Source organism: Phragmites australis, chromosome 17, assembly GCF_958298935.1.
Source record: "Phragmites australis chromosome 17, lpPhrAust1.1, whole genome shotgun sequence".
NCBI classification, from domain to species: domain Eukaryota; kingdom Viridiplantae; phylum Streptophyta; class Magnoliopsida; order Poales; family Poaceae; genus Phragmites; species Phragmites australis.
The window spans coordinates 21038756-21110844 of NC_084937.1; the positions used below are offsets into that span (position 1 = coordinate 21038756).

The window sequence follows — 72089 nt, forward strand, 5'->3', positions numbered from 1 at the left end:
AATTAGCCACAATATGTGGAAGGAACCCAGACAGTTACTATGATATCAAGCATTACCCCTCCATTGATGCAGAGTACAGCGGTAAACGAGTATTGTAGCGTGCTTTCTTTGCATTCGCTGCAACCATCAAAGCATTTCGGTACTGTCGACCCATCATTTTCCTGGATGGAACATTCCTTACTGGGAAGTATAAAGGACAGATACTGTTTGCAATTGGGGTTGACGGTAACAACCAAGTCCTGCCACTAGGGTTTGCCTTCGTGGAGAGTGAGAAGGGGGATAGCTGGTATTGGTTCCTTGAGCGGTTGAAACATGCTATTGTTCTTGACCAGCCAGATGTTTGTCTGATTCATGATAGACATGCAGGGTTGTTGCAGGTTTTGTTGGATATGCAACCTGGGAGTGTTCGACGGGGTGTTGCAGCACAATGGCCCGACCTGAAGAGCAGGTGGTGCATGCGCCATATGGGTGCGAACTTCTACATACAGTTCAAAAACAAAGAGTTGATGAAGTTCAATACCCTATGGGCAAGACTGGACGAACTAACTCTGAAACAGACAGTGGAGGCTGCACCCACTGGTGATGAACCAATAGATCTTGGACCTCTCATAACAGATACTCCTTAGATAGTAAGGAGGTCAAAGTCAGCTATTAGGAGCTTTTCACAGTGGATACGTAATGAGCCAAATGAAAAAATAGGCTTTGCTATACGACAGTGGTGGGGTAAGGTATGGAGTAATGACAATAAATCTTACTGAGGTTTATAACTGGGTCATGCGAGGAATGAGGTCCCTCCCACTCGTTGGAATTGTAGAAGGTATTTTGCATGGGACTTGTAAATACTTTATTGATCGGTACGCGGCTTCTAAAAATGTAATGGAGGATAATCGTATGCTTTATGGACGGATGCTATGTGAGTATATGGAGAAGGCCACAAAGAAGGCCCACATGCATCGCGCTAATTAAGAGGGGACTGCGGAGCATAGGTTCAGTGTCCTGTGCTAGGATAAGGGTCGTAGGGTTGGAAGAGTGCGTGCTTAGGAGTGGAACATGCATTTGTACTTGCCAGAAGCCACAATTACTTCACAAACCTTGTACACACGTCATAGCTGCGTGTGCGGAGCACAATATGCTTCCCAGACAATATGTTTCAAAGTATTTCATGAAGGATCAGATACTGAACATCTGCAATCATGAGTTGTATGCTTACAACATTGTTGACACTTTTACAAGTAATCCAGGACCTTCACGAATCTATGTGCCTGATTTGGAAAAGATGAAGAACACACCGGGCCGTCAACAAACTCGCCGGATTTGCAACGATATGGATGAATCTAAGGTGGGTTCTAGGGTCAAACGATGCAGCTAGTGCAATGAAACAGGTCACACGTACAAATATTATACTAAAAATGCACCTGTTGTGTAGGTGAGTATTACGGCGCGTTCTAGTGTGATTGTATTTAGCGTACCTTGCTGTCTTAATTGTACTTCGCTGTCTAGCATTTGAACCTTTCATTTGTAAGTACATGTCGCAATATATTCATGTTGCATATAGTTGTAAAGTGAATTTGCATTCAATATATATTGTTCTTATCTACATGTTGCAATATATTAATGTATATGTCGTTCAAATACAGATATGACGGACCCTGCGACCCCTGAGCTTCTCAACCCTGCAGTGGACAAGAGGCACCGCAGCTTCTTGTCTGCCGTGCACCAAACGGAGTTAGAAGTGTTCCGACCATGTGGCCCTAGAGGGCTACTTACGATCGACCATCGGTGGAAGCACAGGTAAGTCGATACTTTCATACGTATGTGCCAATTCATTTATGTATTGCATCCCCCAGTTTATTTATATTCCCAATGGTGCAGATTGGCAGTAGCGGGACTCCTACCGCTTTGCCGTTTGGTTGAGGCTCGATCGACGAAGAACCCCGAGGCAGTGGCGCGTCGTTTCTATTTTGACCGCTTGCTAATAGCAGCACTAGTTGACTGATGGAGGATGAAGACAAATACGTTCCACCTCCCCTGCGGCGAGATGACCCCGACCTTGCAGGACGTAGCCTACCTCTTAGGCTAACCTTGCGCGGGAGCTGTGGTTGGGGTCATCGACATGGATGCTGACTGGATTAACGTCATGCATCAACGCTTTGGCCCGGTTGAGCGGACAGATGACGCACCACCTACGTGCCTGAGTTCTTGTCTGATCCACGAGGGCCAACGAAGAAGTGGATCCTACAGTTCCAGGTACCGTACAATGCAGCCTCTCATTTACTATTCGAGTATCTAGTTATGTTCCTTACTACCACCTGTCATACTTGCAGCCGACGTACATGCACACGCAAGCCAACGCGTACTCGATGTCTAGGTATTTGGAGGCCTATCTACTTTGGCTGTTTGGCTGGGTTATGTTCACCAGCGGCCAAAGCCACTGGTTGCGAGGACCCTTGTGCCGTACGCCAGGTTGATAGCGGATGCTGTTGGCGAGGAGGTACCGCAATTTAGTTGGGTATCTGCTGTCCTTGCTGCGACGTATCGGGCGCTATGCGACGCGTGCACGAAGAAGGAGCCACTTGGCACTTTTGTTGGGTGCTCACTTCTTCTGCAGCTATGATCCTACGAGCAGTTCGCCATAGGCCGTCCAGTGGTGGACCGCTCCCCGTACCCTGAGGAATGGTACAGCGAGTCCGAGGAGGACGCGCCTACCATGGCCTCGCTTTGGTGTCGATGCTGGGTACGTATTTTTTTAATACTTTAATTGGCACATGTTATTTCTAATGAATTCTAACGATGTTTGTCACACAGTCATACTGGGCGTATGAGCAGTCTCGCATCGCTTATGAGCATTTTCGGTCGCAGTTCGACTAGCTTCGTCCAGACAATGTGATATGGCAGCTATACAGCTTGTTGGCCGTCCAAGGCCGTGTGGGTTTGGGTCTGACGCCGTTGTGTACCCGATACGAGAAGTACTGGCTTGCTAAGACACCGCTTGTCTTCGACATCTACGTCGAAGAGTACTCACCGCACCGCGTCATGCGGTAGTTTGACCGCCACCAGGCTTTCCCTCTCGTCCACATTCGCACTGTTCTAGTGCACGTCCACAGGTAAATAGAAAGAATTCAATAATTCGTAACATTTGTCTTACTGTCAATTATATTTAACATGGTTCACTTGCAGGTATCCACGCAAGGGCCAGCCGGCTGGTAACCTCTGGGCAGATCGTTTGGCCCCGTACGTCTCAGCATGGGCCCAAGCCCTTCAAGATGTCGTGGAGGAGGCGCATCCCTTCGACGCTCGGAGCTTCGAGGACTACCTATGGTGGTACATACCACGTACACGTACACGGGTCACCTACACCCCAGAGTGTGTCCGGCCCCACGTCGCATCGACTACGGAGGCGTACCCGGTCCATTAGGATGAGGACGTTGCATTGGCGGTATGTGTAATTTACATGTCATTTCAGTACTCCATACTCGCGTAACAATGACTATAAATTGAAATCGTTATTTCTTGTTTGTTTCCACAGGCCGATATCATTTATGATATCCATAGGGACGCAACTGCCATGGACCGCCTCAGGCAAGGGGTGCACCCCAGTGCGTCGATTGTAGCGGGGTTCGTCAAGCAGGTTTTCGACAAGATCGCGCGGGTCTTGAAGCTTACCTCTTGCCGGTCCACCACAAACGTCGCAGGAGCGCCTCCTAGGTCTAGTGGGGTCCATGCCGAGTCGTCTGGGAGGTATGATGTGCACCGCCGTTCATCGGTATCGGCACCCACACGACCCCTTTACCACGCCATGCAGGCTCGGACCCAATAGGTATGGATTTTTTATTCGCACGGCGTTTAAATATATTCGTTCCTTACTGGTGCATTGATTTTAAACAAATATTAGGTGTACCTACACACGCCTCGACACAACCACGTAGACCGAGCCATGTGCCTCCACCCTTAGGTATTGGGCAACACTACATCCCCTTATTCAATATATTTAGCAGTATATCTAATATTATCCATAGGTTATTTCGATGATGAGGCCGGCCCGTCTTCAGCTGACCCGCGACCAATCCCACCACCACCATTTGAGCCCTACTACGGCACGCCTGCCTGGCCATCTTCTGCTGCATCGGCATACCACACTGGTACAATAGTGCATTTTGTACAACTACTTTCATTTCCATATTTTCCATATGTAATACATTTATTTGTTCGTAGGCCCCTCCAGCCAGTACACATGGACACCAGCGGATCCTTCACAGTCTTTGTACCCTAGTCAGGAGGATGAGACTGCGCCGGACTCCGCATATAACCTCGTTCGGGACTTCTTCGGGGGCACACCAGACTACGACGTCCTCCAGCTGTCCCAGGTACCAAGTGCTCCGCTTCGGTCACAACCCATGCAGAACGAGGCCTCGACACCGGTGCTCCCTACTAGGCCTACCAGGCATGTCGGTCCACCTGACCCCCTCACCTACTCCAGGGGCCACGTGATGGTCAACCAGCAGCAGCGGCAGCGGGACCATGATGGGGGAACGGCCGACAACAGCGGGGGAAACAGCAGTAGGATTGTATATTTGTTTCTGTAACTTACATATGCATATTCGATTCGCGATGTATTCTTACGTATTCGGACGCGTGTAATCTTTATGGTCCATTTACTATGTCGTAACTGCATTTCTTATTCCAATGTGATCGCATGCTAGTTGAATTTCTTAATCCAACATGACCACACGCTACTTTCTATCATCCTTGGCCATGTATGAACCGTTCACGACAAACCTAGAAAAGTATATTTTACAAAGCTACTTATACACGAAGTGACCGCTCGATAACTCTGTCGGGAGTCTAACTTTACTCACAAATTGACCACACTACTAAACTTTAACCATTAAACTACATCACCTCTTTCCTGACGTAATCTGCAGAAACGATATGACCGCTCAACTTTAACTATGAAATGACAACACATGTCTCCTTGCGCAGGCTTTAGACAAGAAGTGATAACACGGGATAGCTTTTACCAAAAAATTAATGACAACACATGTACCAATACACATAGAATCTCTGTCTAGCATCAATGCCACAACTTTCCCATTTTAAAGATGGAATCCAATGTTCCTGCCACCCTCTAAGCCCTTCCACGCACTCCTTTCTTCAAGAGGGAATCCAATGCTCCTGCCTTTCCCCACCATAAATAGCCCAACCTCCATACATTGATGCACCACTCATTTCTCAGATCTCTCAAGTGCAATATCTTCCTCAGCTCCACCAATCCCACCAAAAAAATATTGGGGGATTTTCATCCCTCAAGGGATCGAACCACCGATGTGCTTCTGTGGTGACCGTTGTAGGCTTCGTGAGTCACAGGACATCTCATACACCTATGGGCTGCGCTTCTTCATGTGTGCCAACTATCAATATGACAAGCCTCAACATGGAACATATGTGTATCCACCGGTATAGCAACAAATATCAGCCACATCTTTGTCGATTTCACACCCTATTTTACTAACCTCTCATCTTGTTCTATTTGTTCAGTCCCCTCCAGCGATCTGTGATTTTATCCAATGGCTCGATATTGAGCAAAATAAGGAACAGAAGCAGTGGGTCGACATGACCATGAGGTGGAGAAGGGAAGCTTACGCACGTCGGGAGTACGACCAACAGTAAGAGGAACTACGTCTGAAGCGGCAGGAAGAAGAGCGCATGAGGAAGGAAACACACGACCATACCGCGACTCAGGCTCGGGAGGCTGAGAGGGCAAGGAAGCAGGAGAGAGCCCGTCGTGCTAACGCGGTAGGTCTCGATGCCCTGCGAAAAGGAAAATATCCTAGATGCACTCAGTAGAGAGTATCTAATGTAACTCGACGTGTTTCCACTCCCTAAGACATTTTATGATTAGGAGCGACGCACTAATAAGTAGGTCTTTGTGCGAACCGTACATGTCACCTTTTTTTCTCGTCGTGTTGTCGTGGTTACAGTCTCATGTAATATTTTTCACCATATGTTTAATCTTATGTTTGTCGCTATTCGCAATCTCATACCTACGTAATATGCTGCGAGTGCTTCACATATACAATTTGTTCACAAATATTGATTTTTTATCCTCCGAATAATACATAATCTACTCCAAATTCTCGCTTCCCCAACATACTGTTTCAGTACTTTTCAACCATTTTAATTCCAAATTTTGCAAAATACATATTTCAAATTTTGAGCAAATACACTAAATTTTGCAACTTTTACAAAATAAAATGTCATAACCGCCCCTTGGGAGGACGGCAAGGCTGCTAACCGCCCTCCCATTGAGCGGCAGGCCCTACCGGCCCCCTCAGAGAGCGGTTTGCAGCCTTGCCGTCCTTTGAGGGGGCGGTCAAAGGGCGGCAAGGCTGCTAACCGCCCTCTCAGAGGGCTGCAGGCGCCTATTTTTATAATTATTGCAACGAGAAATCTATTTATTTAATTTTTTAATAAAAAATATAAAAAAAACTCCGGCGTGGACCGTGGTGCAGGGCAGCCGGCCTGGCAGAAGGCCCTTACCATTCGTGGGTTTCCATAGCGTTTGGCCCAAGATCAAAAGGCGTTGCGGCCCGTGGAGGAATGGCAGGTGGAGGGTACTGGTCAACAGACATGGATTTTACTCTCCAAACAATCGATCAAACAAACAAACAAACATGGATGGGCCCTGCTGTCCCCGAGGTTATTATAGGAAACTTGGAACATCGATGTCACTCTGTCCCCGAGGTTATTATAGGAAACTTGGAACATCGATATCACACTACACACAGCAGCAACTGGCAAGCCAACGAGCAGGACTGAGATTTTAGTGGTTCGGAGCCAAAGTAAAAATAGCTCCCCGATTGAAAAATTAATTAATATATAAATTATAAATGTAATATTCAGTTCATTAAAAAATGGTTATGGATAAACATTTAAAGGATATCCAAAAATAATATTCACCATAAGCACTTTCTAAATATCATCCTAAATAATTTCTTCTATTAATTCTAGATGCGAAGTTATTGATGATGGTATCAATAACTATCTTATCTAATAATTTTTTCTCAATATATAAAGTTTTCAAAAAATTAATCTTTCCTAAGATATTATGGACATCAAATAGTTCTAAAAAAATTTAACTTTGAAAAACTTCTTTTATTTGATGTCACAATCACAACTACAGTAAATAGGATTTAATAAGCAATATAAACATTAGGATAACAATTTGTTTATTTGATATACTCAAAAATCTTTATGGAAGATATTTGCATAAACCTTAACTTAGACATTAAATCATTTAACTCAACATCATATAAACTATTAAAAAATATAGTTACATATTTAACGTAACAATCTTTTAGTTCAATATCATCTAATGATTTAGAGGTTATTGAGCTCACTAAAAACCCAAATATACTTTTAAATACTTGAAGTGTTTGTCATATCAACCATAACCCAAAAAATAATTAACTTTAAAAAAAACTTCCTTATTTATAAAAATAATTAACTATAACGAAAATGCACTTGCACATTATGAGAGGCCTTTCTGGATTTTGTGGGGCCAGGGCAGTAGCCCTGCTTGCCCCCCTCTAGGGCCGGCCCTGCCAGCGAGACATCACAGGGAGATCGAGGCAGGTGGTAGGTCTGGCACGCCGGCGGGCAGATGTCTCGGACGTCGACACCGCCACGCTGCCCCGCGAGGTCCAGCTCCTCCGTGAGCTCGTATTCCATGTACTCCCGCAGCAGCGCCTGGACGGCGGCCGCCTGCTGGTCGTCGGGTCACGGCGGCAACGCGAGAGCCAGCCACCCGATGCACAGGAGGAGCAAGCAGGAGGCAGCCAGCTTCAGAGCAGCAGCAGAAGAAGCCATTGCAAATTTGCAGCAGCTGCTTGGTTGCAATGAGATGGTGCTGGCTAATTCGCAAGTACCAGACGTGAGATGCGACATGGATCAGTGAACCTGTGCTGTTTATAGGGAGCAATTAAAATATCGGTTTAAAATATCAGTGAGCCTGTGCTGTTTAAAATCGTCATCAACGAGAATAAAGTCTACATCACTAATATGGATCGGTAGTAATATTGTTTCCTACCCTTTTCAAACTTTAGCGATTGCCATCAATAGCGTGCCCATTTTTAAATTTTAGTTGTTGCCGTTAATAGTATACGGTATTTTTAGACATGTGTATATAAATTTAATTTACAAGATATCAAGTTTCATCACAACGTATATACATAAGCATATATAAATTTAAGTCGTAAAACATCAAGTCTCATCACAACATATATATACCATATATATATGTCAAGTTTTATTACAACAATAATAAGCAGTTTAAGATTTCTTGCTAATCGAATGATTTAAACTTTATCTTTTCTTGTCACATGAAGGTAATGAGATTGATCAGTCAATTTTATGATACTCACAGGTTGGATTAATGATATGATCATTGATGAATTCTATAAGTAATTTTTGAAGTGTGTTGATTTCAATAAACAATAGTTGTCTGTGGTTAGCTTGAGGAGTTGCAGTTTCAAGACATGAATAAATCAATCCTTATGAATACGTATCGGACCTGAAAATTAGTCATCAATATGTATACCGTCTAACTCAGCATCGGTCACTTGGAACGATGCATCTCCGGTGAATCCGTGCATAAATTCCATTACATAAAAATTACATAAATTATTGTTCAGATCCTGCTTCCTACAAGAAAAGTTGTGTCAGACTATCCATTCTTTCGTGTATGACCGGTGTCTAATACTCTTTTTGATGTATCATGTGTACACTTTGTATGTGTGTGATTATTATCGTAAGTAGACTTAGATTTAATTAAATCAAAGATTATAAGAGTAATAACAAAATGATCAAGTTTACTTTTGTAGCAAGTCAATAACGAGTTGGTAGATTTCTTTTGGATTATTTTGTGAGTCTAAGACAACGATCTTGCTAATGTCTGGCTGAATAATAAAGAGAATCTAGTGATAACTACACATATATCACCATAGGTTCGTTGATCCTAATTTCTAATACTGTATTATTAAAAAGAGTAAAACCTTCATGGAGGGAAACATATACCCAAAGTGGTAGGATAAAAATATGTATTTTTTCAATTTAGCTCAAGAATACACACCAATGCATAGTCCTTGGTTTCTTTTGGTTTGGTTCGAATCGTTGTCGGGTTTACTTTACGTGGGTCGATAAAACCCACATGGTGGATGCCGTCCGTCCTGCATTTGTGTACTTCTATTCTATAAAAACAATAAATTAAGACATTCAATCTAATAGTACAAAAATGTATACAATAAATTATACCTATATGACACTTACAGAGTTCAGCAACTCAGAATAGACACGTCGAGAACACATTGTCGGTACCCTTGATACATTTTCTCGAATAATATAAAAATAATGTTGTCCCTGTAGAGAAAATCTTGATGTTTGTACCTAGGCTCGAACATTTGTCTACCCTCCATTGACTCCTTCATGTACCACATATGGAATTCCAAAGTTGAAATGTTAGGTTGTTTCACATGTCTAGCTCGATCAATAGTTTGCTCAACTTAAATTTTCATCTCTCAGTTCACTTTGGTGCCAAGGACTCGTCTAGAAGTTGATATCTTGTCATGCTGCATTCTTCAAGAAATCTTTATAAATCCAGACTCCTTCGAGTATTTCTTGCTATTGATGTGCTCGTAGTCTGATTTACACTTAGGCTCAACAGGTCTGGCCATCTTTAAGAAAAACTTCTGTGTTTCAGCATGAATTTGTATTTTTTTTTCTTAGGCTCGGGCTTTTACAAGAATTTCTTGACATTAGCGTCCACTATCACTCTGGTTTCCTCTTCATTTTGTTCATAAGAAAAAGTTTTAGGTGATGCCACCTTCTTAGGTGTCCTTTACTTCTGAGATGATGTCCATTTCTGAGATAAACTCAAATTCTTAGATTGTGCGTGTGTTATCGACGTTCAAGGGGGAGGAGTTGGCTCTCTTGGTGGTAGTGGTGGAGACCTCTAAGGGGAGAGTTGGCTCTCTTGGTGGCAGTGGTGGCGACTTCTGTGAGAGCGGAGTTGGAGATCTTTTTGATGACTATAAGACCTCGAACCTAGAATCTCTTATACCTCTTGTATCAGTTTCTGGGACAAATAGCTGATACATATAGTATAATAATTGTAGTATCACAACCAAACTTCAAATATAAGTATTAAGGTTCAAAGCACAAAAGGTTACAAACCATATGGTAAATTACAAACCTGGCCTAACCTAGCCTAACTTCTTATCTTTCATGTTCACTAAGCTCCTCATGTTGGAGTAGTAACCAGTCGGAACTTTGACATTACGCAAGCAACCACATATGCTAATCTTCTCTTCCTTGATCATAGTGTAGCAAGCTATGGAAAGTTTCTTTTTGCCATTGTCTAATTGAATGTAATGTAGGTCCTTCCCGAGGTTAATTTCTTCAAGGTCTAACTGTGCAATTATTGTATCTTTTATTTTACCATACATATCTAGTAAGGTACCAATTAAGCTATCAAATATATTCTTCTCCACGTGTATGATGTCTATTACATGTCGGACCCTGAGATACTTTCAATAAGGTAGTAACCAAAATATTGATCTTTTTTCCACATAGGAGCATGTTGCCCAGCTGAGAATTTTGTATTGCATGGCCCCTTTTCCAAGTACAACTGTAAGTTTATTTACCATCTTAAATATATGTTCTTCAGTGCGAATATTCAGAGCTTGACGAGGCTCCATTGTCCCGTCAAAAGCTCTTTTATTCTTGCGGTATGGGTGATCCGGGTGAAAAAACCTTCGGTGACCCATGAAGATCATTTTTCGACTGTTTGTCAACTACTGCCCCCTGTTTCCTCCAAGCATTGAACACATCTATTATACCCTTTTGTAATCTGACATGATAGGTTACTAAGAGTAGGCCAATCTGAGATCATTACGAACAACATTATGCATAGGGTGTTCTTACATTTGTATTCATCCTGTACACATACGCCATCTTTCCACAGTATAAGAAGATCTTCAACAAACGATGTGAGGTACATATCAATATCATTGCCTGGTTGATTTAGCCTACTAATCAATAAAGATATTATAAGATACTTCTGCTTCATACGTATCTAAGGTGGAAGGTTATAGATATAGAAAGTCGCATGCCAAGTGCTATGAATATTTCTCGTGTTGTCAAAAGGATTCATCTCATTCGTACTTAATCTGAACCTTATATTCCTTATTTTATCTCTAAATTCCTTGTATTTTGTATCAAATCTACTCTATTGCATGCCATCAGCAAGGTGTCTAAGTATTCTATCTTTCGTGCATTTGTCATCGTATCAATTTGGCATTCGTTTTGTTAGCAATCAATCGCTTCAAATAGAGGATTATAGGGAAATATCAAACCACCTGAAGTAGAGAAAATACATGCATGTGAAAACGATTACATGTTATTTTGTGGTTGCATATTAGATACCAAAGTCTAAATCACACAGATTGTATCGGGTCCCAGTTCCAAAGGGAGCTTTTGCAACAAAGTATCACTACCAATAGCGAAGGCGAGGACCCAAAGCTATGCTTTGCTTTCCCCGGCATTGGACGCCTCATAGATCACCCAAGCTGGAAGCATGTGCTGGGTATAAGAACATAACATCATGAGCTGCATGAATTGTTGGGTCCGACCACTGGATCACGTGCGCGACCACTCCGGATTCGCGACAACGCAAGCGACCGGGTTCCTCGACCACCCGAGCGACCAAAGTATGGAGCACGCTAAATCACAACCAGCTTGAGCGACCAGTCGTACGTGCTCGACCACGACTAGTCTGGCTATCCGCCATGTACGTGCTGCTCTCGATCACACCGATCAACCAGCAAGGCTCAGCTACTCCCGAGTCGCGTACTACTCAGCGAAAACGAACTCACGTATCTCGACGATAACAATAAAACAAGGCAAAAACTCTCTGGAGGAAATTTTAGACTCTATTCAACTCGTGACTTGCACGAATCTGTGTCTTCCTTATAAATTAGAGATTACAACTCATATTTATAATTACCTGCTAACTCCAAATCCTAACACGAATCGTGCCATCCCACGATCTGACTCCGACTCGAACTCTACACACATACGAACGACGCTATAGCAGTATATGAACTCCTTGCTTCTGCACTGTCGTGAAACGAGTCCCCAATACCTATGACAAGGATTAAGTCCAACATACTCCCCCTTAATCTTGTCATGGGTCTAGATCACGAACTCCCAAAAGATGTCGCATGACCGCTAGCTTCACTGCCGACAATGCCTTCGTCAGAGCATCAGCTCGCTGCTCCTCCGTGTTGATGAAATCTACCTCAATCTAGCCTTCTTCAACGCACTCACGGATGAAATGAAACTTGGTGTAAATATGTTTACTGCAGCCATGAAATACTGGATTCTTCATCAAAGCAATCGTTGATTTGTTATCAACAAATAAGTTGACTGATTTGGGCTCTTCTCCGGTCAGCTCCCCCAACGTGTGCCGCATCGCCTCCCCCCAAAACCTTCCGGGCATGTTCATGCTCTTGAGGAGGGACCTCGCCATCACCATCACAGTCCTATTCCTCCGCTCCACCACACCGTTTTGTTGTGGCGTGTATGGCGCGATGAGGTATCGTTTGATCCTGGCCTCCTCACATAACTGATTGAACTCAGCAGAGAGGAATTCCCCACTGCGATCAATCCTCAACGTCCTGATGTGTTGCCCGCTCGTGTTCTCGGTCTGCAACTTGAACTTTCTGAATACGGAGCAAGCTTGGTCCTTCGACTTGATCACGAACACCCACATCCACCGTGAGTAATCATCAACAATTAATATGAAGTAACTGTTACCGACGAGAGTCGAGGGTGTGATCGGCCCGCAAAGGTCAGCATGTAGCAGCTCCAGTGGCTTCTCCATCCTGAAATTTGCCGCTGCCAGGAATGGTTGCCTCGCCTGCTTTGCCAGCAAACACTCATGACATAACTCATTCGGGTGTGTGATCAATGGCACTCCTGCCGCCATCCCCTTCTCGACGAGCAGCTTCATAGCAATGAAGTTGACATGATAGAGCCTCGCATGCCAGAGCCATGCCGAGTCTTGAAGACTGGATAAGAGACACATTGGCGTTGCTTGATGCAGCTCAATCTTGTAGAGGCGATTTGGAGTTCGCCTCACTTTCATCAGCAACCGTGTAGGACTATTATCACATACACGTAGATGTTCAGCATCCATGATCACCTTGTGTCCAACCTCGATAAGTTGACCTAGTGAAAGTGCCTAGAGGGGGGGGGGGTGAATAGGCTTTTCTAAAAATTAAAACTAAAAACAGCGGATTAAACTGCCGGTATTCCGGTGAAGTCCGGATACTCCGGTATGGTCCTGAGTATCTGGTCTAGTCCAGAGTCTCCGGCTTAACAGGAAATTTCAGAATAAATGTGAACTAAAGACAACAGCTAGAGTCTAAGAATTACACTAGGTCTACTAGATATCACAAGGCTAGAATAACACTTAATACTAGCAAGATTGTCACTAAAGCAATTTAAATGACAAGTTCCAAATTCACACGATAAAGTAAATTTCGCAAATAAGAACACGTGAATATATCCCGGAGTTCGGCCACCTAACAAAGAAGTGCCTACGTCTCCGTTGAGGAGCTCACAAAGAGCCAGGTCTTCTCGAACCCTATCCTCTTCTAGCGACCACCAAGATCAAGCTAGAAATTCTTACTCAATATGAAGATGCTTACAAACTTCCCGAGGCACACCACAAGTTTTGGGTGCTCTTCGGGCGACTCCTTTCCTTCTAGAAGCCCAAAGCTTCAAGAGAGATGATCGCAGTAGATGCTCGATGAAGAACTTAATGCTCAAGTGGCTTGAACCCTCTCCAAACACACACTCTCAAATTTGTGAAAACTTTACTCTAGAGATGATCGGAGGGGCTTTGAATGCTCTTAAAGTGCTCAAGAGGTCTCAAGAATACCAGCCACAGCAAACCCTTAATTCTATGGAGAGAGGGGGCATTTATAGCACTCTCTCACAGACTAGCCGTTACTGTTTTTGTCAGAGCTTACCGGAGTATCCGGTGTACACCGGAGTCTCCGGTCCTAATTCCAAAAACGGCGTCAGAACGGTCACGAACGTGTCAGAACTAGCCGTTACAGTTCTGTTTAATTACCGGAGTCTCCGGTCCTGACAGATTTTCCAAAAAGACTAAGTCCGGAGACTAGCCGGACCCTCCGGCATCTCCAGGTACCGGAGTATCCGGTGAACACCGGAGACTCCGGTCTTTATTTTCTTTTATCAAAAAGATTAAATGCTAACCGAAAGCCTCTGCCGGAGTCTACCTCGGAGACTCCGGCTGCACACTAAGCATTTTACCGAAGTATCCGGTGAACACCGAAGACTCCGGCCCTTTTTTTCTTAAAAAGAATAAACCGTAACCGAGACTCTCTGCCGGAGGCTATCTCGGAGACTTCGGCCGAACACTGAGTACCGCAGTATCCGGTGAACACCGGAGACTCCGGACTCTGAAGATTGTCAGAAAGAGTTTCGTGTCCGTGAGTGAATGTGTCTCTCAACTGGGTGGTTCTAAAGGATCTCTTGAGCATTGAGACACTAATCAAGCAATCAAATCCATCCATCTAAAAATATGTCTATCCTAGACTCAATTTCGAAAATAAAATGAATGTAAACCCTATCTAGTACCCTTCGTTGATTCTTCATTTGTTTCGGCGGGCGTTAAACGCCATTTACCTTCACAACTGATGCTTATACCTGTTCAATACTCGAAAAGCATGTTAGTTCTTTAATCGTTTTGTCATCAATAAGCTAAAACCCACTTAGGGGGCCTAGATGCACTTTCAATCTCCCCCTTTTTGGTGATTGATGACAACCCGATTAAAGCATACACAAGGATATATGAAATAAGATATTGAATTCTAGAAGATATGGTGAGCTCCCCCTAAATGTGTGCATTGGTTAAAACGGAGTTAAACATCAATGCACATATTTGAGAATTTAAATTCACATGAGCTCCCCCTATATCCTAAAATCTGTGGGATACAAAATTTATGATAAGACATGGAGCACACAAAACTTAAGAAAGTACGACAATCATCACACTAACATAAAAGGTCTTACAAATTAAACGACACAAAGTTCATCACAAAGTCCAACAGCGATAGGAATTAAAAGGAGTCCAAAGCTAAGGAAACTAAGGAAATGGATGACTATCTCCCCCCTTTGGCATCAAGCACCAAAAAGAGAGAACCTACTCGCTGCTGCCATCTTCCTCCTCATCTTCTTCCTCTTCTTCACTTCCTTCAGCGCCATCAGAGGAATCATCTTGGGCTTGTTGTTGAGAACTCTCGGCAGCAGCTTGGGCTTCATCATGCCATGCCCAAGGGTTCTCAACCTCAAATGGTGCACTCTCCGCTTCATCTGACTCAATAGGAGAGCAAGGTGGCTGGAGGTTCATGGATGAGTACATTTGTTTCTGACGATTCTCCATTTTCCTTAAGCGAGCACCTTGATCCTTGATTTGAGTGGCATTATGGGTGCAAATCTTGAAAATTGCTTTGAGAGCGCTCTTGATGAATGATGACCCTCAAGGAGGAGCACGTCTCGAGGCAAACTGTCTCGAGCTAGGAGGAGCACGAGGAGGTGATGGAGATGTGGAGGGAGCTCGAATGTTCAAAGGCCTCATTCTGTAGGGTTCATGCTTAATCTCCTTCACAAAAGTCTTCTTGGATACCTTTTCAATGATAAATATGAGATAAGGAGCATATCCACAACTTTTTATTGGCGACTTGGATGTAAAGACAATTTCTTCCCAAAGAAAGTGAGCCACGCTGAAAGGAGCATGATCATTAGACATGGCTGCAAGGAGATTTCTGGATATACTTTGAACTGTTGTTGCATCTCCGCTCTTGGGCGCCAAGGTGAGTCGGAATAGGGAGTTCAAACAACGATAGAAAAGCCTCATTCCCGTGAGCTTTCATTACTCAACTAGTCCATGATTCAAATACATGAACCCAATTTCTTCCAATGTCAGCTGATTCTCATTGTGAATTTGATCTTTGGAAGTATCTCTGGCATCAAGATGGAAATAGTGAGCAAAGCCTCTGAAGCTAATCCTGTATTTGACTCCCTCTGTCATCCAGTGCATAATGGGATTTTCACATCCCTCAAACCACACTGTAGCATAGAATTGTGCGATAACTTCCTCGCACCAATCATACCTGAAAGCCATAATATTTTTTACCTTCTTGCTCTCACAAGCTACAATCACTTCAGTGAACACAGGGTCATTTTTCCTGGCCATATAATCCCAATCAATCCATTGCATGGGAGTAATAAGCTTTTTCTTGGCCAAGATCACTGTCTCATAGAAGTCTGCCTGAAAATCATTCCGGAAGCGATAATCTGCAACATTCTTCTCATAATCATACGGGTTGTTCAACCTTTCACTAACAACCCTAGATACATTCTTCATGTAGTTCAATGTCCTTTTTGGAGTGTCCTTGACAGTAGCTGTTCTCCGAGGTCTATGAAGTTTCAAGGGTCCAATAACTTCATCGGCCTGCTCTTCTTCATCATCCTCGGACTCAGACGAGTGTTCATGAGCAACACCTTTGCCTCTCTCTTCCCTAGAGGGCATTCTTCCTTGTCCTCTTCCCGCTGTCACTTTAGCTGGTCCCTTTCCCCTTCCACAATCTCGGCCTCGCATAGCTTGAGTTTTGGTCTAGCAAACGGTCACAATATCCCTTTCATAATTTTCAGCATCTCCTCCTTCCTCAATGTGGATACCACCACCTGCGGCTACTTTGCGGACTCTTTCACCGCTAGCATGACCGTTTCCACTATCTTCCGAGCGTGCCGGAGCTCTTGTTTCTTGATCACGAGGGTCACTTCTTTGTTTCTTTTTCCTTTCGAAAGTATGACCCTTCTCAAAATGATCTCCGGCCATTGCAAGAACACCTAGGATATATGGAATGAACAAAGGATATGAGAAACAAAAGTTTGGACAGAATATGCTGAAAAATCAGGTTGATACCGAAGTATCCGGTGTACACCGGATACTCCGGTCGGCCCCGAAAACTTCCCATAAATCCTAGGGTTTGGAAGATTTAGCCGACTAGAGATGAAAAAAGTTTGGGAAAGTGTTCTAGGAGGTACTAGGAACTATTCTACCAAGGGAAAACAACTCTAGACAAGGGCATTGAGAGATCGGGAAGATTGTTGAAAAAGGCACCTTTTGAGCACAAATCCTCCGGGGATTTTGATGAATAGGAATCTCCGGAGGTTCCGGCCTTCAATCCAAGTGAGAAAAGTAGCAAGACTTGAAGATCCTTGGGTTCTTCTCAAAAATCGTCGGACAGGAAGCTATTTGGAGAGAGGACAAGTGAATAGATGAGAAGAGATAACTGTTCGGGCTGGGGAAATATATAGGATTCTGGAAACACCGGAGACTCTGGTGTAGACTGGAGACTCCGGTCCTGACACTTTTACCGGAGACTCCGGTGGACACCGGAGACTCCGGTCCTGACACATGTACCGGAGACTCCGGTGAAGACCAGACTTTCCGGTAACTGGAAACAGGACAGAAATCAGCTGAGGCTGTGAACAGTGTCAGGTCCGGATACTCCGGTGAACACCGGACATTCCGGGACCTGGAACTGTCACATGAAGATTGAGAGCTGAAAAATTTGGGAGGGGATTTTCTGGGAGAAAGATGTTGGACAAGAGGATTAATTTGCTAAATGTGATCAGCCAACAAGCATCATTACATAACTATGATCACAAATTGCAAATTATGATCGAGAGATCAAAAAGCCAAATAATTTTGAGAAAAACACTCAAAATGCAGTTTTCGCAAACTCTTAACTAAGAAAGCTATAAATCTATAACAAGCAAATGTATGCAACAGTTCAAGCCACGTTCCAAGAATCTAGGATATTTAATTCACTTCTCAACTCGCAAAACCTTTGCTCGTCTAGTGGTTTGGTGAGGATATCGGCTAATTGTTTTTCGGTTCTCACATGGTGAATATCAATATCCCCTTTTGTTGCATGATCTCTCAAGAAATGATGTCTAATGTCTATGTGCTTGGTTCTTGAGTGTTGTACGGGATTGTTGGCTATTTTGATGGCACTCTCATTATCACATAAAAGTGGAATTTTGGAAGTTTTGTGGCCATAGTCTCTTAGAGTTTGCTTCATCCATAGAAGTTGAGCACAACACGCTCCCGCGGCAACATATTCGGCTTCGGCGGTGGATAGAGCTACGGAGTTTTGTTTCTTGGATGACCAGGACACTAAGGACCTATCCAAGAATTAGCAAGTTCCCAAAGTGCTTTTTCTATCCACTTTGCAACCGGCATAATCGGAGTCCGAATATCCGATAAGGTCGAAGGATGACCCTTTTGGATACCATAAGCCAAGGTATGGAGTATGAACTAAATATCGAAGAATCCTCTTAACGGCCATTAAATGGCATTCTTTGGGAGCGGCTTGAAATCTTGCACACATGCACACACTAAGCATGATATCGGGTCTAGATGCACATAAGTAAAGCAAAGATCCTATCATGGAACGATATACCTTTTGATCCACGCTTTTGCCTTCTCCATTGAGATCAAGATGTCCATTAGCTTGCATGGGCGTCTTGATTGGTTTGGCATTCTCCATGTCAAACTTCTTGAGCATATCTTTGATGTACTTGGTTTGAAAAATGAAGGTTCCTTCTTTGAGTTGCTTGATTTGAAATCCGAGAAAGAACTTCAATTCTCCCATCATGGACATCTCAAACCTCCTTGTCATAATTCTACTAAAGTCTTCACAAAATTGTTGATTAGTAGAATCAAATATAATGTCATCGACATATATTTGGCAAACAAATAAATCATTATCAACATTCTTAGTAAAGAGAGTAGAGTCGGCTTTGCCTATTTCAAAACCCTTTTTGACAAGAAAATTCCTAAGTCATTCATACCATGCTCTAGGAGCTTGCTTTAGCCCATAGAGCGCCTTATGGAGTTTAAAAACATGCTCGGGATGTTTGGGATCTTCAAAGCCGGGCGGTTGCTCCACATACACTAATTCGGAGATTGGTCCATTTAGAAATGCGCTCTTCACATCCATTTGATATAACTTGAAATCATGGTGAGTAGCATAGGCTAATAAAATACGAATTGACCCTAGCCTAGCTACAGGAGCGTATGTCTCACCAAAATCCAAACCTTCGATTTGAGTAAACCCTTGAGCAACCAAGCGAGCTTTGTTCCTTGTTATTATCCCATTTTCATCTTGTTTGTTGCGAAAGACTCATTTTGTCCCAATCACATTTTGTTTTGGCCTTTCCACCAAAGACCAAACTTCATTTCTTTTGAAGTTGTTCAATTCTTCTTGCATGACCATTATCCAATCCGGATCATCAAGCGCTTCTTCTACCTTCAAGGGTTCCAAAGAGGAAATAAAAGAGTAAAATTCACAAAAATTTGCAATTCTTGAACAAATAGTTACCCCCTTTTGTATATCACCAAGGATGTTATCCACGGGGTGATCTCTTTGGATACTTTGATGAACACGTGGATGTGGCACTTGTGATTGATGTTGGATGTCTTCCACTTCATCATTCAAAAAATTGTTTGGATCTTGACGGTCTTGATGTTGATCTTGTGGTCTCTTGTCGTCTTGATCTTGGGTTGATGTTGATGGTTCAACTTGCATTGATGAAGATGGTTGATCTTGATCGATTTGAGCTTCTTGAGTCTTTTGTTGTTCTAAGGGCTTGATTTCGCCAATTGCCATCTTCTTGATTGCTTCGCTTGGTATTTCTTTGTCACCTAAAACATTAGTATCCACTTGCTCCACTTGGGAACTATTAGATTCATCAAATGTTACGTCTCTCGCAATTTCAACACACCCGGTGGTTTTGTTGAAAATGCGGTAGGCGTAGGCATTTGATCCATAACCAAGCATAAACCCTTCATCTACCTTTGGAGCAAATTTTGAACTTCTAGCTTTCTTGTTTAAAATGAAGCATTTGCTACCAAAGACCTTAAAGTAGGAAACGTTAGGCTTGTTACCGGTTAGAAGCTCATATGAAGTCTTGTTTAACAACTTGTGTAAATACAATCGGTTGATGGCATGGCATGCGATGTTGATTGCTTCCGCCCAAAATTGATCCGACACCTTGTATTCATCAAGAATTGTTCTTGCGGACTCAATTAGAGTCCTATTCTTTCTCTCGACCACTCCATTTTGTTGAGGGGAGTAGGGAGCCGAGAACTCATGCTTGATTCCTTCTTCATCAAGAAACTCTTCAACTTGTATGTTCTTGAACTCGCTTCCATTGTCGCTTCTAACTCTCTTAATCTTCACTTCGAACTCATTTTGTGCTCTTCTCACAAACTTCTTGAAAATGGCTTGAGTTTCGCTTTTATCATGCAACAAGAATACCCAAGTGAAACGTGAAAAGTCATCAACAATAACTAAACTATATTTGTTACCTCCAATACTTATGTAAGTGATTGGCCCAAATAAGTCCATGTGAAGGAGTTCCAATGGTCTTGTAGTGGTCATCACATTTTTCAAGGGATGAGATGCACCAACTTGCTTTCCCGCTTGGCAAGCACTACAAATTCTATTTTTCTCAAAAGTCACATTTGTTAGTCCTAGACTGTGTTCGCCCTTTTGAAGTTTGGACAAATTTCTCATGCCAACATGAGCAAGTCGGTGATGCCAAAGCCAACCCATGCTAGACTTAGCCATCAAGCAAGTTTTAGGCTTCACTCCATCCGTTGAAAAATCAACAAGATAGAGTTTACCCTTCAACTTGCCAGTGAAGACTATTGAGGCGTCCTCCCTTCTAGAGACAACTACACCCTCATTTGTAAAAAGACAATTATAACCTATTTCACATAATTGAGATACGGATAATAAATTGTAATTAAGTGATTTTACTAACAAGACATTTGAAATAGAAGTATCATTTGAGATGGCGATTTTACCTAGGCCCATTACCTCTCCTTTTCCATTATCGCCAAAGATGATGTTTTCATGAGGTCCTCCATTTTCTTCAAAGGAAGAGAACATACTCTTTTCTCCGGTCATGTGATTTGTACATCCGCTATCAATGACCCAACTTGATCCACCGGAGGAGTATGCCTACAAAACAAAGTTATGCCTTTATTTTAGGTACCCAAATTTGTTTGGGTCCTTTAGCGTTAGTCACAAGCACTTTTGGCACCCACACATTCCTTTTTACAATTCTATCTCTTGTGCGGGGACCAACATAAAGAGCAACCACTTTACCACGGTGGTCTCTCTTTAGCATGTATGAGGCATAAAAGAACATTAGGGAGCATGAGCCTTCGGTTGCCGTGTTTGAGTCGTGTGATTAACTTGTTTGCCTCCTTTGACAAACATGAGGCATTTCACTCCATTCAATAGCACACGATCATTTGGCTTGCTTGTGTATTGGTCAAATCCAAGACCTCTTTTTTGCTTATTGTCTTTGGCTTGACTAGTCTTGTAAAGTGCATCCTTTGACTTATAAGTTTTGATGCACCCATATTTGACCAAAGCATTTAGCCTCTCATTTTCCTTTTGTAATGCTTGCAAGGATTCAATATTAGTTGTACAAGCATTAATATCAAGGTTAGAACAACGAGAACATCCATTGCTAGTAAATGCACTAGATAGTAAATTTGCTTCACTAGAGTTGGATGAGCCTCTCTTAAGAATATCAATTTGTGTTTCAAGAGTTCTATAATTTACATTTAAACAAGATAATTTCTCTTGAAGCAAGAAATTATTACTCTTAAGATTGGTAATTGAGGAATTGGCTAAATCATAATCTTTAGACAATTTCTCAACTTTTTCCTTCTCTTTAGCAAAGAGCTCCTCGAGTTCAAGGTTTCTCTCCTTTTCAAGGATGAGCAAGTCTTCTTGTCTCTCAAGGGTCTCTTCATGACTATCTATTGTATCCATTAGCTTCTTTATTTTAGTCATGACATTTTTATTCAAACCTTTGAACAAATTATCACAATCACTATCATACTCACTATCACTATCTAGGAGCTTGGATTGAGATTTTACCTTGCGGCTCTTAGCCATGAAGCATTTTGGGGAGTCGCCATCATCATCATCACTCATTAAGAGTGATTTTCTTGGTGTAGGCTCATGAATAGCAATGGTGGCGACTCCTTCATCATCGGAGTCCGAGTCGGAGTTGGAATCCCACTCTTCTCCAATGTGTGCTTGACCCGAATATTTCTTCTTGTACATCTTGTTCTTGTCCTTCTTGTATGGCTTGACTTTGTTGTCTTTTTTGTCCTTTCATTTCTTCTTGTTTGGACAATCGGCTATAAAGTGACCAATTTCGCCACATTCATAGCATGCCCTTCTTGATGTTCTCTTCTTAGGCATGTCTCTCTTGTACTTTGAATAGCCTCCTTTTCTCATGAATTTCTTGAACCTTTTCACAAAGAAAGCCATTTCTTCATCTTCGGAGATTTCATCTTCACTTGTGTTTGATTCTTGGACTTGCTTGCTTTTGCTTGCCTTGAGTGCAATTTCTTTATGCCTTGAGGTTGAGCTTTGTTTAGCATGAATCTTCACTTCATTTGCTTCTTCTTCCATGAGCTCATGAGCAAGAATCCTTTCAAGCACATCGCTTGGTGTGAGCCTCTTGTAATCCCTTCTCTCTCGGAGGAGCGTCACCAAAGTGGGATTTCTAGGAGCAAATGCTCTAAGTAATCTCTTCACCACTTTGTGATCATCAATGTCCTCGCTTCCGAGCCCTCTTAGCTTGTTCACAAGCACCATCATCCGATCATACATTGCTTGAGGAGTTTCATGATCCTCCATCACAAATCTTCCTAGCTTTCCCTCAAGCAACTCTATTTTGGATTCTCTCACACTTGTAGTCCCTTCATGAGCAACTTGAAGTGTGTCCCAAATTTTCTTAACTTCCTCAAGTCCATCCACTTTATTGAATTCCTCCGGACTCAAGGCACTAAGCAACATACTTGTAGCTTGAGCATTGCGATGCATATTTTGTTCTTCAGTTGAGGTGAGCTCTTGGTCTTCCTCTGGCAGCTCAAAACCTATGCAAACAATCTTCCAAATACTTGGATGAAGAGAGATTAAGTGCATTTTCATTTTGTGCCTCCAAGCGGCATAATGTGTACCATCAAAGAATGGTGCACGCCCGGATGGCACGGAAATGTAATTGCTCGAAGAATTCAAACGATCATAATTGAAAGGAATCTCACTTCCCTTTCCTTTACCATTACCATCATCACTCCTTGATGGATCATCTTTGAAACCCCTCGGACTTCCGGATGTCGACATAATGATTCCCTCCAAGCGGTGAAGCTTTGTAGGAGGTTAGGCTCTGATACCAATTGAAAGTGCCTAGAGGGGGAGTGAATAGGATTTTCTGAAAATTAAAACTAAAAACAGCGGATTAAACTGCCGGATATTCCAGTGAAGTCCGGATACTCCGGTATGGTCTGGAGTATCCGGTCTAGTCCGGAGTCTCCGGCTTAACAGGAAATTTTATAATAAATGTGAACTAAAGACAACAGCTAGAGTCTAAGAATTACACTAGGTCTACTAGATATCACAAGGCTAAAATAACACTTAATACTAGCAAGATTGTCACTAAAGCAATTTAAATGACAAGTTACCAAATTCACACGATAAAGTAAATTTCGCAAATAAGAACACGTGAATATATCCCGGAGTTCGGCCACCTCACAAAGAAGTACCTACGTCTCCGTTGAGGAGCTCACAAAGAGCCGGGTCTTCTCCAACCCTATCCTCTTCTAGCGACCACCAAGATCAAGCTAGAAATTCTTACTCAATATGAAGATGCTTATAAACTTCCCAAGGCACACCACAAGTTTTGGGTGCTCTTCGGGCGACTCCTTTCCTTCTAGAAGCCCAAAGCTTCAAGAGAGATGATCGCAGTAGATGCTCGATGAAGAACTCAATACTCAAGTGGCTTAAACCCTCTCCAAACACACACTCTCAAATTTATGAAAACTTTGCTCTAGAGATGATTGGAGGGGCTTCGAATGCTCTTAAAGTGCTCAAGAGGTCTCAAGAATACCAGCCACAGCAAACCCTTAATGCTATGGAGAGAGGGGGCATTTATAGCACTCTCTCACAGACTAGCCGTTACTGTTTTTGTCAGAGCTTACCGGAGTATCCAGTGTACACCGGAGTCTCCGGTCCTAATTCCAAAAACGGCGTCAGGACGGTCACGAACGTGTCAGAACTAGCCGTTACAGTTCTGTTTAATTACCGGAGTCTCCGGTCCTGACAGATTTTCCAAAAAGACTAAGTCCGGAGACTAGCCGGACCCTCCAGCATCTCCAGGTACCGGAGTATCCGGTGAACACCGGAGACTCCGGTCTTTATTTTCTTTTATCAAAAAGATTAAATGCTAACCGAAAGCCTCTGCCGGAGTCTACCTCGGAGACTCCGGCTGCACACTAAGCATTTTACCGGAGTATCCGGTGAACACCGGAGACTCCGACCCTTTTTTTCTTAAAAAGAATAAACCGTAACCGAGACTCTCTACCGGAGGCTATCTCGGAGACTCCGGACGAACACTAAGTACCGAAGTATCCGGTGAACACCGGAGACTCCGGACTCTGAAGATTGTCAGAAAGAGTTTCGTGTCCGTGAGTGAATGTGTCTCTCAACTGGGTGGTTCTAAAGGATCTCTTGAGCATTGAGACACTAATCAAGCAATCAAATCCATCCATCTAAAAATATGTCTATCCTAGACTCAATTTCGAAAATAAAATAAATGTAAACCCTATCTAGTACCCTTCGTTGATTCTTCATTTGTTTCGGCGGGCGTTAAACGTCATTTACCTTCACAACTGATGCTTATACCTGTTCAATACTCGAAAAGCATGTTAGTTCTTTAATCGTTTTGTCATCAATAAGCCAAAACCCACTTAGGGGACCTAGATGCACTTTCACCTAGGCTGATGATGTTGCTTCACAGTATTGGAATGTAGTAGACCTTCTGCAACAGCCACTGGTCGTCGTTCTTGCAGCTGAACACGACAGATCCTAAGCCCATGATCTGTACCGTGGAGCCATTCCCGAACTTCACCTTGCCAGTGACACCTTCATCTAGCTCTCTGAACTTCTCTTTATCACCGTTCATGTGATTACTGGTCCCATTGTCCAGGTACCAGACCTCAAAGCTGGAGCCTCCCTCCCGTTGTGTCGCGTAGTTCTAGCTTGAATTTCTCATCATTCAACAGCACAGCTCCCCGTTGGTGCTGCTGTTCTTGTGCTGGCTCTTCTGACACCACGAGTAGCAGGGCCGACTCAGTGTCGTCAGCACGAGTGAGATGTGTCTCCTCTTCCTTCTTCTTCGGTGCCTTGCACTCGTTCGTGTAGTGCCCCATGTTGTGGTAGTTGAAACACTTGATGTGGCTCTTGTTGCGACGACCGCCGCCCGAGCCGCGACCACCTCTGCCACGGCCTCTGCTGCCTCCATGACCATCCCGATCGCGGTTGCTGCTATCTGCAGCAAGGTGGGATTTGCCCTTGTTGCTCGATGAGGAGTAGCCGCCATCCTTCTTCTATCGTGCCTGCCACTCGGCCGGAGTGAACAGAAGCTGGTTGTCGTCGATGCTATTGCCACCGGATGCACGCGGGCGAGTACGTTCTTCAAACGCCTTAAGCGCCCCACGGCTTCCTCGAACGGCATTTTGTCGAGGTTGTAAAACTACTCGATCCCGGCGATCACACTCAGGAATCGATCCGGCATAGTGTCGAACAACTTTTTGACCAATGCAGCGTCGTCGAGCATCTCCCCTAGGTTTGCATACCTGACGGACATGTTGTTGAGCCTTCCGACGTACTGGTCTGAGCTCTCTCCCTCCTGCATGCGCATGGTGTTGAAGTCGCTCTTCAACGTGAGAAGCTGCGCATTCTTGACACGATCCGCGCCGACAAACCTTGTCTTGAGACAATCTCAGACCTCCTTCACAGTTTTCTTCCTTGCCACCTGCATCAGGAGATCCTTCGAGAGCGCTTGGAAGAGATGCAACCTCGCCTTCTTGTCCTTCTTCTCGTCGACGGCCACACCGGCCACTGGCTCAACTGCCTTCCAGACGCCTTGATCTTCCATCATCACTTGTACGTGAATCACCCAGTTTGTGTAGTTCATCGTCGTCAACTGCGGGTACAGAAATGGCCAACCGCCCCTCTCCTGCGCCACCTCGCCCTGAGGTATGATCAACATCTTCACAAGTTAGAGCTGCGCACTACCAGCTCTGATACCAGATGTTGGGTTCGACCATTGGATCACGTGCGCGACCACTTCGAATTCGCAACAACGCAAGCGACCAGGTTCCTCGACCACCCGAGCGACCAAAGTGTGGAGCATGCCAAATCACGACTAGCTTGAGCGACCAGTCGTACGTGCTCGACCATGACTAGTCTGGATATCCACTATGTACGTGTTGCTCTCGATCACACCAATTGACTAGCAAGACTCAGCTACTCCTGAATCACATACTACTCAGCGAGAACGAACTCGCGTATCTCGACGAGAACAATAAAACAAGGCAAAAACTCTGTGAAGAAAATTTTAGACTCTATTCAACTCGTGACTTGCACGATTCTGTGTCTTGCTTACAAATTAGAGATTACAACTCATATTTATAACTACCTGCTAACTCCGAATCCTAACACGAATCCTGATATCTCACGATCCAACTCCGACTCGAACTCTGCACACATACGAACGACACTATAGCCGTATACGAACTCTTTGCTTCTGCACTGTTATGAAATAAGTCCCCGAGACCTACGACAAGGATTAAATCCAACATGAATGACCTCAAAATAGGACCGAAATGGCAACAATGCATAGACACAAGGCACCCAAGCTCTTTGGCAGGGAAAGGCCGCTCCATGCGGCCCTGGGTGGGCGCAGAGGTGTCAAGATATGTTGTTCCACAGTTACATCTGTGTCTCTGTGATTTTTGCAAGGTAGGTTTCAAGGCTTGCCCGTGGTTTCATAACTGAAAGCATGTGTTTCTGGACTGATGGATGCAGCGGCGGAGTGCGGACATCATCCTATGCAGCAAATGGTTCATGCAATCATGCACCAAGGAAACTGAAGCTTGTTGAGCTCTGAAGTGCTGTTTAGTCCAGGAAGCAATCCAAATGATGCATGGTTCCACCAAACTCTGACGAGTCCATAGATCGATACAAAATTGAAAATGTTGGCAGTCAGCAAGAGAGGTGCTGAAGAAGCTCTCTGAGATTGTTGGCTCATTTGAGCAATGAACTGCACACCAAAATATGAGCATTACTTTGTTCCAATCTTGTCACGTCCAGGTACTATTTGCCCGTCAACTGAAGCATAATGCTTCATTGCTAAATCCGTTCCTTTCAATGCTTACTAGCAAGGCATTATATTTAGGACTACGGAGGGTAGAATACTGCAATGGACGAGTGAACATAGTAAAAACCACAAGCAAGTTCCATGTGTCATATTGCCACTACAGTGAGCACTAGCTTTACAGTTTTACCAGCAGTTTCCAGGCTGTACGTAACGCAAGAGTTCTTCAGAAACCAAAAAGGAAAAAACATTACACAGGTCCTGCATTACAAACAAGCATGTACATTTTGGTAGTTGGCGCCTTGGTGACTTCTATTCATGAACCTTGAACCTTCCTGCTGTGCAACTATGAAGAAGTAGGCGCGCACTCGTACTTATAAAAGAAATTCTACACTACCACATCGGGTTTTCCAATCAACAATGGCGATAGCAACTGTGATCATTTCTAGAAAGTCAGAAGAAATAATACAAAGAGTCTAAAGGAAGACAAGGTATCATGTTAAGAAAATCATAAGTTGACTCTCATGGCTAAATTTGTAAAGTACTAGTTTGATTGGCATGCCTACGCCGCGTTCGTTTTTATTTTGCTATGTAGAGCATGACAAAAGAAGACTAAAAAAATAGATTCACAAATTTTGTATATTTCAATATTTATTTATAAAATTATTAATGTTAAATACATTCAATTAATTATATAGAAAACAATAGTACTTTTATGTATGCACATAGTTTTAACATGTGAAAGTAATACTAACTAAAAAAATTGTTTCATATTTTTTGAGTTTTAAATATTTTTCTTTGTATTTTAGATTTTTTCAGCTGATTTATTAATGTAACTAATATTTATTTTGATATTTTTCTAAAATTTCCAAAAAACAAAATTACATATATACATACATGTATATATCTACATGTATACCTATGCATATATATATATATATATACATATATATACATATATATAGGCCTACTGCTACAGTGGCTACAGTACAGGCTATAAGAGTTCGTGGATTCCGCCACCGTTAGTAGATAGTATTGATAAGCAAGGAAAATAGACGTAAAGATGCTGACTACGCAGAGTTAATCCAAGTTTAATTATCAGCATGCTGCTTCTGAACCATACATAGTGTGCCAATTGTCAACCCGTATGGATGTTAGTTTGATCCATCAGATATGTAACAAAATACTACAATAACGTTGTTCAACCACTCGTGGACAGCTACTTCTGAAATATCGAATGAATCGAAGACAAGCAACAGGACTATGAACATAAGGCTGACAGTGCAAATTAAAACATAGAGAACTTTCCAGTCAAAACTAAGAAATTTTCAGACAAAGTCAAGCGGCGGCGCGTCAGCACTTCACATGAACTCCAACGCACAGTATAACCTCAGAACTGCTAATCTGTTAATAATTGACCAACGCTGTCATGTTTCGTATCTGAATGAAACCAATTAAACAAGGATATGGATCGCTTCAGGTAATCAGAGCTGAATTGAACTTAACTATAGAATTAGAAAAACAACATAAGAGAATATATCATAAAAGCTTTCCTGCGAATTGATCAAAATAGAAGGTGCGACATAAGATGTGGGACTTTAAGGATCATTTCAGCACATCGACTCTTTCAATTCAGTGAGATCATGAAGGACTGAAAGTGGTACTTCCACTACAAGGGGATGACGACTACTTAGATATTACCTAAAACTATGTACAGAATCTGAATTGTTTGGATAAGAACTCTCTAGTGGTTGCAATTGTCACAATAATGGATATCCTTATTCATTGGAGCAGCACAATGGTAACAGAAGTACTGTTTACACCTTCAAAATAAAACAAAACAAAAGTGTGTTAGTATAATGATGGATACTGGAAGAATAACAGCAACAACATTTAATACATGTTTAATGTTTGTAGAACCTGTAAAAATTGATGCTGGTGCAACAACTTGTGGCAGTACAACATCTACTAGACACCAAAATAAAAATACAAACTTCCAATTCGAACTAGCAAAAAAAAATGCAGAACAAAAACACATGATAGAGATTGATATAAGAATACCAACAACAACATTTAATACATGCTTAATGTTTATAGAACCTGTAAAAATTGATGCTGGTCCAACAACTTGTGGCAGTAGAACATCTACTAGACACCAAAATAAAAACAAACTTCCAATTCGAACTAGCAAAAAAAATGCAGAACAAAAACACATGATAGAGATTGATATAAGAATACCAACAACAACATTTAATACATGCTTAATGTTTATAGAACCTGTAAAAATTGATGCTGGTCCAACAACTTGTGGCAGTAGAACATCTACTAGACACCAAAATAAAAACAAACTTCCAATTCAAACTGATATAAGCCCATGGCTTGGTACTTCATCTGATCCTAAATATAAGTTCATTTGGCCTTGTGCACACGAATTAAGGTAAGTGATGCAAAGACCCAATTGCACCTCAATCATTGTCATTATTAGGGTGGTTGGCTTGTTTATTCATTGATTATGTGCATTTATATAGGGACAAAACAAGAAAGTTGAGATAAAAAGGTGCCTTGGAGTTATTGATGGACTTATATTTGGTCAATTGAGAGAAGAGCTAGATGGACTTATATTTGGAAAATAACACTTTATTTAACATAACCCAGTATATGCAACCCAGGTCCTCACTGCATTTTTACAAGCTACTGGCTGTTAGAAAATGGTTTCCATGAGAAACAAAACCATAGTTTCACTTAACCAACCTACTCATGGGCCATGGCACTTACCTCTACCGAAAATACCTGTTCACACATAGCCCGCAAGGAGGTGGGCAAGGATGCTTTTGCTTCAAATATGAATAATGAGAAGATATCAAATATTCCGTCTGGTACATAATAATAGACTAATAGCAAGGAATATACTTTGCTAGTCTTTACGTACAAATTTACAATACATAAATAGGGGTGATAGTTTTGTCATTTTCCCATATTATTCTTTCAAGTGATGGATAAAATGAACCATATACTTACAAACGTGAGAGTACATTCAGCATTCCCCTATGAGAACAGCTATTAAAAAGCAAAAGCAAGATATGCTGTTCATGGAAAAAGTCAGCAATCAAACCAGCTGCTAGCTTTATCATTCATCAGTAAAATGCTGAACCAATCGGTACCAAACAATAGTACTAGTGTACTACGCTCGAATAGTAAGCACAGGCGCACAGCTGCATATTGCTTAGCTCCACTATCACAGGACATGAAAAGCACTATAAATTATTTGAACTGTGTAATCATGGCCATCCTTCACAAGTACGGAACATCAACTAATACTAATGACATCAACATGGCAACATAATTAGATGAATAAAGAAAAAGAAAGATATTTAAAAAATAGATTTGACGGTTAGGGTTACTTGACACTCGTGTCCAAATTTATCAGATATCTCAAATCCGAGTCGGATTCTGATACCCGTGTCGGATTCTGAGTTATATTTCGTGTATCTAAATTTTCTTTGTCGAATCGGACACTCGAATCTGAATCGGATTCTAACGTCCGTGTCCGTATCCAGATAACACTGTTGATGGGTCTAAAGTGAAGGGGAGACTATATTTGTTCCGAAAGAGTGGTAATTCCTTTCACTCCTCTCTTATCATGAACAGCAATTAGACTTCCTAATCTCTTTTCTATGTACACAAACAGCCAAATAATATTTGCCGCTTTGTGCCCCCTACACTGACTTTTTGTCCTAATTTCATCCATTACGTAGTCTTAGAAAAGGATACGGATTGCAATAGGGGACATGGTTAGATAGATAAACTACCTGCATTTTATTAGCAAGCAGCCAGACCTTCTCGAGACATACATCTTGCATTTGGGGCACCTCTGCCATTTCTTCTTGTCAGCAAGCTTCTTAAGCGTCAGATCATCCTCCCCCTTCTCATCATCCCCAAGCTTCCTAAACTCCTTGCACTTGATCCCATTGTGCCACGGCTCGCGGCAGCGGGCGCAAAACAACCGGCGGCAACGCGGGCACTCCGTTTCCCTGATCTTCACGGTGCCCTCGTTGATTAGCACTGCTGAACAATCCTTGAACGAGCAGTAAAACTTATCATCCCCCAGCACATCCTCACATAGAATGACGCTCCACCGATCAAACAGTTCCGGCGGGATGATGTCCCGGCACAGATCCATCTCAACTAAGCCCACCTCGCATTCAGGACCAGGGCACCCGATCACGGCAACGTTCTCGGCGATTTTGGCGGAGACGTACCTCCCGACGCAGCTATTGCAGACGCATGGGCACACTGACTCACGAGAAACTTCTATGAAACCTGAACCCCTTCAAAGCAGATGGCGCAATTGAAGCGGCTGCGCTTGGAACGCTCCTGCTTGGAGTCGCTCGGGCCGTCTTCCACATTGCGTCAGAGTAGAACAGTTAGGCAAGGACCAAGTGAATCGCACGAATGTACGTATCAACTATCAAGAATTCAATATTCAAAAGCGGACGAGTAGATGAGTACCTTCCGATGAAAGCTTGCGCTTGCCCTTGCGGTCGTGCCAAGGAGGGGGTTCTTGAGCGGTGACGACACCGGCAGGGAGCGAGAAGGATGAGGGGAAGGCGGAAACGGAGGAGAGGCCGTTGATTGGGGCGCGAGAGGAGTCGAGGGAGAGGAGGATGGCCTCCTGGATCTCGATCTCCTCGGGGCTGTAGGAGGCCACGAAGGAGGTGCATTCGTCCTCCTCGTCGGAGGAGATGTAGATGGGGAAGTAAGGGTCGGCGGCGGCGGCGGCCTCCATGGCCGGCGACGGGTTCTTGACAAGGGCGGCGGCCTGTTTTGGTTTCGGTTTGTTGGATGAGGATGGGAAGTGGGGCCGGTTCGTCAGACGGCAGCGGCAGGGTACGACGGGATGGTGGGACGCGTGGAGGGCTTGGATTGCATGATGCGAGATGGGAGAGGAGCCTGGATTGTTGGATGATGGAGATCACAGCAGTAAAACTGTCAAACTGGTTCTGCTTGTGTCTGAACTAGATATCTAAGTTCTCACTCGATTTTTCAGGTCTTCATCCGTCCTATACCGGTTGGAGCAAGATAGGGTGCGGTAAGACGCGCGGGATGAGGCAACAGTCAAGGTAGGGGTGGGTTAAGGTTTGTTTCGGAGTATATGTTATATACATGTTTAGTGAATTTATTAAGAATTTTATTATCTTTTGTAATAAAAATTTTAGTAAACTAATGTATATATATGTAACTGTTGCCATATTATGTTAGGTTTGTGAATCTTAGATGTAACTTTTTATTTATTCGTATGTTGTGATAGCTATTTACCTTAAATTAAATTTGATCTAGAGTTTTTAACGACTTTAATCGGAACAGGACGAGACAGATCTGGTCAAAGTCAAGACTCCACCGGGCAGGACGGGGCAAAAAAAAAAAAATCACTCAGTCTTGAACCGGGACATGCGGGTGAAAGCAAAACCCGCCCTCGCCGTGGTCCATATAAATCTCTAGATTGATCCAAGAAATTGGATTCATATGATAATTGTGCTTTCTTTAAATATCACTTGAATAATGGGGGGTATAAAGATAATGCTGCACATAAAATACTTATTCACAATTTTGATCATGTTTTTTTTCTGTAATGATGAACAAACATTTATATAATGCTTGTGCGCATGCTTATATATATATGAGCATATAAAGAATGACACCGACGAGAATATTGCACGGTTCAACATAAAATTGCATATATTTGTTATTCCCGGACACACAGACCATACATTCTTCCAATTGCATTATGCACAGAAGGCACTATTCACGCTTACAAGAACAATCTTATAATGCTTATGCCCGTGCGAATAAGTGTGTGTCTGCATGCCTAAACTTATTACTCCGTACATACTCCGTACATATCAAGAACAATAGAAATAAACACAAGAAACTGAATTATATTGTACCTCTGATCGGCTAAGAGGATCATGGGCTGGGAGACTACTATACAAATTTGATGAAACTTGAACAAGCAATGGATGAACTTGTACAGGTGATTGCTCGTGGAGTACCATCCATACGCGTGAGCTGAAGCATTTAGGGATGAGGGTGTAGCAATCCGTAGATATCTATGAATCCACTTTAGTTCAACTTAATTAATTAACTAATTATTTCAAATTGAATTAGACTAGATTCACGGATTGCTTCACGTCCATCCTAAAGCATCTCCTCACGGCTCTCCGCAGGCTTCACGCAAAAGACACATCTCGTGGCATACAGGAGTACCAACTAGCTGGACCATTGCCTCGACATTCATCGCCACATTTGTGACGGCAGTCTCGGCATTTTGCTGAGCAGCCGAAGCCGATGTCGGCGAGCTCGAGCACCATGGGTTTCTGCCGTACAGCGGTACCAACTGTCTGGACCACTGCCTCGACATTCATCGCCACATTTGTGGAGGCAGTCTCGATCGGCATTTTGCTGAGCAGCCGAAGCCGATGTTGGCGAGCTCGAGCACCATGGGTTTCTGCAGCAGAAGTGTGTCACAGTGTCAGCAGCGTGGTCCTGGTCTCCTGGACGCCTGGTGATGCATCAACAGCTCTGATCCATCTTCACTAGTGAAGCAGCTAGCACAGGAGGTCATAGCAAGAACTTGAAACAAATTAAATTAAACGGGATATACATGTACCGACCAGATGACAAGAATTCGTGGCGAGATATGAAATGTGATTTGAAGTAGCAACAGGTCGCTATTTATAGAATAGTGTCATGGAAAATTAAGCAACTAAGAAAGTAAAGAGTACTCACGAGCTAATAGTTAAAGGGCCCATGATCCATGAGTTAATACTTAATAGGAGGGTGCAGTAGTATGTCGAAATTAAACTTGAGGTTCTTCTTGTAGTTAACAACAAGGAAAGGAAATTGGCAAACTGAGGAAAAGATTTTTAAATCTTTATAAAATTGACCCTATGGCTCTACCAGAAAACCCCGCAGTGTCTTCAGGATGGTCTGTCAAGACACTGTAGTTCACTTTTTTAAGGAAAGGAATTGAAAATTTGGGTTACTTTCGAAACTTTTGAGGCTTCGTGAGTTTCTACTAAACAAAACATTTTAGAGCGACGACAATAATTCTAGATATTGCATACAGGAGAATATAAACAACATATATTGCCACACAGGAGCCAAATGGTGGCACCGACTCGGAGTGTTGGATTAATTAGCAAAATGAATGGTGATAGATCAAGCCTTTGATCTAGGAAATTTAACTTTTGGCCACTCTATCTGATAGTGCACTCTTAAATGCCACCATCTGGACTGACTTTGATTTTTGCCACCAGATAGAGATGAATTGGTGCTCATTGCTACTTTCACCACATTATTGAGGACAACATGGTCTTTTTCCTTGTCTCTTCTTCTTCGCGGATGCCATGGCCTCCTCAAGCTCGGCTGCGACCTACAACCATGAATGTCCGCCTTCCAAGCCACCGTCGCCGCCACACTGGGTCTCGCATTGTCCTTACGCCACCGCCATCCGCCTCCTCTCTTCGCCGCTCTCTGCCACATTCACCTCGTCGTGCTCCCCTATCTCCCGCCATGACCAACCAATGTTGACTCTAGTTATCGTCACATATTTGCTATCAATTTAGTGGATATATGTATTTGATTGCTTATGTCATTTGGCACCTAATATTAACCATATTTGTGAGTATGTTGTGTTTTGTGCATATGATATTTTGCAGGAAGTACGTGCAAATTGGCACACTATGGGAATAGCATATGAAAACGCGAAGACAACAGTGGAAACTAGATGAACCAGAGGGTGGATCTAGTCAAGGAGGTCCACAAGACCAACCAAAAGAAATTGGGCACGGTTAAGCCTAGTGCCGCATGATGTGGTGAAGAGCAAGCGCAAGAAGAACCCCAAGAGAGATAAGGTTGTGAGCGCTTGATGCCCTACTATCCAATTATGCAACATACAAAAACTAATTTGACTTGTGTCTTGAATGAATGAAATAGTTTGTTGTCGTTAATGTGAAAATGATTCTTCAATGCCCCCAAAAGCCCTCTCAACAGACACACATAGACTATAGGGTCTTAAGTTGAACAACTCTAGTTAGGTACTTTCTTCCACCATACTCTTTCAGATGGTATCTAGTAGCTGGGTAAGGAGGAAGGAATCTCGAACAACATGCATGTCTATCATCAACTAGGTAGAATTTTCCTAGAAAAATTTATGCATATGCATTAGTTGTAGTGTTTATGCAATGATAGAATTTTATTGGTTATTATAGGATTCTTATTTACCTAGTGGAAACCTTCACCCATCATGCCACTCTAATGCATCAGCAAGAATGAGAGTGTCATGTGCTAAATCCTCCCAACCAGCTAAGACATATGTGAACCTTAGATCAAAATCAACTACAGCTAGCACATTTTCCTACCCCTAAAAGAGGCAGGAGCCTCCTTAGGTACTCTAGCATGCACATGAGTACCATCGATTGCACCCACATAATCATATATGAGTCCCAACAATTGTCATTACTTGATATGCAGCCATGTATGCAACATAAGCCCATCAAACTATATGACAATTTTATTACCTTAAAATATGGATACCATCCTGTACTGTTTTTTATCTTTAGTGGAGTCTCATTAGATAGTAGCTTTACCATCTCATTCCTAAGCTCTCCAATAGCATGCAAGATCTCCTTGAAGTATCGGCTCACTATCTCTATGGACCTTCTTAAGGGTTGATGGATAACCCTAACCCTTTGGTTATGGTCGACCACGTGTAGGAACATTGATACTTGTTCTTATACTCTGCTATGAATGCTATCTCATAAAAGATTCCTTTCCTTAAGCAAGTTGCATAGGTGAAAAAATGAAGCTCTTCTCATGCAAAGCATATCTATACGTTCTACATCACTACAATTGTATATTTAATTCAGGTTAGCTTCACATTCTTTGTCTCTCTCAAACAGTGGGGCATAAGTGATCACAGGTTTTGAATAGAGTCCTATTATAAGTCTACTCACAAAGAATACATAGAGAATAGTGACAAGAGATGCTACCTTAATAAAAAGCATACATCTTGTATTTTCCAACACCATCTAGACAAATCGAAAAGAAAAAGGTGTCAAAATATCATGGACATTTGCTCATATTTAGAAAAAATGGGCATTAACATATGCTCTTATTCACAAATGGTCATATTTAGAAAAAATGGGTATTGACATATGCTCTTATTCACATTAACATATCGACATGAACATATGCTCATATTCATAAGTAAACAACAACAACATTGACATGAGCTCATATAAACACTTACACATCATGGGTAGGAACAAATGCTCAAAATTTATTTCCATTTACATTAACTAAATCAAGCCAGTTTATATCATATAACAAGTAATGGCATATTAGCTACATAATCAAATGGTAAATCATACAAAGAAATAGCACAAGAATAGCATGCACCACATGGAGGGGGAAGGGGAGGGGGAGCACATTCCTCTTTACCTTCACAGGAGCATGGCAAGGTCCGGGAAGAGGAGACCACATACGTGCACACAATAGAAAGAAGGATGGGAGGGGAAAATCTGCATAATTTTTTTTTTCAAGAACGAACATCGATTTATGCAAAGGAAGTAAGAAACATGTAACAATCGAAGTCCATCTCAGAATCAATTACCTTTTTACCTTGAGCGCACACAGAACAACAGACAACACCCTACACAGTGAAAATAGAATGGGATGAAAGATCCATGTTAGTAGAACTGAGCAAAGAACCACAAATAAAACAAGATTTTGCCACTGGCACCAAGAAAATGGAGAGAGAAATGGATGGATGGGGGATTACTTGCCTCTTTTCCCTACGCAAGGCAAGCTGAGCCCTCTACACGATCTTGCACAACAAAGAAAGAGAGGAACATAGAGAGAAGAGGTCAGGGGAGGGAACCAACAATCAAGGTAGGAGGAGACCAGAGAGAGGCATATGTGCAACGAAGAGAGAGGAGGGCTTTACCTCTGATGAGCCTTTTCGACCGAGAGAAGAGAGTTGAGGTAGTTGTGGCAGCAATGAGGGATTATAATAGGGATGGTGGCATGAAATAGGGTGGTGACCATACGCTTCCTCAGGCTTCCGCGCCTTGCATGTGCGGAGCCCACGCGTTGTGCTCGGTTGCACTACGCTAGCCTGGTTCGCTGGAAACAACCGATTTCAGCGTACCTACTAGGCCAAGCACCGAGGGGCATTTTGCATGCGATGAGCTAGGCCTAGGAGGCTATATAGGTAACCAAACACCAAAAATTTGCATCTCATGGGGCCTGGTTGAGGCAAATGCAGCCATCCAAACACACTCTTAGTTTCATTGAGTGTATCCTAGGTAAAAGGGTACAAGAAGCAGGTCCATACACCTACGGTGACGATGGTGCAGTTACATTGATAATGCATTACAATTAATGTACGGTTCTTTATCATTATCCACTTGTTAAAAACACAAACGTACTAAAATGGTAGCACTATGAGATTATAGAGAAGTTAACTTTCCTTATGTATGTTCAAATATTTATGAAAATTGGCCTAAACATATTGAGCAGATTTAATGGAATGTTGTATTTAGACAGAAACATGTAACACTGGTGATGGAAAGTCCCTTCAGATGTTTGAATGCATGATTGTATCCTAATTTGTCTTCTTGTTTTCCAACAACAATGGAGTTAGCTCGATGATCCAGCAACTGGACTTCAGTGCAGATTAAACATCTTTTTGGTAGACTGAGATTTTGTGAGCGGTCAATCACCTTCAGTAGCATACACATGCACCCAGCACCTTCTCTAAGGAAGCATTTTTTGTTCCGTTAAACAATTATAGTCAACATTTAACTCATAATCAATACTGATAAAATTTTTGTATATGCTTTGGTTAGCAAGAGGGCACTGCACAAGAACACTGGTTAGTTTTGATTATATAATGTCAGATAGAGCCCACACATTGTCATTATAAACATCACTAGCTAGATATTGTCAATAAAATTTGCAAAAGCCAGAAATTAACAAAAAAAGTGGGAACAAACAACATAAATCATAAGCACCATCCATATATATAGCAGGACCACTGCAGTTTTTCTGCACTTACAGCGTAAAAGAGAGATGGATATGCAGACCTAATGGATCACGAATGATATAGCAGCACCGAAACCACAAATGCAAGTCTGTAATTTTGGTGTTGCATATCTAGTGTGAAATCTCCAGGATGATTGCCCAGTCAATGGTACGGTTAAACAAGCGCTTTATTCTGCATACAATAAAACGACCATGCGTGACAGTGTTACTTCCAATTTCCCACATACGCATGGGAAGATCATAAAGCGCAGAAAAAACAAAGCCAGGCATGAGCGAGTTAGGAAAACATGTAGATACGCTAGAACCAAAGGGTAATCAAGCCCTTATTTTGTTGTAAATTCACACCGGTTTCGTCAAATTAAGAATATGAAACACACATGCAAGGCTAAAGAATAAAGACAAATAACTGCATGAATGAAACAGCCAGTTAACCACAAGAAAACTCATAGCTAGCTGCCTAGTTCATATTGGAAGTACTACGAGATGCAAAATTCCCAATCGCCTTTAGAGACGAAACCACCCATGAGCAAACTCCAAAACACGGCAAGTAACAATATAAGCACAATACCACAGGTAGGCCAAGTACGAGGAGGCGAGCACGCTTTACCAGAAGCTAAGGACGAGGGGAAGCATATATGGACTCACCGGAGAAGAAACATTTCCAGATCTGGAAGCCGCCGCCGGTAGGTGGCCCCTTTCCACTTGCAACCAATCAGATCTGCCTCTCACCACCACTTCCATGGCTGCTTCCCACTTACCTCGCAACATTCACTGCATCACATGAGATGAGCAAAGCAAAGGGAACAAAAAAATTCATTTTTTGCTGTGAAATCTCTACGGGAAAGGGGAGGAGAGAGTAGATAAGTGAGAGAAGAGGAAGGGGCAGGGAGGGAGAAGGGGGTATCAAGGACTAGTCAAACAGTGCTTTCAGTTAAGCACACCAGGAAGGCGAGCAAAGAGCAGTGTTAATCAAATCACATCACGCGTCCTCTTCCCCCAAGGCTGAAGGCCCTGCTAATATTCCATCATCGGAAGGCACAAAGATGGCAACGAGAAGCTCACCGAGAAAAGAAAGAGTGTTTATCCGGCGCGAGGGTCCATGGCGTGCATGCGCGCAGCGGCTGCCATGAAATTTAAGAGTACCTTCTTCCAAAGCTCAGGCCATCGAAATCCGAGCGGGAGGCAAGATAAGGGTTCAGGTGGGGACACGACCAGGCCGGCAGGCAACAGTGCCACCACGGCGATCGATGCGAGAACTGCTGCACGACGCAGTGGTGCGCAGCGATGGTAATGGTAAGGGGGGGAGATGGATGTAGCAGAACAAGTCCCGAGGGGAGAGAGAGAGCTGACAGAAAGAGAAGTGAGCACGCAAAAGCAGCTGCGTCTAGGCATCCATCCATCCGTCGTCTTTATCGCCGTATTTAGATGCAGTCTGGCTGCTGCGTGCTCACTCTCTTCTGTCAGCCACTCCACCACCATCACCAGCGCCCCGTCCCATCCCACCGTCGACCACCACTGCAAAGTGCCAAGCAGACGCAGCAAGAACTCGACACGAAGAGAGAGAGAGAGAGAGAAGGAGAGAGAGATAGGAATCAAACCCGTTACACAGCTTCATCGTCGTCTTGCCCGAATAGGGGAAGAAGGCGGCGGCGGCCGGCCAGATCTGGGAGTGCTATCCTACTGGCTTGGCTTCTTCAATCGTTCTGGTGGTATGCCCCCGTCAAGGAGGGCTTATATAGAGGAGAGGTCCCCTAATTACCTTCCGCTATTGCTCAGGGTGCCATATAGCCCTACGGTTGCTAGGGTTGGACTTGGGGAGAGATAGAGCTCATGAGGATGGTATTCTGTTCATTTTTGTATTTCAGCTAAGAATATACTCGGCCTAAGGTTATTGCTATGCATACAGCTAGGGTGATGCTTTTGCACCGATGTTCGCCAGAGAATTTATGATAATATGCTAGAATTTATGACAACAGGGTCTTATGCTTTAAAACGTGAGGTCTTGTGTTGTCGAATTCATTCTCGCACTGAAGGCAATTCTACTTTTTTAGTTGTGGTTAGCATAACATATGTTCACTTCGAATTTATTAGTCAGTAATAGTATGGCCATATTTAATATACATCCTAGTATTTATTAGGATAGGTAGATCTGTATAATTTGCTACATTGTAATCTTGCATGTGATCGACACATGTCGTTTCTATCAATGTCCATTAGAGCAATTGTGCATATTTTTTTATGTCTATCCAATGAGTGACCAACACAGAGTTTTCTTCGGTGGTCACATCCATACATAGCAATTGTTGTGCTAAAGGCAAAGATAATAAAGAAACAAAAATTGTGTTTTCAATGAAATTAATCTTATTTTGTACATACTTTTAGTATTTTTTTCTATTGGTGGCACACAATTAGCTAGCGCCATATATACCTCATCGAAGAGACCTTTATATAGACGAGTTGGTCCCCTGATTACCTTGTTCTTGCTCATGTTACCCTAGCAAACCCCTTGCTCTTTTGCTCATATGTTACCCTAGCCGGTTTGCTAGGGTTGGACTCGGTGATATGGTTCATGAGTCATGAGGATGAAATTATGTTCATTGGTTTGTGCAGCTCGACTCAACCCAAGGTGCTGCTGTGCTTGTAGGGTGATGTTACACCGTACGTACCGATGATTCTCAGAATTCGGTGACTCAGCTCTTCACATCTTATTAGAGTGACTCTTTTTAATTCATTGAACACTTAGTGTATCTCTATTTTTCAGTTGTGGTTGCGTAGCATGTACTCTATTTATTACAATATTTATTTACAATAGTTTTATATCTCAATTGTTAATATCTTATGATAGACTAACATATATTATTTACTATAGTAATTGACGACACATGTTGTTTTTTGTCTAGTTTTATATTTTAATGTAATTAGGCACAATCATCAGATTGGATTACTAGATTTATCATAATATTTATATACTATAGTAGTTAATGACACGTGTTGTTTTTGTCTATCCATTGGAACTCATGTCTAATTTTATCACTATTCCAATCAGTGACATATATATTTTAATGTCTTTATCGCAATATTTATGTGCTTCCTCTGTTCAGAGATAGCAGACATTTTTTTTTAAAAAAAAAATCAAACTATTTATACTTTGACTAACATTTAATCAAATTATAAGAATATCTAGTGTATAAAAATTATACAACTAGATTCATAATTCAAAATGACTTCATAATATATATGTTTTGTAGCTATAAATGATATATTTTGTGAGAAAATCTTAGTTAAAATGTAAATTCGAAAACCAAACTCAAAGAAATACGCCTACTATTTCTGAACCGATGGAGTACAATAGATGTATATCTCTACTGTTAATTTCTTACATTACACCTTATATAAAGTTATTGACACATGGTTTCATGTCTATCCACTGATGATTGTGCCTAATTTATCACTAATCCAATCGATGGTTGACAAAAATATTTGGTTCCATTGGTTCCGGCCAGACATAGCCATTTATTGTGCCAATCCGATTGTATATGATTTAATACCTGTGGTACTCATCAATTGATCATTACAAATCATAGTCCGAATTGCAAGTTGCGTCCTTATTTTTGTTGGTTGGAGTAGCCCATGTCCATGCCCTTCACAAATCTTTTCTTTCTTCTAAATTTCCTATCAGGGTTAAAGAAGAGAGCCTTGCCCACACTTGTCGTGTGTTGGTCCACTCGCTTTTTTTTTTTTTTTGTCTAGGTTGCTTCTTCTATTGTCATAGATGGCAATATGTGTATACATTAACATTAACACTACCACATATCATACTATCACAAACGTGGAACAAAGTCATCTGTACGAAAGTGTATGTGATATCGAGATTGTCATAGACAGGTAACTATCCGTCTGTAATATGAAGACATTGCATAGATGGTTTTTAATAAGAATCGTTTGTGATATTATTTTTAGAAAAAAATAATATTTTCAAAGTAGGGAAAATAAAAAAAGTTTTCCACCCAAGCCACCCCGTGCGCGTCGCAAGTCACAAGTCATGCGATTCTCACATGTAGCTTCCTTAACATCTCACATGTACATCATTGTTAATAGCAATAGGATATTTTATCCTTTTGACCCTTGTTGTTCAAAACTTTGGATAATTATTTGGGCATCCACATAACTTTAAATGAAAAGGTTATAAACTACAAAGTTGTAAACCTTGTTGAAAACTACAATTTTCATATAAAAAGTTTCTTCATCTGACTTAGTATGAATATTTTATGAATTTTTAAATATATAAAATAGATAGATATTTATAAAAACCGTCTGTGTTGATCATCCAGACATGGATAGAGAGCGAGAACATAGATGGTTTTACTAAAAGGCCATATATGTGTAGACGACTAATAGACATAGATGGTTTTTTATACGGAGCCGTCTGTGTCATTCAACAACATACATATGATTTTTTAGGAAAACTGTCCGTTCTAGGAACGGTCAACACACAGATAACCTTTTAGTAAAACCGTCTGTGTGTTTTCGCTCTCCTAGATAGCTGAGAATATCACAAACATTTTTTCCCTATCAACTATCTGTGCGTAATTTATCAGTAAACGTCTGTGACGCTATGTCTACTATTGCTATTTTTGTGGTAGTGATATTTATGTAGTCGTACACATTTGCACTGATGTATATTTGTATTTTCTTCTTGTATAAAAATCCAGTAGGTTACCTTTGCTCTTCTTAAAGTTTTCATGATCGTAGTCCAATCAATGACCGTCGTAGATTGATTCTTTCCACTAGCTCTATCTTTGCATATATAGCTCGTTGTTATCAATCTTTGTTGAGAAAACTTTTCTCGATAGATATGCAGGGCATTGTAATAATATGGGGACAAAGATGATAGAGAGGAACATGATGATTTTACAATAGCAGATTTACTTGAAGAATGTCAATCGTGAGAGTAACTAATCTATTTATCTTGCTTGATGCAAAATGCTTATACATTAACAAAACCCAAATGAAAAATGGGAATGAGGAAAAAGTTGTAAACGTGCAGTGTTCATATCCTAGAGTTACCTCCCACACTCTCCTGATGTGAGGTCTGCACCTCTGGGCTCTCAGAATCATCCATCCAAGCACCTAGGTTATATAATCCTGCTTTTATTTCCGCTTTAGATACATGCATTGTTTTGCGTTTATGGCTTTAGCTGTTTTGGGTTCAGCTTATAACTCGCATTTGTAAAAACTAGCCGATTAGTCCGTTCAATAGCAGGGTTAGGCCTAGCTATATGATCAATTCATTACAAAATCCTAATTCTTAAGGTTAAAAGTATCTATGATTATAGTTACTAATTGTAATGTCTATGATTAAATAAAGAATTGTTCGTTATGGAAATGCAACAGCTCTAATTAATATTCACGGTTACCATATATCACTACCAAAAATATTGTAACTCATGTTCTCTTTCTCTAGAGTTTTATCTTTTCTATTTTCGTGTTCATAACAATTGAGGTTCTTCACGTTTAGTACTTTTTCTCTATATGTTCAATGGCGTATGCATTTTCATGTTTGTTTATATTAATTTTATTATTATAAAAATACCATTATTTCCTTTCTTCTTGTAATTTTTTTCTTGTTTAAGGATCCTTGAGGTGTCCTGGCATTTGGATTTAAGAACCTTTTCTAGCTGATTAGTCAGCATAGTTCCATAGTTAACATTGCATATTTACTTAAGGTTTATAGAAAAATGTTTTTATTTACTTTTATTGGAATTGTTCTTTACTTCATTTACCACTATATATATTAAAGCATGCATGATATGATCTATATTTTGTTTGTTCTTTTGTAACTCCAAAAGGTGATCTCGGTATAATGACTCTGGGTCGTTACTTAAGTTGCATTTTGGTAAGTGGCTCCTAATTAAATGTCTACATATTTTGGAGTATTATTGCTTGAGTTGATTGTTGGTCGATGGCCTAATTCGGTTGTCTGCATCCCTATTTGACCCTTTTCCTTAGTTGAATGTTGGCAAGTGGGCTTCAGTCGCATATATAATTAAGTTGACGCAGGTCTATATGGATCTATTAATTGTGACTCAATCTTCATTAGGGATCACCAAAATCAAAGGCTAGGTGTTTTGCTTTTTTTAGAACTTCTAGCCAACTTTTATTTTTCCTTAGCAACCAAGGAGGAACGGGCATCTCCTTTTATTATTATATAGTAGATAGATGCATCGTAGGGATTTTTCTGGTACGCGGATTATATTTGGAGGTTAAATAAACAAGATTATAAGGGGAGATGCTAGAAGACAACGGGTTCAAAATAAAGGAAATTACATTCAACATTCTCAGACCGTCACATCGGCATCCGGCGCGTGGCACATAATTTTTGTCACTGCTTGCTCCCGCCCTGTCTCCGATGACTATCCTACAACTGGATCCGCGATCGTCGGCCGCTATCGTTGCTTACCCGGCGGTATTTTACATTCGATTTGCCATCGCGAACTCGCGACCGCGCCCCATGCCTCTCTCTCTAAGCCCCGGGGCGCTGTAAGGACGGAATCCCTCGCTACCTTCGGCAGGTGTGGTGGCCACTCGGCTACTCGTTTCCTCTTGGCGGCTGGCGAGCGGCGCCTCCATCCATCTCCGGCGTTCATCCGGCCGGCCGGTACGAGCGCACGCGATGCCTTCTCCCACACGAGGCCTAGCTGCATTCAGCTGCCGACAACGCACGGGCAGTCGTCCTCGACGTCCTCGTCGCAACGCGCAGAACGTTTCCATCGAAAGAAAACGAGTCGGCTGGAAAGCCAACTCCGGATGTTGTCTTCTTCCAAAGAGCACTGGGCGTGACCGCGTGAGAGCAACACCCGGTGCTACACCCACTGCTAGTACTGCTGCACACCCTGAAACGCGTCGCCCACAGAAGATCAGCGGCCATCCTGACGTGATCCTATCAGAAGCGAACACGTACGCGTACCGGGCCCACGTGGCGCTCGAGTACACGAGGCAAAAGCGGGCACTACCCTTCTGATCCGATCAGGTTTACGATGTCATTTTTTTGCCTTTTCTGGCGTACGTAATTGACAGGAGTACTGAATTCTGATCCAGAAGGCACGGCGCACGACTCCTGTCTGGCGGGTATCTCCGGCTTTATCCCGGTGTCGCCAGGCGCCGATTATTCCTGCCCGAGCTTAAATTTAGTCCACACGATTCTGCAGATAAACCGTCCGACTCCGCAAGGCTGAAGATGATGGAAGGGCATTTCTTCCTCGATGAGCCACAATTCGATGCTCGCACCTTGCAAAAGAAAATACTCCTAGATGCATGCCTTGCGGTGTCCACGAACAGGGATCGATGTCGAGTAGCTGGCGTAGCTCGGTCGTGATAGCTGGTTAAGATATCCACCTGGCCCGGCTCGTTAAGCAAATGAGCAAATCAGCTTGGTTTGGCTCCGCTCGATAAAAAGATTAAATTAGCTCGTTAAACACACGAAACGACCCAAACAGTACAGGTTGTAACCACCATAAATATTCTAGGTGCTAAATAGCTCAAAATGGCATAACAACTTTAGAAAATAGCTTAAATATTCTAAGTAGCGGCATTAGTGCACCACATAGAGTTCTAGCTTCTAAGAATGCTGCCTGCTCCTCCAATCTAAATCCCATCCGCCACCATTCTCTATACCAGTCTATTCTCTATTTTGTCGTTTTCCCAAATTGAAAGAGCAGAGCAGCACCCACGATATGTATTAAAATAACACGGATAGATTTGTTTGAAAAAATATTTTTATAATGATATATTTTTTCTGTATTTTATCAATATATTACAACAAAAAGTAACGGTTAATGTTATATTTTGAGAAACATGTCAATATCCAAAACGATACTTACTGCAGACTGGATGGAGTTGTCGCTAGCCATCACACACCCTGCAAAACATAGATAAAAGAAATATATATACATTACTATCTTGATGGTCTCCGCTTGGGCTGTTGGGACTCCTTGGTTTGCTAGGCTCACAAGCAGCTCGGCTCATTAATTAAACAAGCTAAAAAGTTGGCTTGGCTCATTAATTAATGGATCAAATTGAGCCAAGTCAGCTTGCGAGCTTTGAACTCTTCGTCCATTCTATGCACAGACACAGTGATTTTGGTGCATTTTTTCACACTTGTAAGTTGTGAGAGGTGCTTCTATACTCTCCCGGGAGGTGATTTTGGTGCATATTTTTCACACACTTGTATTTGATCTTGTTTTTGTATGGTCCTAATAGACATTTATCCATTATATATATTTTTATATTTTGATTGAACTATTAAAATAGATATTTCAGTTTGTTTTGAAAAATAATTTTATATTATTATAACTTTGTTATATTTTGTATATATTTTATACTAGTAATTAGATGTGAAAGAATGTGTTGGTGATAGATTGACAGTGTCTGTCTAAAATGATTTTTTTTTTGTCTCGAGGGAGTAGTGAGTATTATGGTCGTACTAGGGTGGTACCTGATATTTGTTACAATTAAGAAGTGCTATTAGTAATTGAGGTGGCTGAGGAGCTCAAAATAAGCTGATTAGAGATGCAGTTCTGGGATTCCCATGCTCATGCGTGTAAATGGCCATTGCAAAGAAAGAACCTCGCCTTTTTGTAAAGCAGGCGGGGTGGCGCGCCGGAGGGCCCACGACATTCGGAGGCACGTCGTGGCCGGCTACGCATCGATCAATGGATGATGAGCTACCTCGTTAGGAGGGATCAAAGCCAAATCTCTCTCTCTCTCCACTTTAGGATTATGTATAGACCGAAACAGAGCGATCGATGCCGCATGCACAGTTGTTTAATCTGCAGTTCTTGTCACGCGGGAATCACTTCCGGCTTTTCCCTTTGCCATGATAGATGTGATTAACCAATGAGCTGTAGTACTCCTACTGTAATGTGGACCATGCTACTCATACATTTCTAACTTGGTGATACGGCAGTAGAAAATATATTTTCCGTCTAGTCTATTTCTTTCATGCATTCATGCATGGCCTGATGGCCACACATCTTGATTGATCACTTTTCAGTGTGTGTGGAGAGAGAGAGAGAGAGAGAGAGAGAGAGAGAGAGAGAGAGAGAGAGAGAGAGAGAGAGAGAGAGAGAGAGAGAGAGAGAGAGAGAGGTGGCCAAGTTGGGGTGATGATGCAGAGCGTAGACAGCAGACTTGCTGCAGGAGATAAGCATGCTAGGATGGATCCCATCCTGACCAATCTCCTGTGAGAGAGATGCATGAGCGCTCTGCGCATGCATGCGCATCGTACGCATCAACGTAACGTTGGTTCTGATGCTGATTCACTCCACAAAATAATCGGTCTCCCCACTTGCTGCATGCATGCCTGCAGCATGGCACGAATGCAGTTGCATGGGACTGCTCTCGATATCCCCTTGGGCTTTGATATTTGAGATACGATCAGCAAAACAAGCCTGCACAGCCAAGCAGAATCCCGAGGTTTGTAGAGGAAGAATGCCGACACACGTAAAGATTTGTGTCAGCAGTCTAAAGTACTTTTCTGATTTCAGATGCAAGTTAAAACGTTTTTTTAGATATTTTTGCGTAGGAAACCCAGAGTTGCAGACTGTGCTAATCGCAAGTCTTAAGTATTTCACACTATTACTTTGGTCAGTAAATACTCATTAAATACTGTATCGAAATACACAACATGGAACATAAATGAACCATTGAAACTTGATATGTCAATCCTTATGCACGCATTACCAATACTTTTTTTATACTACGTATTATAATAAAAGTTTTACTAACTGTTATTGTTACGCCAAAGTGATACACAATCACAAACATTCATTCCCGGGCATCGTATTACCAAGATGGGAGAAAGGATGCAAGAACTTGTGGGCACGAAGTTAACAAGTTAACTGAATTTTTTTTTCATACTCTGCAGTTAGGTTCAATGCCGTCCACTCGTATGCAGTCTAGCCAGAACCATGACTCATTAGTCTCCAAAAGAAAGGAAAGAAAACGAAGGGAGGATATCGGTAGCTGTCGTCTATGCCCCGCTTGGAGATATTTGAGGATTGGGCCGAAGTTAGCAAGCATGGAGGAGAAAATGTTCCAGCCCGCCCTGTCCTAGCCCAGTCGGTTAAAAGGAGCATGGGGCCAGCCAACCCGGCCACCTGGGCCGTCCGCCGACTCTAATCAACGAAGGAAAACGTACCCAAGATGATGGGCCCTATCCTCCAATTATTTTTTGCCTGCCGGGTTGGCAGGAACCGGCGCTTTCGTCACCCATGGATCACCGGACCACCGACGGACTTCACGGCCGTGCGCCGACGGCAGACACCAAACCCGGACGCGGTGATCGGCCGGCGCATCCATGCGCACGACCCGGTGATTCGCACCGTAGCTTGAGTCTTCAGTACGCCCTCGTCATCAGCTGCGGAGGTGTAACTAACCGTCGTTTGTTGCCTGGACGTCGCTCTTCTCGGCATCCGCGTGATTGCTCCGATCCTTTCAGCCCGTATCGCTAGCTAGGGATTGACAGTAGTACTTGGCCTGGTATTTGGAATGGAATTCTAAAACAAATTTGTTATGCCAGAATCGATTAGTTTGTAAGCAAAACACACAAAGTATATACCTCATGATATGTTTGGAAATCGTGCCGTGGATGACGAAGGTTCTCCCACGAGCGGGTAGAGTTGGTTCCCAGCAGACAAATTCAATTTCACTGTCATTTTAACTCTGTGTGCCTGATGGGGTACTGTCAAGAAAATTATCTCATACGTTTTTGTTGTTTCTCTAACTGTTTTTGTCTCAGGGATATTCTTGTTTCTAGTAGTGGACTCGGGTTAGAGCATGAAGTTCACGGTGCCCCAGTAGGCCCAGATTGTCGTCTTGGAGGGAGACTGACGGCGGCGGCAGGGCGTGGTGGCGGTTGCACTGCTGAAGCCACTGGTAAGAGGGCAGTGAGTGATGCCAGTGGCGGGGTGACATGGAAGATAGAGATGCGGCCGTCAATCGTCTAAGATGATGGAGGTGAGCGGTGCGGTGAGAAGAGTGTAAGGAAGAGAGCTCGCCAATGGCAAAGTGAGAGAAGAGAAAAAGTAGGGGTAAATAAAATTTTGGGTGCTTTGGGTGTAGGACAAACAAACGGAGTTCTGCAAATAAGTTTATAGAAGAAGGGGGGTTCTAAGATTGTGGAAGAAGAATGCCGTGTTGTGTTCAATCGGTTACCATTATACCAGTCAAGAGGATACAACATGGCTTCAAATTTTTCTTGACATTACATCGAAACTAAGGTTGATCTCTGTCAGTTGTCTCTTTAGTTTGAAGCTAGCAAAAGTGTTGGATTCATGTCCCAAGATGATCTCCTCTTTAATGCTTGCGGTCTCAGTTTGGAACATAGGAATTTTCTCGATTTTTAAGTTCTTGTAGAAAAAAAAACTTCAGCACCCTTTGGAACATTAAACTTTTAGAGGAATTTATAGGATTTGAATCCTATGAAATGTGTTACTATATGATCCTTGGGAACAAAGGTATAGCCTCTTACTTCATAGAACCTTATGAAATACCGTAATCCATAGAAACTTTCGAGAACATCTAACAAAAGATCCAACCTCTAAGAACCTTCCTTTGCTTCTTTTTCTCTTCAAATCCCCATATTTTACCTGTGTTGCATTCAAATGACCATTGCTGTAATTTTCCTATGTTTTTTTGGGCTGCTGTTTTACACTTGCATTCCTACCATATTTTTACGTTTTTTTATTCATACGTTTCAACGTGAGGTATTTTCTTTTAGTAGAAAAGAGAGGATATTTATGCATTCCGAATAGGCCCTGAACGCAGTGATCGGCGTCAGGAATTTCCATCTACTGAAGTGATTGTTACAATGGTTGACATTGGGCCATTTTAAACATGATAATCGATCCCAAATGTTCTTGGCTTTGCTTGATGCGTATATGTACTTCAGAACTTGATGATTAGTGCATAATGCGAACTGTGCTAGCATGCTAGCTGGAATGGGCTGGAACCGTTGTTCTGAAATGGTTTGAAACTGTTTGGCGTGGTTTGATTTGGACTGAGGCTGATGTTGGTTTGGTTTGGGTTTGGGAGGGGGAGTGGTGGGCTGATGTTGATTTGAAAGAATGGTTTTGGTTAGGTTCTTTGTTGCAACCTACATAGACCTCTATACCGCACATATGAAAGGAACAGCACCATCATAAAAAAGAAACATTACAGATGAAAGGTAGTGTTTGTTGTATGTATGAAGTGGTACATGTATGAGATGATCTGATATATTTCTATTAGTATGTTTGGTTTGTTGAATGTACCAGCTCGTTCAGGAAATTATGATGGGTATTTAGTGATCATTATTGATTACTTAAGTTATGATTTACTAGAATTAATAATGATTAGTATCAACAAGGATATAAAATTATTATTATATATTCTATAAATAATGTATCTCTATAAGAGTATACAATGGTCATGCATATCCTACTTGATCCGTGCAAATCGCAGTCACCACATAATAAGTATAAAGACAAACACAAGAAAAGTATTCCAATCACATAGGGAAGTTATCCCCTATTTAGGAAGGGATTTCTAGTTAGTCTAACGGTTTGAAAAAATTGAGCTCGGAGGAGTCCAGGTATAGTATGAACGAGTTCTCTTAATTATAAAAGGAGAGGGTACATCCAAGATAAGCACAACAAGTATTTCCACAAGCATAAAAAGCCTCATGGCAACCCATACCTTTGGATCCACAAAGTCATGAACCCTAAGCAGGTCTAGTCGGATAAAACACAACACCCATTAAAACACAATTCCAGAGTTCAAAGCTTCGCGCCGATTCTGCTCGCGCGCGCCAATACCAACTACCAGCAGCGGTCACACCCAACACTACACCAGCAGCAACCATCAGCTTCGAGTCGCAAACGGACAAGCAAACATCACTTCGACACCAAACAATAATGCACGCCCCTACATGGATACCAACAGCGACAGACGGACAATAATTGTGTCGCGAACGACAGCGACATCAAATGGCAGCCGGGGGGTCGCCGGAAGCCCAGACGATGTCCTTGAGCGCCGGCCGAAGCTCCTCGCTGCAGAACAACCGGTACTCCGTCGTGTCGCCGCCGTCCTTCTTCACGTCCACCACGAGCACCGACGGTGCCACGCTGAAGATCTCTGCGGCCACGGCAAGGCGCGCCCCCGTGCGCCCTCGCGACACGGCCTCCAGCCGCACCCATCGCGCGCCGCTCTTCGTCACGCGCATGCCCCCGCGGCCGGAGGTGGCCAGCGACTCCAGACGGGAGACCACGCCGCTCGCTGGCTCACGCGTCGCGAAACGGAGCCTGCCCGCGCGCGACCTCCCGGCCCCGCGCCCTTGATCGAACAGCGGCGAAAGGTCGAAGCCCTCGCAGAGGGAGATGAGGTGGAAGGCGTTCAGCGCCTCGGGCTCTTCCTTGTCGCCTTCGGCGCTGCCGCCGCGCGCTTCCGGGGACGGCGAGGGCGCGGGCTCCGTGAGGGGCGCCGGGACGGCCGACGTCTTCTGGAACCACGGCGTCTCGACGAGGCCGGCGACGGTGATGCGGGTGCTCGGGTTGGGGTCCAGTAGCTCGCCAATCAGCTTCCGAGCGTCCGCGGAGACCCACGGCGGGCAGAGGAACTCGCCGCGCTGCATCTTCCGGTACATGATCATGAGGTTGTCGTCGTGGAACGGCAGGCCGCCGACGAGGAGCACGTAGAGGATGACGCCGCAGGACCAGATGTCGGCCTTGGAGCCGTCGTAGCCCTTCCCGCCGAGCACCTCGGGGGCGACAAAGGCCGGCGTGCCGCAAGCGGTGTGGAGGAGCCCATCGGGGCGGGCGTGTCCAGCTAGCGCGCTGAGCCCAAAGTCGGCGACCTTGAGGTTGCCGGCCTCGTCGAGGAGCAGATTCTCAGGCTTGAGGTCGCGGTGGTATACCCCGCGGCCGTGGCAGAAATCCACCGCGGAGACGAGCTGACGGAAGTACCTCCGCGCGACGTCCTCCCGGACGCGTCCGGTGCGCACGATGCGGGCGAAGAGCTCCCCACCGCGCACGAGCTCGAGAGCAAAGTAGATCTTGGAGCGCGTGGCCATCACCTCGTGCAGCTCGACGATGTTCGGGTGGGACACCATCTTCATCACCGCGATCTCCCGCTTGATCTGCTCCGCCATGCCCGCGCGCTCCACCTTGTCCTTGGCCACCACCTTCACCGCGACGCCCCTTCCCGTGCGCATGTCCCGCGCCGCGTACACCCGCCCGAAGTTGCCGTGCCCCAGCACCCGCCCCAGCTCGTACCGCCCCTGCAACACGCTCTTCCCGTCGACCCCCACATCCTCCATTGCCGGTCGCCTCCTTCCTTCCCTCCTCCTCCTTGGACCACGGAGCTAACCTGAACTGAACCGGCCGGCAGGACCGATCGATCTACCCGTCCTCGACGTGCTTGCGGTGGCAGTTGCGGCCGTCGCGCAGGCTGAGCTTGCAGGCGAGGTCAGGGCGCGTGCTCCTCCACATTGTTCTGCATTCGCGTGGCAACAGGTAGCCTCTGTGTGGAGAGGAAGTGATACGAAAGCTTCGCGTCCAGCAGCAGAACGTGATGCGTTAGGAGGGAGGGTATCAAAAGCTCCCCTCGAGCTCGCTCCGCCTCACTCTCACGAGCCGGGTGCGGGCTAATATGGCGACGCCTGCGGATCTGGGTGAGCGCGTCCGGACGGCTCGTGCGCGTGTGGGGCCCGAGAGGCCGCGGAACGAGCGTGATGGCTGCAACGGCGGACGGATTTGGTGGGTGGTGGTGTCATGAGGTTTGGGCCCACTGGTCAGAACCTGTCCTCGCGGCGGGTGGGAACGGGACGGAATTATTGCTGGGCCAATTTCTTAATCCATTATTACTTATCCAAGTCGTTTTGGTTTTGAAATGGCCACCAGCCTTCCTTCATTGTGCTAGCCCTCACCTATACTCTTATAGTAGATTTAAATAATCTTTATAGTATATTTTACATGATCAATTCACAATTAAAATTGATCTTTCGAATTTTCTTCCATCAGTAGTGTGCATCCTTAGCTATTTGTTTCTCATGAAATTTTTTGGCCCCGTTACAATATTATTGATTTCATATATATAAAACATGTGTGTGGTTACTAATATTTTAAAAATTGATGATGTAAAAATTTCCAATCATTCTTAAATAAAAGGACAGTGCTCCTGCCTATATATTTTTTTAGAAAAAAGATATGCTCAGCAGAGGCCAACGAGCGTAGGTATGTTTTCTGGATGAGAAACTTTTTAGCGAACTATCGTTCCAGTAAACAGTGGCCGGCTCAGATAAAAACAATATGCTGGCTACTCAGGTCATATACAAAAATAGATCAGATTATAATGATACTGAATGTCTTTAAAATATTTGTCTTTTCGCAGGTCATCGGGAAGGGGGCATATCATGTAAAAGGATATTTGCATCTCCTCTACCGCATATTCATATCGACTCACCGCTTCTGGTCCTCAATTTGCTCCATGTATAGTCATCCCATGAAATTATAGATAGGTGGAGAAGACTGAAGAAATAAAAAAGAGGAGAGATTAGTAAGACAGTGAATAAAATTATATGAAAAGTGTTACATAAGTGATCTATGTCACTATACCGATGAGTATTTATACGGTCTATGTTGAGGTGGGTGATACTCGTAGTTGGCATATATGAAGAAATATCTACCATAGGTGTATGAGATATCTTGGAACTCGTGAAGCCTACAAGAATTACCATAGAAGCACATCGGTAGATCGACCCCCTGAGGGATGAAAATCCTCCATTATTTCTTGGGTGGGCCTGGTGGAGCTAAGGAAGATGCTGCAATTGAGAGAGCTAAGGAAAGAGTGGTCTATCTATGGTTGCAGGTGGGGTTATTTATGGTGACGGGGGGCTAGTGTGTGGACTGAGTGTATGGGTATAGTTGGGGGCTGGAGCATGAAAGTATTGTGCACAAGGATAAATAACATGAGATCCCCTGTGAAAGCTAAAAAAGTTATGATATTAATGCTTGTAAGAGATTACTTGTGAAAGTTGTTCTTTGGTATGGTCGTTTCATTATGAAAAAGTTCAGCAAGGAGTTATTATTGCCTGAGCATTGAAGGCAGGGAATCCTATGCAAGCATTAGGTTTAGAAAAAGCATATTGGTAGAATGATATATTCCTGCCATTGCATTGATGAAAGTAAAGTACATCACATGTAGTACAAAATCTACGGAAAGTTACAATAGCATGTAGTACTCCATCGTTAAATGAAGCATGACTTATGGAAAGACATATTGTCGGGTGCAAGAAAACATCTGCTGGGTTGGTAGAAAAGATGAAGACTTCTCATCTAGATATTCCTAGCAGATCTCTTCGAAGTCGCATCTATAGGGGTAGGGCTTTTTGCACATGTATCCTTGTGCGAGTCCATGCGCCACATGCCCCGGCATAGCTGGTAGGCTCTACATGCATTGTGGAGGAACCTGCATGTTACCGCATGTAGTGAGGTACTTATCCCACCACTTTTCATTAAGCTCCCATAGTATCATCTTCGGCTGTTTAACATTTGCGCACCTCATTGCCTTAGCCTCATCGTAGCTGTAATTGAGGTTCGTGTACTATTCTTCGTTTGCGCGTCCATTCATACTTGCACCTAGGCTTATCGTACTGTTGAAGGGAAGCAGGTGAATTAGATAAAATTTATATCATGGTAGCATGTCATGCACACTTACCCCACATAGGTACCAAGCAACCGTGGAGAGTGGAAATAGTTTCTGGCGTGCTATTTTACCGTAGTCGCACCATGGCATGCATGACTCGTGCCCTTCTATCTGAAGCTCGATCTCCCTCTTCTTATGTTGTGGGTCTTCATTTCTCTTTCGCTCTTTATCCTCACAGTTGAGTCTATCAATGATGTCATGCCATAGCTCATAATGATCCATCTTGCCCTTACCCTAGTTGGACCTAGACCCTGAATCGGTAGCCATGGAAGGGATTGTGTTGGGCTATGTTGGAGATGAAGTAGCCATAGATTGATTACCCTTATATGCACATGGGGGGAATACTGCTAGAAATTATTTACTGTGTTCGAGGGAGTGTTATTGCACGTCTGTCGAAAGTATTCGCCGATAGAGAGAGAAGAAGGGATAAGGTCACGGGCAAGTGTCTAAGCTATAGGTGTAGGCCAACTGTAGGTGCAAGTGTTGTGGATATGATGCGTCACACACTCGAGCATCTTCTCTGACAACATAGAGTGGTTCCTTTTACTGTGCAGGAATAGTCTCAACTAATGTTCAATGATAAAAGAACAACAATAATTGATTCGTAGTTGTTATCTACGTAGAGGAAATGATACATACGGAGTGACAGCTTTTCATCACAGCATGGATAAGGTCAAGGGAACATGTTTTGTCAACCAATTTTGTGAGTTAAAAAAGGTTTGTAGAATAATAGTTAGTGATAATTCATTCGAGTACAGTTACATAACACAATTACACTGGGATACAACACACGCATAGGAAAGTTATATCACTTGAGACACGGACGTAAGCATAATTGCATGTCTGTTCATAATGGCATTCGGGCCTCGACATACCTTTTGGCATTAAACGGTTTTTAAATGCGTCCCTTCTTGGATCATTTGGTGGATGACCTTCAAATTTTTGCATGGCCCTTCTCCATCTACCTCTTCCTACCATACTTAGTGTTAGTTGTATTCAGATGGTCGAGATGGAGGTGTCTTATATTGACGAAGGGCATCAGATACTCTGGTAAGGACATAATCGTGCATCACTGTAGCAGAAGGGAAAACACTGTGCATGAGTCAATGTTGCATTGCCTTTTATTGACAAAGGGCATCAAATACTCTGGTAAGGTCATAATCGAGCGTCACTACAGTTTCAGGGGAAAACATGTGCATGAGTCAATGCTGTAGGCCTGCGGTGGCTTTCGGTAGGACTCCTAATAGGCTGATGCAATATAGCGAATAGTCTTTTCAGTGCTACCCCTAATAGGTCAGTGCAGTCTACACAATAGGCTTTGAGTGCTGCCACATCTATCCAGGATTTGACTTTGTATATCTACGCAATCAACCAAGGATTTGATTTCGTATATGTACCTAGGAGCCACCAAAATTTTGGTCCTCCTCCTCCTCCACGATGTTATGCTTTGTGATGGCACAAGAACACATGTAATAAAAATATGACTGATAAAATAGTTCCGAAATAAACATCATACATGACATGACAACCACATACTACAAATAACATAAACATGTCCAAGTCCTGTCTAATGGCGTAGTCAAGGGGCGTCGCCATAGCCGTGGGCGCGCTTATTGGCCATGCCAGCCGCCCTCCACCTACCTATTGCTCTATGATGCACCTAGTCGGTGAAGAATGTAAAGGGGTCGCGCGGAGGGTTCCGAGGCCATGTAGCGTCTGGAGGGGTGGCATGGCCAGGATGCGATGAATTTGTCGATGGAGGAACCCTCGCCCTCTGTGACGGGCCCTCCTCATCAGGCGTGAACTCCAACTAGTCATCCGGTACAGAGTGCATCGAGCCAGATGCTGCGTCGAAGGAGGCTGGAACTGTTGCATGCTACAACTATGTCAAAGGTCATGCATCACATTATAATTGAATTGAAAGGTGCAATGCCGAGTGATAACATTGATAGTGATGGACCTGGAACTGTACCACCAAAGCGGAAATCAAGAGTTTGCATGTACAGTGGCGATGGTGGCCAAGACGACGAGCCTGGTTCCGTGTACAAGTGTGGTGGTATAGCCCGAGCGCACGACAAGCCTGGTTCCGTGTACAAGTCTGTCTGGTAGCCTCGATGACGTCCGATAACCTCTAGCACGAAGCACGTCGAAACCCGTCGAGGCAACATCGTGCTAGCAGACGTAGACCGAGCATCGGCCCTCCCGGGTCAACCCACCATGGGACCGACTCTCAGCGGTCCATGAAGTCTAGTAGCTCTGTGCTGATGTCCCTGCTCTTGTCCGACTGCAATGCATGAGAGAACAACTTAATATAAGAAAGGAAGTCAGTACAATCTAACAAGCCTCACGTACCAGTGCGTGGTACGCCACCACTGGCTCAGTAGCGAAAGTGTCGATGACCTTCAGCTCGTGCTATGGTAGCTCCGAAGGCACTGGGATGCACCTAACCCACGTCGCCTCGTGGAACCAGCGCAAGTACACGTCCTCTATCCTAGGGTCATAATGCTTGCTAGAGATGTGGAGTGTGCAGCCGCATCAGCCTACTCCTACATCTTACCCTTCCATGCTGCATTGTACGCGATGCCCTGACCCTTCCTCGTCATCCTGCAAGACGAAGTTACACTTACAGAACTAAAAACATGATTAGTAAAGAACCTGCAACAATAGATACTGACAAGTGAGTGTTGCCGTCGATCACCGCGACAGAAGGAAGTGTTGGTGAAACCCGAACTACCTATACACTTTGTCCGGGTAGTAGGGTTCAACCATGACGTTGAAGACTAGCCGTCGGGGCATAAGCCAGGGAGCATGGTCCCTGTGGCACAACACGGAGAGGCCAAGCAGCGCGCATTGTGAGTGACTCATGGTCGTAAGGTGTCCAGCGCACCTTGTCTGTCTACAACTGGCCGAATGCGGCAACAAACTGAGGTTACGAAGCACGTGTCATTGTCGTTGTCCACCTCGGCTGCAAGAAAAATAAAAATGTCATGCATATAAGTGTAATGATAGAACAATAACTAAAGAAATGTGTTAACTTGTATTAGTTACATCGCACTTGCACCAGAGCGAACCCATCATAGGGTCGTCCAGTGCGTCGTGAAGGCCAAACTCATCGGGGAAGTAGAAAGAATCGTCGTACTCATTGTACGAGATCATATGCGACCTCCCTATGTCAAAGTGCTTGTATGACCACAGGGTCTGGAGCTATGTAAAACTTGTGATCGATGCGGAGTCACTCCTCCTGTTGTAGGCCTCGCACAAGGCCCTGTACATTTGCGCTAGGACCGTAGAGCCCTAACTGTACTAAGAGACATGCTCCAAGGGGTTGTCTGCAATCTGTTGTATGAAGAAGACAAATCGCTTGTCGACGGTGTCCGCGTGCGTACTGGTGAAGAGGACCCAGTGGAACAGCCACAGCAGGTACACCTCCAGATGCCATCGCACTCTCTAGTCCTCTGACTCTGGCGTCAGGCGGTCCTCTTGGAATTGCTCAACCCAGCCCTTTGATGGACCATGAGGCTAGTTGAAGCCCACCTGCTAAGGCTGCTAACCCTTAGGGATGACTTCATTGAACCTAGCAAAGAGCTTGTCCCTCCACCCGACGTCCATGTCTGGGCCGAACACTACAATCCCCAATAAGGGAAATCCCAGTAGCATGTAGATATCTTGCATCGTAATAGTCATCTCACCTACGAGCAGGTGAAAAGTGTGCATCTCTAGCCTCTAGAAGTCAACTAGTGCAGCAAGCAGTGCTCGATCAAGGGGAATTCAGGGGGCCTAGTCCCTAGTCGGGTCGAGGAGACGCACCACTAAAAGGAGACCCGATGCCCTCAACCTACTAAAATTAAATAATGAGAGTAAATTATTGGATTATTTTGAACAACAAACATATAATAAATGAACCTATTACCTCAGGATCTAGCGCTGGTCAAGCCTCCATAAGTGGTTCGGAGTACGTAAATGCAAGGTGGGGTACAACTGGGTGCCATCCAAGTGTGTCCGATGCGTCGCATCGATCACCGGGTCGATGAGCTTCATACCTAGTAGCAAAAAATATTGTATTGCGTAACATAATGAATACGACAAGCAAATAGTAATGCAATGCAGAATATGCAAAATAAATATTGAACTCGAGGGAAATAAAACATAAATAATAATACATAAATGAAACACATTATGAGGAGAAACATAGCAGGTTGTTCGAAAACATCATATAGTACAATAAATTATGAGTACTTCCAAAAGTTCGCAATATTACAACAAATAGTAAGGTAGTGAAAATATAACATAACCCAAACGGTCCAAATATTACACCAAATACTAAGGTTGCCAAGTACTTCGAATAATACATAATACAACATGCTCAAAATTTTAAATGGTCAAAATATAACATCACATACTCAGGTTGTCTATTAACTTCAAATAGCACATACTACAACATGCTCCATATATTACAAACATAAGACACCATCCAATTATTAATACAACATGGAAACAATAATCCCTTGCTTGAAATAATAGTCTCGTTCGAAGGGTTTTTCTTCTTCTTTGCCTTGCATACCGTGACACACCTAACCTCCTTGCTGTAGGATCAAGGATACCGACTAGAGGGGGGTGAATAGACGGTTTTAAAACTAATTGCTAAGCGATCAAGAAAACTTCCAAAAATAAACCAAGGATCACTGGAGCAATATGAAGAACAACTAAGAGCTAAGTTGAGGTTTGCAAACCTAGAGTGACATGCAACAATTTATAATCTAGCAAGATAAATTACTTGAAGTAAATTACATGAAAGTAAATGACTCGATGATAAGGTAAATTGCTCAAAGATGACACAAGAGATTTTTTCCCATGGTATCAGTGATTTGCCAATCACCCCTAATCTACGTTGAGGTGATTTCAAGCTTCAAACCGCTTCTCTATCAAGTATTCAATTTTCACATGAGAAAGGGCTCATTCGAGCAACTTAACCTTAAGCTGGAAATGAACAAGAACTATTTAAAATCCCGATTTCACTAGTGAAGCACTTTACCACTCCGGCAAGGTGTGCTCAAACCTCTCACAATCACTACCGTGGCTCCTTCACAATCTTCCTTGAAGGGCTCAACGGTGCCACAACCTCCAAGCCGTCTAGGAGGCGGCAACCTCCAAGAGTAATAAGTTGATGATGCTTGCTGGAAGGATCACAAGTGCCAAATTGCTCAAAAACTCTTTGAAATTATGCACTAGTTGCTCTTAACCTCTCAAAGATGCAATCACCAAGCTAATGGAGAGGGAGTGTGAAGGGCTAGAGCTCAAAGTGTTGTATTTATGTGCTTGAGTTAAGATGTGCATTCAATGAGCCAGCCATGCCCTTATTTATACCCTTCTTCCCAAAATCTAACCGTTACTGCCGTTCTAACAACTCTGCGCAAGTGGCGGTCAAACCGTAGCACCAGTGGTGGTCAGACCGCCACCGTACAATGGCTATAGACAACGGTCAAAATAAATTCTGACACAGCCTGGCGGTCAGACCACCATCCTCCTTGGTCAGACCGGCACAACCTTAGCGGTCAGATCGACCGATCCTGCAGTCAGACGGTAGGCCTAAAAAACTCTCTGTGTGATTCTCAGTCAGATCAGTAAGGCTCACGGTCAGACTGAGACTTAGATTTACTCAAAATTTGTGAAGACTTTATATAGCGGTCAGACCCTCTGAAGGGCCGATTAGATCACCACTCTCAAAGAGGCAAGACTGCCCTGGTTTGTTATACAACGGTCAGACCGCCGCCTGGCTCGGTCGGACCGCCAGCACACAGGAGCACCCAAATGCAGTCTTTTCGACGATTTTTCTCAAACTATAAGTTGCAACTATATATGAAATGCAAGTTTGAGCAATTTTGTACCATAGAAACCTTAAGTAAACACTTCAACCCCTCTTAATAGTACGACACTTATCCTATTAATCCGGTCAATTTTTCTTCTCTAATCTCCGTTGACCGGTAAAAGAAAATATCCTACAATTATATCTTTGCCTTGAGCTAGCCATTCTTCATGCTTTTCACTCATGCAACTTCTAGCTTCGCAACACCTTTGTGACTAACCTTTTCATAACTCATTCAAACATGTTAGTTCACAAAGATATATTATCATTAATTACCTAAACACGAATTAGGGGCCTAGATGCTTCAATCTCCCCTTTTTGGTAATTGATGACAATAAAACTAAGAAGTGATGTAAATTGAGTTTTGAGACTACTTTTAGCTATTAGCAAAAATAAGACTCGAAGGTGAGTTTTCATAGCAAGAGTTTCAAGTAAATGAGATTGAAAAGGATAGTTTGCTATAAAAAAAACTCAAGTCAAGGTAAACTCCCCTTACACATGTGCCATAAGATTAAAAAGAGGATAAATGGCACAAGTTATAAATTTAAAAGAGAATTTCGATGGAGTTTGCCTTGTATATATGGATCCGAGGAAGGAGATATAATTATTAAGATATCCAAAAATCAATATGTCACTTGAGAGCATTTTTCTCGAGACACCCAACAAGGTTAGAATATAGAGATTAGCAAATAAACATACTTCAACATATTAAAATATTTAGACATAGATTCATCACATAGTTCTTAACCAAAAAGAAGTAAAGATGCAAACATAGTCCATTACTATGTTTAAACAATTATGCAAAGCAGATATGCAAATGAGGAAAAAATTCTTCACTTCTTCCATTTCTCCCCCTTTGGCATCAAATACCAAAAGATCTAGTCACCCTAAGGAGGAGGAGGAGGAGGAGGATGAGGATGAGGATAAACACTGTAAAAGTGATCGGAGAAAGCAGTGAACCGATCATCAAGCTGCCGCTGTCCAAGAGATAAAGAGTGAAACATGTCATGCAATTCTTGGTTCTGAGCATGAAGTGCGGTCATGTCCTCATGAGCCAGGGAAATGGACTGACGAGTCGACTGGAGTTGTGACATCACAGGCTGATAAAAGTTTTGCTGAAAACTGGCTTGAAAAGAATCCAAACTCTGCTGAAATCCCTGCTGAATGGAGGCCATATAGGGGTCAAAGAACCCTGCTGGAGGTGCCCACTGAGGGGGAACTGGCTCTAGAGCAGGCTGAGGTGGAGGAACATAGTGCTGAGGCTCATCATGCTATCCTCCCTGAGCTTCATACTGACCCCTCCGCAGAATACTTGGGTTTACTTTGAAAGGCCGATATCCCAAATGCTTACAATCACATGGAGATGTTCGAAACTTTGTCTTCATAAGAATGAGGGACATAATGTATGGAGTAAAATAAAGATTCAGAGTTATGCTCACCGTGATATCATCAATGGCTTTGAGCATAAACTTGATCACGTTAATCTTTCTTCTGTTCATGATATGGTTTATGATATTCCAATTAAAGTCCCTAATTGCATAACTGTTACCACTCTTTGGAGCAAAAGTGGCGCTAGAAATTTTGTTGATTGTAGCAGGGAGGACCTTTAAGCCTGTAACTGTCCCAAGAATGACTCTAGGGACAACCCCTATTGGTTCATAGAAAGTACTTCAAACTTCTTTTGCCAAGCATTCTTCATTGTTGATATCGATAATATCATAGACAGTATCAAAAGGAATTCTGATGGCATGAGCAAATTCTCTGAATGAGGCTTCATATCTCCTAGATCCAGTCATCCACTCAGTTTTTTTGAGAATCGTGAGATATTTCAACAGTAGCATAGAATTGGCGAATGACTATTGCATTCCAATCACACTTGAAGTTGACAAACTCATAAAGACCTAGCTCTTGTAAGATATTAGTTAAGACAGTCATGCTAGGTTGATTTCTTACATAGGCTCAATCAATCAATTTGTGATCAAATATGTTTTTGCACAAGAGATGGCCATAAAAAATATCTTGTTGTGTCACGGTATAAAAGTGAGGCAGAGTTGCATCATTATCAAGACCATACTAATATGTATTTCGAGCTCTAGTATATTCAGTTGAGTTCCAATTTTTCTTATGCCCAACATAAGCTTGATAGTTGATCTCAACATCCTCATCATTAGCATCATCCACATCAAAAGCAATATTACCAGCATAGGATGAAGCTTCCTCACCAATATCTTGTGAAGGCACCCAATCAGAATCAACATGATCACCTTCTGACTCTGAGTCTGCCAATCTCCTTTTACCCTTGCCTCGACCAGCCAACAGCTTTCTCACTTTCCTTCCAAGTCCACTTCCTCCTCCACTGATCATATGATACATCACAATACATTAGTTAACGTAAAAGATTGACAAGAGATGAAAAATAGAGAAAAACTAGCTCTGCTGTCGCTGGCGGTCAGACCAACGAGGGCCTTGGTCCCCCCGGATTGTAACAGGCACTCAGAACCTACTCGCCACTTGAACACATGAAAAATTTACGTAAAAGTAGGTCCTTACATTACAAAATAACCGCCTCGAGCTGTTTATAACATTTTCATTCAGTATACTTAGGATTGAAGATGCCCCTCAGCGGGTCAAATCGGATAGTCCAAAGGAGGGAGCGAACTGCATATAGAAATGAGTCTGCAAGAGTGCCAAGCTCCTCCGTGGTCCTTTTAGTCCCGCCAAAGCCGACAACAACTACCGAAGCAAGGTCCAGGTCAAGGATACAGTCACGGACGCATACAAGGGCAAGACAGGAGCCAGTGACTCTGACCTTGAAAAGGTGGTCTCTTACAGTTTCGTGAAGCCGCCGCTCAAGATTGTCGACCTCCTCGGAGGCTGCTAAAAACTAGTTGATATGACCAGTCATAGTGTCTCCAGGAGTTGGGCGAACCTGAATGCCGACAGATCATAGCAGCAAGTCGAAGGTTGTAAAAGCCCAATTGAGGCGGTCGTAGAAGTATTCTCATTGCTGGTCGCTCTCTCTGGTCATCCGCTCCAGTCTCTTTATGTCGCGAGCAGCTCCTCCTGACAAGATGACCAAGAAAATAGGCCGCAAACCTCACATGTGTCAGCTGGTCGAGCCTCGCTTGATTGGCCTAGGACTATACATGACTGAGTGGTGGTAAGACCGACTCACCTTGGAGGTCACTCTACATGATCTCGCTCGACCACTGCTTCCTGACTACGTTGGTCGACGAAGTAGTGAGTAAACGTGGTCGGGGGTTCAGAGCGAGCAGGTTTGCCGGATGTCTTCGACCACACTATCTATAGGCATGGTCGGGGGCTCAGAGCGGGCAGGTGGTTTCGTCAGTTTAGGGACCTTACGATCACGACAATGACACAATCTCATAATAGAAATTGAGATCCTCATTCATACAAGGTACAAGCCCAAAATACAATTCAAGGTTTACTCCTCTTCACTAGCTACCTCGATGGTCTCCACCCAAAAGATAGACCCCACGTAATCCACTAGCTCTTTGCACTCATCTTCCAGCCTTTCTGCTCCTATGGAACTTGCTGTCGTGATCACCTCCCGGATGATCTCGAGGTTGAAGTGGGGGTCATGGTTACGGTAGCACTTGAGGACGTACACCGCAGTGGCCTTCACCACATTCACCATGTCCTTCGAAGTCCTCTCCGCCAGAATGCCCGGGAGCTAGGCAAACCTCTCCATCAGGACACGGATGGTGAAGGCCCAGCCCTCAGCAGTCCTTTCGTCCATCGAGTAAGGGGCGTCCAGCCCAACGCTTCTCAAGGGCCTCCAAATATCCTTAAAGGCTTCCTCAAGAATATTACAGGTCCTTTGTTCCTTCTCCTTAAGCTCAACATGTTCAGCAGTGAGCACATCTTTTTCCTGTTGGAGCTTGGTGTTTTCCTGTCGAAGCAGGAGTCACACTTTCTTCTCCTCGGCCACCCGCTTCTGCAGCTTGGTGCACCAGCTATCTACCGCCTTCTTCTCGGTAATCAGCTTACGGATGGAGGTGAGGAAGCGATCGACTAGGGAGAGCAGGTCTGAGGTCAGAATGGGCTCCGTGACTGGCTCTGTGCTCTCAAAAGTCACAACCAATGCTGTTGGTGTCGGAGCTGCGCAAGGCTGGGGTCCGAGAATGCCTTGGTGAGGCGTCAGTAGATTAGGCATGACAAGGGTTGGAGGCAGGGTTAAGGACCTACAACAACCATGGGTCACAAAGTTAAGGAAGAGATCAAAGGATCCACTCATAACCAAATAACTTACCGCATCAACGAAGGAGTGAGCACAAGTCTCATCCTCGTAAAGCCGTTGGGCGAGGAAGCCAAGGCCACCTACAAGCCACCATGGATTGGTGTCCCATAAACGCGTTTAGATGTTCCCACAGAACCCAAGTCTTCTGTTAGTCTCTTCCCCCCATAAGCGAATGCTTGGCCAACGATAGCCTGATCACCCTGGTCAGGTCGGGGAGAGGCTGGTCGGGTCAAGGCTGGTCGGGTCAAAGCTGGTCGGAGCTAGGATGGTTGGGGAAATACTGGTCAACCCTCTACTGACCGGTGCTGCTCCCAGAACCATCTCCTGTGGTTGATACCTAGCTCTGAGCAGTCTGGTCACCTCCGTGGCCAGTTGGGTTAGATTCACAACCGGGTCGACGACCGACTGGAGCGGTGCAAGGTGGCGGAGAGGACATGTGGGCAGCAAGATCAGCATCCTGGGAAATCTTCATGACCTCATCTATGATCGTGTGTAAAACATCTACCTCAGGAAGACCCTGTGGAAATGCAAACCGTGAAACTCTGACCCTTGAGAAGGCTTGGAGGTGGAAATTTCGAGAAAAGGCCAAACCTACATTGGTGGAGCATCTCGTGGAGGGCCATTCTTCCTTGGGGCAGCCGCCATTAGAAATTTGACTTGTGAATCGATGGCCTCATCTGGGAGATCTGAATAAAGAGATACCTAAGATACCGCACGATTAGCAACCAACACTATGACAACGGTTGCGGTGTTACCTGAGGAACTCTCCTGGGTGTCGTCCTCACTCTTGGAGTATAGGTAGGATGGGTGCGCTCTCCTCCGCAAGGGGCACAATAGACGCTTGATGAAGTTTCAGATGATGTCTGATCCCGATAGCCCAGCGTCTGCGAGCTGCTTAACCTGAGAAATGAGGCTCAACAGCTCTATAGTTGTCGTAGGGGCGCTCCTCCAGTTCTCGGTGGCTTGAGCTTGCTTGGCTGGTAAGTGGATATTGTCCAAAGAATCTTCTATCTAGAGGTAGAACCACTCGTCCCTCTAGCTTAACCATGACAAATTAAGGCCCATCTCGTGGTAGGAGTGTGCGACGCCATATCGGAGTCAAAACCCACAACTCCCAGTGGTTGGCCTAATCTATAACCTGTCCATGTAGAAGAATCTAAAAAGATCAAGGCATGACTCAACCCCTATGAAATTCTCACACATGTGAGCGAAAATGCTCAGCATGATAATGGAATTAGAGTTGAGGTGGAGATGGAAGATGTGAAGGTCATAACAGTAGTGAAGAATTCAAAGAAGGATGACATGAGGCCAGCTAGGAAGACGGAGGTGAACATAACGATCTCCCCCTAGCAAGGAGTAGGCACATCTTCCCCAGAGCGGTAACCTGAAGGCAGGTGATGGGGAAACAGATGGTTCTCACACATCTGCCTCATCTTTGCCGCAGTGCACTTGGACTTGGGGAAGTCAGGTTCTTTACTAGAGCGTGGCACCATTGGAATGTGGCAAAGGCTATGGCTAGAGCACGGGTGGTGATGGAGAAGAGGGGCTCTGAACACAAGGGCGGGGGTGCTTGTAGAATGACAAAAGGATCCATAGAGAGCCATCGACACCCACATTTATAGGACAGTTGATCTATCTCAACCTTCGTGGGGCTCAACCAGTTTGAAAATCGAAAAGCTATCAGGAGAAGCAAAAATTCCCTTGGCTCCGGTGGCCATCATTGTCTCTCCCTTCCACATTCTCCTTTTCTCTCTCCCCCCCCAAAATATCTCTCTCTATTTTTACCCTCCCCTCAGGATGCAGTTTCCTAGGCCCACCATGAGGGAAGATTGTGTCTATGACCACTCTAGGGTAAACTCTTATCCTCCTGGGGCCCAAGTGGTGCGACCAGGTCCAACCACGGCCACGTGGCGAATTGCACAACCAACCACATCCGTGGGGGAGCTTGGGGGCTACTATCAGTATATTGAATAAGGAGGTCCCCTATCAGGGGAAGTCCGCACAAGGGAGTGCCAGCTGGAGGGAGATATTTTTTCAAAAGACTGTGACCCTATCGTGAGACCAAGCAAGGCTCTCACGACTAGCCCCTGGTCATGGAGGTAAGGCCTGCCGCTAGCCTCATTAGTTACAAGGTAGATATTTTATTTTAACCTATCAAGTTGCATTAAATGCTATCTACTCAAGTATTTTCCTTCCTCAGGCACCCCCTCTAGTGAACAACGTCTTGGTCGGCACAAATGGGCAGTGTCCCATCCCGTAGTATTAAATGCTATAGGATGGCGTTACAGACAGGCATGATGCTGCACGACTGATGGGACGACATCATAGGCGGGCATGCGGCATGGGGCAATAGGATAGAGCATGCCAGTCGACCAGTGTAGAGTTTGCATACCTACCCTAGCTAGGGGTAGTTGGTTTCGTCAGGGTTAGACTGGTCACGCTGTTGGCACGGTCAGTTTGTATGTACATCACTCCTACTATATAAATAAAGGAGGATCGGGCTTGTAAGAAGGAAAGGAACACATATGTAAACAGTTTCATTCTATCCATAAAAGAATTCACATGATGTAGGGTTCTTATCCTACGAGAGGCCTGAACCTGGATAACCTGGTGTTCTTGAGTTCATACACACACACCAAACACGTCGATCACGCATCCATCGTCTGGTATACTCCAGAAGTATTGTCTCTGATTAGCTCTCGATAGTGCCATATGGGATGTTATAGACTCCAACTATGAGATTCCTATCGCTCACACTTCTCACACCTAGATTGAATAATATGAAGCCAACAACATGCTAAAAATATATTGTTCACCAGCCTGTGTCATAATGAGTTTGATAGAGTTCAACACCTCTGTCTACTCTTAGTGTCTTTCATGAGAGCACCAACCAGATCAAGGCTCGACACCAGAGCACGTACAATCAGAAATATCATATGTTCGTGCAAAGCCTCAAAGAGTCTTTGAATGCTATATTTGTAAGATTTGATGAAATTGTTAGGAATTTTAGATCCACTGGGGTTTTACCTTACTCTAGTCATGAGAGGTTGATTAATCTTCTCTATGTTCTACCATAGCATATGGGAAGTAAAAATATCTAGTATTGAGGAGTCATCTAGTTATGACATATTTACTTGTGATGAACTCTTCAGTAAACTAAAATCCACAGAAATAGCCAAGGTAGCTAGAATAAGTCTAGGAAACCCCTGTCTCAAAACATGTATTGGTTCCAGGACCTAGCTATAGTAGTCAGGCTAGAGTTGATCTTTCTTGTGCTAACCCCTCAATTGGTGGATTTGCTATATCTTCCTTGGTTGAGCAGATGGATGTGCTTGATGATGAGGTTCTTGTCTTGATCGTAAAGAAGTTCACTCGCTTCTACAACAACCGATGAGACCAAAGGGGAGGTGGTTCTCGTGCTTGCTTTTGTGTGTGGTGACACCACTCATTTCAAGGCGGACTACCCCAAGCTTAAGAAGAAGGAAGACCGCAACCACGACCATAACAAGCACAAGAAGAAGAAAAATCCCTTCTTCAAGAATCGCAGCAAGATGGCCAGGAAGGCGGCCAAGGCGGCGTCATGAGCTTTTGTGGCAGCTCTCAGTGACATCGACACTACCTCAAGCGAGGAGGAGAAGAAACCCCTAAATAACAAGAAGAAGGACAAGGACTTCACCGGCCTTTGCTTAATGGCGAATGACAACGACAGTGACCCCGAACTTGATCCCTCTGAGGTATTTCTTTTCTACGACCAGCTTTCTTCTCAGATTGATACCTTGAATGATGCTCTTGTTAGCTAAGATATGTTACTTAAGAAAGCGGTTCATGAGTTGAAGGAGCTTAGGCTTAGGTATGGGTATGTGTCGATGGAGGTTGCTTTGCTTAGGAATAGGGCAAAAGATGAGGAGTGTGGGGGGGTTTTTTGGTTGTCATGATTGGATTTGCCGAGTTTCAGACTCCGCATGCTCAAGTTACCAGTCGGTTTGAGACTACTGAGAAGAACCTTCTTGAGGAGGAGTCTAGATCTACTCTTTAGGTACTTGCAAGAATTGCCCTTTGCTCACAAAGGATGTTGAAGTGAAAGCTAAGCGTATTCAAGAGCTAGAGTCTAGATTAGACAATGCTGAGTGTTCTAATGATGTGCAACCAAACTCTTCCACCTGCATAGTCTTTAAGGAAAAACTCAGCTGGGTAAGAGGGCAAGTTTAGAAGCTCATGGCTGAGAATGAGTACCTCCTTTCTCTTGTGGAGAAGTGCTCAGAAGTCAAGGGCAAAATGGATTTAATCTTAGCCATGATCAAGATGTGTGTCTATAAGGCAGATTTCGGTCTCGGATTGGGTTTTGAGAGGGTGGCTTATAATGGGGTTGGTAAGATTGTTTTCACCTCACCTGCTACCCTTGAAGCTGAAAAGTCTAAGATCAATACCACACCACAATCAATCAAGATGAAACCCACACCACAACCCAAGAGAGCTCCACAACCCAAGATGAAAGTTCTTATGAGAGAGTCTAGAGTGACTGATAGTCATGTTACTGAGAAACTGTGAGGAACCGTCTAAATAGTATTCTAATTAATCATCAGGAGGATCATTATTCATAATCACAACCTTAGTGATTAACCAGAATATCATTCTGGTAGTCCCGGCACGTGTTTTATGCCCAAGATCGGAACACGTGCCTTTCCAATATGCATATCACAACATAGCTTAAGAAAGAGCGAGTAATTAAAGTTATATTACAAGTTCTTAAGCATGCGACCATTTGCAACAGATTACGCAAAGAGGAACTATGTAGCGAAAAAATAAAACCTTAACAACAACAAAAGGAAAGTGGAACCATATGCCCATAGGCTCCACCTCAAAAGCTACGCCTCACCAGAGTAGGATGCACTACTCTTGCCCACCACCTGCATTGGCGGGCACGATGTATCCAAACACCGCATCACCCTCACCAGCAGAACCTGAAAGCGCAGGCATGAGTATGGAGGTACTCGCAAGACTTAATCCATATAGAGCACATATACTTAGCTCGACTCCAAGAATTATGCATTGAGCTGTTAGCAAGAGTAGGCCACAAGGTTAAGTAAAACATATGCAGTAAGCAACCTAGACACATATGTGTGAGCATCTATACTTAACTCAAAAACAACTACACTTCTACCCTGTAAACCACAACTTGAACATGTATGTATAGTAACCATAGTACCTCATCAACAAACCACCAACCAAAACCATCACACCATAACCTTATCCCACATTCGTAAACTCTACAACTGATACAAATGAAACAATAGCATGCTCATGACCGAGAGCGCGGCAATTCGAATTGTTCTTACACCCTGCAGGGGGTTACAACTTTACCCATACGACTTGAGGACCATACGACTTGTGCTACTCACGAAAGTACATACAAGGAGGTACTCGAGTCAACCTTTCTCATACCCAGATCCACTCACTTGCAATGCCCCTATGGCACCGGGGTTACCGCGAGCGTGTCCCGGACACCTCCGGCTCCCTGCCACCTTGCTTCTCCTTTTCTTTTTCTCTTACGCGTCATAGAGCCGCAAGGCAAGTGTCGGCGCGGCATAAGATAATAAGCTTACATTACCATTAGATCAGCATGTGGTGAGTACGGTAAGTGCTAGAGCTAACTGTACCAACACACAGCCTTAAACAATGCAAGCGATCTATGGCATCCGGGCTCCTCTCTCGAACTACCCAGAGGACTCCTCCTAGGCAGAAGATACCTCTAACACCGCCCACATCTCGTCTCAATCTCACACCTCAACCATTCATCTCAACCTCATCTTTGTGTCTGTAATCAGTGATTGAGCCCTAAGCTTGCGAACAACGGCAGCACCGTCGCTCGACTTCTACCGAGGACCTAAGCATTACTAAGCATTTCGAATAATCCTTGAAGCTAGACACCAACTATATCATCAAGACTACAAGGATAAGGATTCATCAATAAGTCAAGGTAGAGATAATGCATCAACATAGGTTCTACCCATATTAGCCCGACATTGGACTCAACACATGCAAACATACATAAAGCATAATTTATCAATTTTAGACTTCATTTAATGAACAAAGGGTGCAGTATGCTTAGATGCTTGCCTGGCTGTTCTGGGTTTTGCCCGATACTTCCTGAACAGAACTCGCAGAAATGGTGTGCCTCGATGTCACCCTTGATCACACTCGTGTCACGCTCCGATTCTTCGTTCACTACTGAAGAACGCATGCAATGATAAGCATGAATGACATGCAATGACAGATGCTCCACAGTGCATGACAAGGTGGAGATGCAATGCATCATGACATGAGTTTTAAAGCCTCAAATTTTTCTTAATTTGGATTAATGTTAAGCATATACTCATTTTCCTGGATTAATTAAGCTTAACCCAAAGCTTAACCCTAAATAGGAATGTAATCATGTCTAACATGAGAGTGATTATTTTTAATGTTCAGGGAAACAATTAACAAGATTTACAAAATCGATTTCATCAATTTTGGAGTTACCAATATTTAATTATGGATTAATAAATCTCAAACCTATTTTTATTAACCCATGCAATTTAAATACATATTTCATAGCTCCCAGTATTTTTAACATGCAGATACTGATCATATAGACCTAACAAAATTGATTTCATGATTTTTGGAGCTATATACAATTTTCTATGTATTTTATAAGTTTCAGCCGAATTG

At 43.3% G+C, this 72089-nt stretch overlaps 1 protein-coding gene, 1 long non-coding RNA gene and 1 pseudogene across 6 annotated transcripts; all 3 read right to left on the bottom strand.

The window, feature by feature from the left end:
- Window positions 1–28981: 28981 nt before the first annotated feature.
- On the bottom strand, window positions 28982–32340 carry LOC133897611 (E3 ubiquitin-protein ligase RSL1-like; annotated as a pseudogene).
- Window positions 32341–33309: 969 nt separating this feature from the next.
- LOC133897772 (uncharacterized) lies at window positions 33310–40334 on the bottom strand. 5 transcript variants are annotated; one of them, XR_009905962.1, is made up of 4 exons: window positions 39163–40334; window positions 37418–38689; window positions 37085–37297; window positions 33310–36992 (listed from the first exon to the last, which is right to left on the bottom strand). It is a non-coding gene; the product is annotated as an uncharacterized LOC133897772 (long non-coding RNA). The 5 variants fall into 5 exon arrangements; XR_009905961.1 differs by having other exon boundaries at window positions 33310–33916; window positions 36913–37297; XR_009905959.1 differs by having other exon boundaries at window positions 33310–37297; window positions 39163–39288; window positions 40116–40333.
- Window positions 40335–51151: 10817 nt separating this feature from the next.
- On the bottom strand, window positions 51152–53190 carry LOC133897398 (putative CBL-interacting protein kinase 27). Its single transcript, XM_062338125.1, has one exon. It carries the CDS (start codon window positions 52868–52870, stop codon window positions 51539–51541), a length of 1332 nt encoding a protein of 443 aa, XP_062194109.1. The 5' UTR covers window positions 52871–53190; the 3' UTR covers window positions 51152–51538.
- Between the last annotated feature and the right edge of the window lie 18899 nt (window positions 53191–72089).

Bases quoted from the DNA above. Each gene is read 5' to 3' on its own strand.
- LOC133897398 (XM_062338125.1), bottom strand. From the start codon at position 52,870: ATGGAGGATGTGGGGGTCGACGGGAAGAGCGTGTTGCAGGGGCGGTAC.